At 36.0% G+C, this 72,089-nt stretch overlaps 2 protein-coding genes, 1 long non-coding RNA gene and 1 pseudogene across 9 annotated transcripts; 1 reads left to right on the top strand and 3 right to left on the bottom strand.

Moving 5' to 3' along the window:
- The first annotated feature begins 2,455 nt into the window (after positions 1-2,455).
- On the top strand, positions 2,456-5,918 carry LOC113306741. 7 transcript variants are annotated; one of them, XR_003338810.1, is made up of 11 exons: positions 2,456-2,706; positions 2,803-2,848; positions 3,210-3,347; positions 3,431-3,566; positions 3,990-4,061; positions 4,343-4,394; positions 4,492-4,548; positions 4,724-4,870; positions 5,092-5,218; positions 5,305-5,366; positions 5,513-5,918. It is a non-coding gene; the product is annotated as an uncharacterized LOC113306741 (long non-coding RNA). The 7 variants fall into 7 exon arrangements; XR_003338809.1 differs by having other exon boundaries at positions 3,431-3,570; XR_003338808.1 differs by having other exon boundaries at positions 3,431-3,898.
- A 13,550-nt stretch (positions 5,919-19,468) lies between these two features.
- LOC113303040 lies at positions 19,469-22,107 on the bottom strand. Its single transcript, XM_026552028.1, has 2 exons — positions 21,914-22,107; positions 19,469-21,541 (listed from the first exon to the last, which is right to left on the bottom strand). Exons 1-2 carry the CDS (start codon positions 22,074-22,076, stop codon positions 21,033-21,035), a joined length of 672 nt encoding a protein of 223 aa, XP_026407813.1. The 5' UTR covers positions 22,077-22,107; the 3' UTR covers positions 19,469-21,032.
- Positions 22,108-46,115: 24,008 nt separating this feature from the next.
- Positions 46,116-47,774, bottom strand: LOC113305741 (protein FAR1-RELATED SEQUENCE 5-like). The gene has a single exon (XM_026554746.1). The coding sequence runs from the start codon at positions 47,772-47,774 to the stop codon at positions 46,116-46,118; it is 1,659 nt and encodes a 552-aa protein (XP_026410531.1).
- Positions 47,775-58,802: 11,028 nt separating this feature from the next.
- On the bottom strand, positions 58,803-58,902 carry LOC113307189 (annotated as a pseudogene).
- Between the last annotated feature and the right edge of the window lie 13,187 nt (positions 58,903-72,089).

Below are 72,089 nucleotides of genomic sequence, written 5' to 3'. Positions count from 1 at the left end.
CAGCTGAACACTACTAATAACATCCAAATTAGGACGCCCTAACATAGTGTTGGACTTAATGTATCGAATGAGTTCTTTCGTATACTTTGATCTATCATCGAAGCAACATTCAAATTAGGACGCCCTAACTCTTAAGAATATTTTCGGTTATGGAAAGTCCTTGGTATCCATACTATCTTGGTTTATAAATAGTGAAGTTTGTTTTTCATACAAACTTATCCTTGGGAAGGAACTTCGTTTCATAGTCACTGTTGTAGTCGACTAATAGTATTCTCGTAATACTATCTTGGAGAGGAGAGTAACCCTAATTCGGCAAAATCTCTTACAACCTCTAGTTTAAAGAATTATTTGGGATCAAAAAGCATTTACTAGTCCCGTTAGTTGGAAACTAGAATTGCATTGTGATTTTAGTTTTCAATTATTGATTTGATTGACTAATGGTTTGTTAACTCTTGATTGCACCTAGTTTGATTATTCTTGATATCCTTCTCTTCAGATATAAGGTCACTCAAACTAGATCAAAAAATTAGTGGTAGTTCAGATCGGTCTTTAGATCTGACGCTGACTTGTGATCATCCATTGTTAACAGATTCCTTTATGTGCGTGACTGATCATAAGTTGGAATCAAGTTTTTTATGTGCAGGTACATAAGACCATTGAAGATTTGAAGACAATAATATTTTTCTTATTGGTTTCGTATCTTTGTGATTTGCTTCGTGCACAAACTTGATCGGCTGGGATCCAACTAGATCTAGTTTATTTTTTGATAGGCTTGTTATTGATAGTCGTATATAGATCGACAAACTATCAATTGGTGGTACTCTTTAGTATTCGAATCTGGTAATTCTGGTTAACTTGTTAATCCAGATCTTTGAAGATCTAAACCCAACAAATGATTTTAATTAATTTTAAACAGAAAATCCTTTGTCACACTCAACAATATATCTCTTATTAATTTCCTGAGGTAGGAGAGTGGTTACTAAACATATAAGTCCTTTACTATTTGGGAGACGATCGAAAGGGTTGAGTTGTTAAAGTCTTCAGAGAGGCTGAAGCAACTTAAGATAGTGCACTCTATCTTAGGATTCACGTGCATCAACCAGATTGGTTGTAGGCGCAGGGATACTGAGGAAACTAGGATACAAAGTTGGTAGTGTCTTTGTATAGCGGCTTAATTCTGAGAGTATTTAAAACCGGACTAGGAGGGTGTTTCTGCATTTGCGGTTTCCTCGTTAACAAAATATTGTTGTGTGCTTTTACTTCACTTTTTGCATTATAATTTTTTTAAGTTACAATTAAAGTAATTGCACTTGTACATTAATACCAAACACTTGGGTTGATCCCTATAGTTTAAGTTTCGGTTTCGAACTCGAAACTATATACCAAGTGTATACCTTGTGGTTGCTATCTTCTTGACAGTTTTTGTCTATATTAGATCACGCAAGGTATCAGACTTATGGGTTGATATCGAAAAGATTTTGGTGTACTTGGTACCCTCGTTGTTTCAGTAAGAAATATCAAACCCAACAACACGAAATCAGCGAAAGAAAAGCATAAAACGATCATGAAAAAAATAGCGAGAGGAAAGAGCTCAAAGGTTAGATTAGAAGAAAATGATTTTGGGTGGTGACCGGTTCAGAACCGATGGTAGGTTTAGATTTTCTGGGTTTCTCTTATCGCAAAAAGCGAAATATTTTCTCTTTATGTTAACAACAACATAATTTTTAATTTCAACTAATGATGATGTAACTCAGCATTAGAACGCTCCTGAACATCAGCTTGTGAAAACTGTTTGGTTTCGTCAACAAACCTTCCGCAATAGATTCACACTCCTTAAAATACTTGTTAAGACCCACAAAGGTAGTTTTATTCCAAGAGTTTAAGAAGAAATTCATATCTTGAACGTTCTCTGTGAACACGCAGCTAGAATTCCAATATATGACCCAACTAAAACTGAGGCAAAGGAAGTCATTCTTGCTCTGGATTTGGTCGAAGAATAAAAAATGGAAGGATTTCATTATTGAGAGTGATGCCCAAAAAGTCATCAAGATGATAAACAATGAGATTGCATCCCCTGGAGGCTCATATCTATTTTTCTTCGGATTAAAGCCTCAAAATAGAAGTTTAACTATGCGGTCTTTCACCACACCAAATTTAAGGATTAGTAACTAGAATTCGCAACAGCTTTTCCCCTGTTGCGAAATTTTTGTTGCGAATCTCAGTTGCAAAATATTTGCAACAGCTTTATCTTCGTTAAAAAACTCGCAACTATTGAATTCTGTTACAGTTCGCAACTAAATTGAGTTGTACGCGTGCGACTCGTGTGTGTGGCACCCCACACTTTTAAGCTGATTCGTTTTCAGCCCATTCAGATGTTTAGTCAGCTTCAAAACTGATTCGTCTTAGATAAACTAGCAAACCGACCGAGATATATCATTCTTCATTCCCTCGTCTCTCTCTCGTTCTCTTCTCTTATTAGGGTTCAACTTCTTCTTCTTGGTTTGAGGTCCAATAATCATCGATCTTTGTACACACAGGGTGATGATGATGATAACGATTATCAGAAATCCTTCTCTTCTTTTATCTTTCTTATCTGAATCTGATTCAACTTGTCTCTCGTTCTCTTCTCTATTACGAGAAACTTTATTGGCCAAATGATTGTATTCTTTAAAACTCGTACCAAAACTCCAGTAGCCAACAGTTGAGGTATGAAGATCCTTCATTTACTTTTTGATGATTTTATTTTTGTTTGATTTTGACCTAATTTTTTTTTAACTTTTTTTTATTTTACCCTTTCTCCAGATGAAGAACTAATGAACTAGAAGAAGACTTCCCGAACTTCTAAAAGGTATATTTTCTGGAACCCTAACTATGTTTCTCTTCTTTATTGGTGTAGATGTTCAATTTTTGTTCTTATTTGGTGTTTCTTTTACCCTATTTTAAACTAGGGTTTTTCAATTTAGGAATTTTTTACTCGATTTTGAATTTGGCTGATGAGAACCCTGATCTTTTCAAGACATGGTACTCATGAGATGGTTGAGGCTACATGGAATTGCATCTCTTTACATTTTGTCTTATCTGCTTAAGTGTTCAGTTCTGTTGCTAATGCTTTCCAAGATATCCTTGATAAACGTGTAGAAATTTATGTAGATTTGGTGTGTCGATCAGTTATCCAGTCTAAGCTTTGTATTTCACTAGTGATTGTACAGATTGTGGGATGTAAGGAGTGGGAAGATTATGCACACAATAGAAACTAGTTCACCTGTGAAAAGTACTGAAGTTAGTCAGGATGGTCGTTATATCACCACCTAAGACGGTTCCACTGTTAAATTTTGGGATGAAAATCAGTAAGTTAACTAGTATTGTCCCTTGCCTTTATAAACCTCATACACATACATGGATTTTGATTGTTCATATTGTTGCATTTTAGTTTTGGACTAGTGAAGACCTATGACATGTCATGCACTTTGGAATTGGCTTTAGTAGAACCGAAGCATGGAAATAAGTTTGTAGCTGCTGGAGAAGACATCTGGATACGATTGTTTGATTTCCATACAGGCGATGAGGTTGGTGAGTAGTAGAGTATTTAACAATTTATGCATCAAAAGTCTATTATACCTCCATATAACTGATCATGTGTCACATCCTACTATATTTAATGAGTAGTTCAATATGTGCTGAAGCATTTTTGGTTGTATCCTTTATACAAAGCACTGGCTTTTGCACGCTCTGCATTTCTTTAAGTGCTGGAAAATTGAGTGTTTCTGACAGGCTTAAAAATTGTGAAATGGATGCTAATGAAGGGGTACTTCTCTTAAGTGGAGGAAGGGCCAGTTGTTTTTAATCTGTGATTAATTCATTTATCATTGTTTGATAAACAGAAGTTGGTCTTTCACGGGTGTGCAACTGACTCATTTGTTTAACTTGTATTTATTGTTTTGGTCTAACCATTCACCGCACATCTTTTTTTTACTTGATATGTGGTGAAGATTTGGGAGGTTGGCACAGGGGAACTAGTCAAACAATACGTTGGAGCTACACACAAACAATTGTGTCACCAGGTACTTGATTTGCGGAACCATCTTTGTTTCACGAGTTTATGATTCATTGTGTTATGTTCATTCTTTCCTTGATCACCTTGTTAGAGGTGAGTTTAGGATATTATGTGTGTGAATTGTTTTCAATTAGGTTGTACAAATTCTTAGGATCTGATATTTATTTATGTTGCTTAAGCTTTTGGGGTTTTCAGTATCTATAGATTTAGTAGCTTGGGAGCTCAGAAATAACCCTTTCCTTCAGAAATTTCTTAGCTTATAATTTATTTCCATCGGCTTTATTTCAGGTTATTTGATTTCTCAAAAACAGTGGAGAAGAGAGCTTATCGAGTTATTCAGGTTCACACCTCAGTAATTATTCTTTATTTTAAGTACTCACCACTCCTTGTGGGGCTTATTACTGAGTTCTTATGTAGATATTTGGTTTTCGATGCAGGATACTCACAATGTGAGATCTTTATCTTTTCATCCATCAGGGGAATTATTTTAGAAGGTATTTGTTGTCTTTTCATCCATCGGGGGAATTTTTTTGATTGCCTACTTTTTTCTCCTGTCATTTTTTTTTTCTTCTTCTTTGTGTGACGGAGAGTATTGTATTTTTTAATATAAAGTACTCTTTTGGGTAATGAAAGGCTTAAACATAACTGAGTTTATCTACCCTTGTGCAGCTATTGTATTATGCAACTCATTGTGGTGCCTGAGAACCAGTTGCATCTGTACTTCAAGATGAGGGAAGTGGAAGATGATGACAAAGATGAAGAAAGGCCTTTCAACTTGACCCTGATGATTATGAAGCAAGATGCAAAAGATATGTGGTAAGTTCAGTTTATTTGCATATTGGATTTGGATGCATAAGTGTGTTTTCTTAGTTTGATTGCCACTTGCTTGTAATTTCTATTACACTTTGCAGGGAGTCTTGTTTGCTGGGTTGCTTGTCTGTTGAGATATATGGCTACTTGTCATTTTTGAACTACTTGTCCCTAACCTTAGTCATATCCTAACTTTATCCGTATCATCTTTGTTGGTGCATGTTCAGGTTGGAGGATCACCAATTTATAAAGTTGATAGGCTACTTGCTTGCTGGGTTGTTAATCAAATGTGGAATGCTTAACCTTGTTGATCTTGCTGGGTTTGAGAACATTCGACGTTCTGGTGCAGGAGAGGTATTTATTATTACTTATGCCTATGTATTTGATGTTACAATTTTTTTAGTATTTCTAGTACTTTAGAGAGTTAACCATTTTCACAGCTGTCCAGGCTATGACGGAGAAAATATAGTGTATGGAGCTTAATTCAGAATCCAAGGACAAGGTACTACTACAGTTGCCAGTAATTGAAACAAGATGTAATATGTGCTAACATGATGCAAGAACATATAACATCCTTAAGTAGAGTTTAACTACCAGTAATTGATGTAGATTTTTTCTCACCAATTATTGATATGTACTGAACAACAGTTGGAAGGGCTCCAGGAACTTCATAATGCTCAGTTATTGTTGACAGCAGAGTTGAGTGAAAACCTCGAAAAGACTCGGGTAATTTTTGAGTCGTTGCAAAAATTTGCAACATCGAGTTTCGTAGAAGAGCTAAACTGTTGCGACCCCACTTTGCAATTGCTAGTTACCGTTGCTAATCACTAAATTTGGTGTAGTGAATTTAGCTATATCAAGAGAGATGCTTATGAAGCTGCTCACTCTCTAAAATTCTCTTTTAAACACCGTTTAGTGAATGATGGTTATCCTAATCCTCCTTGTATTGTTGTTATCTGTAGCAAAGAGAGCAACACTTATGTAGGCTAGTTTTTTTGGGTTTGTTTTGCTTGTTTCTTGCTGGCAAGCTAAAACGATTAATAAAACTTCTATTTCGGACCTTGTGTCAAGGTTTACTTTTTCCTCCTCACTTCTTACTTCATTAAAGCCACAAGCCAAAAACGGCAAAGACCGACGCCTCCTAATACCATTCAATTTTCCCGAAATCTCCAAATATAGCATCATATGTATGGAGGAAAAATATTTGATAGGGTCCAAACAAAGCTATCTGACTTGTTTTCTTAACTGTATAAAAACAAAATGTATACCAAAAAAACTCACCAAGCTTCTCAAACACCAGTAAATTCCATATAAACAGTATTCTAACTGTAACCCCTTATGACGGGAGATAATTCTAATTAAAGTCATCAATAAACCAAATCTATTTCATTAACCAAAATTTTCATCTATTTTATCTTTACAATTAAACAAATAGAACCTGAAATAGTAGCCATCTTCTTCTGCATGATTGCAGTGTATCAATTACAGAGAAAGCTCTCAATGAGAGGTGAAATTCATTACAAACCACACAACAGTTTTGGACAGTATTAATACAGGAAGAGAAAGTCAAACAAGTGCTCGTGTGAGATGAGAGTGTGAGATACAGAACATACTGTTAAGGATCGAGCAAGAGAGAGGAGAGCATAAACGCGGAAGCATAAAAGACTACATTGATAATAATCTTGGTGTGTCAACTTTCATGGCTCAACAGCCTATTTATATTGTTCACAAACTTGACGACCACTCAAGGTACTTTCCTAACTAAGATCAAACTCTAAACATAGACACTTTCCTAATATAACTCTCACAACTTAATGTGCATATCTCCTAAATATAAACTCTCATATATTATTTCCTAATACCCTCCCTCAAGATGGAGCATGTAGATCACGAATGCCCATCTTGGACCAAAGAAATTTAACTTCGGTTTTCTTTTTTTTTTCTTTTTTTTTTCAACGCTTTTGCGAAAAAAATCTTCAGATCATAGTTTAAGGACGTTTCGGTCCTCTTCGTAGTTTAAGGACATTTCGGTCCCCTTCGTAGTTTAAGGACATTACGGTCCCATCTTCGTAGTTTAAGGACATTTCGGTCCTCTTCGTAGTTTAAGGACGTTTCGGTCCCCTTCGTAGTTTAAGGACATTACGGTCCCATCTTCGTAGTTTAAGGACATTTCGGTCCTCTTCGTAGTTTAAGGACATCTCGGTCCCAATGCAAGTTTAAGGACATTGCGGTCCCATCTTCGTAGAATACTTCTTGTACTCTTGGTTTCTTGGTTTCTTCGATAGAATACTTTTTGTACTCTCTCGACAACTCATAGGATTTGAACCTACTATTGTTGTTCTTTTTCTCATCACCTCTTGGTGATTGTTTTTTTTTTCTTCACAACATGAATGTTGTTTCTTCTTCTATCTTGTTCCAGTCACGCTTTTTTTTAGAGTCGAAACTTTCACACTTTATTTTTTTCTTCAAGATTCTCTCACAATCTTTCTCTTGTTATGCTTCTGTCACAAGCAATAACACAAAGTCTGCCACACTTTGTAAGACTTCCAAGTTTCTGCCACAAACTCTTTAATCACCATGTTTGAGCTTAATTTGATACCATCCTATCATTCCTTGTCATTCCAAACTTCTGAATTCGATCAACTTCATCAAACTGTATCAGTCCTTCATGACTGCAATACCAACTTTGATTTTCTTTTCCGTCTATTTCGAATCCATAACTTAACCCTTCGAATCAACCACTCACCCGAACTTCTTAACCTTTAAAGTTCAAATCTGCTTTCTGCAACGTCTATGACAGAAACTGTCACACTTATTCCCTGTTACAACTATTTTGTAACAATTCTTGTAACTGTTATGTAACAGCTCCTCTGTCACACTTTCTGTAACAATTCTTTAGTAACACTTCTGTTCATCTGTAACAGTTCTTCTCTAACTGTAACACTAGCCTTTGTAACACCCATACTGTTATAAACTTAATAACACTTTATCACATATTTTTTTTTCCTTTCGAGTTACATAATCTCATGGACCCAGCAGCAGCTACGGTCCATTAACCCAACCCGTCAAACTTCATCTATAGTGTTGCGGCATCATCTCCGTGTCCTGTAATTGTTTATCGTCCATGAAAAACTTAAAACCAACACAATCTAGATCGAGCCGATCCTTGGTAAACTGTTTCACCAACCATGGCAGCTTCTAAATCAAGCTCCTGACCAACTTCTGAAACTGCCGTGAACCTGAACTTCAGGACAATTATTGTTGACTCCGAACACAAGTCATAACTCTAGGCAGCAAACGACTTGTTTATCTCAAGCTTTCGAGAACACCAGCTAAACCCGTGTATTTTTCTTAGCTTCTTCACAGACATGGAATAACTCCTCCGTCCATCTATCAATTGAATGTGCAACTACACAAGTTCTTGCTAATCAATACAATTCCATCACTCTGAAATTCTTGGTGTAACGGCATATTCATGTCCTAATCAATCACAATCAGCAGCAGCACAGTCACCGATCTTCATCATCTATTGCCAATCTTCTTGTCACTTTTGTTGGCAGTAACCAACTCTTCTCATCCTCCATCTCGATCACCAATAACTACCTCTTACTGTTTTTTTCGGCTAAGAGACAACACAACCTATTACAGGTGTTTCTCAATAAACGAAACAGTTGCTAACCCATCTTCCTGGAATCCACAGACTTCAAACTAATTTGAATATGTATTCTCCGTTCATATCTGGTTCTCTTGTCCGCAGCCACTAAGTTGAATATGTATTATGCCTGCCTTTCGTTTTCACGGTTTACAGGATTCTCCTTGTTTCACAACTCCACCAAGTTTCCTTGTTTTTGCTCTCGATTCCATCTTCTTCTATCCGACGGTATCACAAATCCATTGACGCGATTCCACTTTCTCAAATCCTTACCAAACTGTATGAGACACTTGTACCGATCACATTTTTTTTTTACATAAACCCTAAACCAAAAACTCTCTAACTTTCTCTCGCTTTCCTCTCTCCCTCTCACCTCGCTCTGATACCATGTTAAGGATCGAGCAAGAGAGAGGAGAGCATAAACGCGGAAGCATAAAAGACTACATTGATAATAATCTTGGTGTGTCAACTTTCATGGCTCAACAGCCTATTTATATTGTTCACAAACTTGACGACCACTCAAGGTACTTTCCTAACTAAGATCAAACTCTAAACATAGACACTTTCCTAATATAACTCTCACAACTTAATGTGCATATCTCCTAAATATAGACTCTCATATATTATTTCCTAATACATACACAGTTGTCTTGCACTTGTGACATAGAGAGGGAATGAGTAATTCAAAACCTTAACCTACACCGCTGACTTCAGTTATCCTTCACCACCACAAGATATGTTATTACTGCGAAGCTAAGATTTTATCAAAAGAACTCGTACCTTTGATATTTCATATGACAAAAGTTTAAAGCTATCAATATTAGAATTAAAATCATCTTCATCCTTTGTTATACTCTGTTTGCATCAGTAGCTAACGTGTTTATTTATTGTTTCCCCGTCAAAACTAAAAATTCATTACCATATTTTGATGCTCTTGTAGTGGAGTTGATCGTTAACAGATGGAATTTGTAAGAAGATACTAAACTAGAAATTTACATTTGACTGCTGAGAAGATGAAACTCACAAAGGAAAGAGCTCTAAGAGCTAATAGTTAAGGTATAGTAGGATTCAATGATCCAATTAGAGTTTATTCCCAAATAATACAAGAAGAGACATTTTTTTCCCGGGCTCCTATGTTACATTTTTAGGAATTAAATTACAGTTTTTCATTAAAAAACAAAAATAAATTAATTAAATTACAGTTAAAGTTAAGGTTCTTGTTGCAAGAAATATAAAACATGTATGCCTATGCCATGCTTTAAGAAAAAAACTAATCCCTCCGTTCTTTTTTAATAGGCCAGTTTCTATAAATAAAAGTTTCAAAAAAATAGGCCAGTTTCCTAATTGGGAAAGTCAAATGTTATTTTAATTTTTTGGGACCACTTTTCTCTTAACTTCTTTTGATGACAAGTGTCATGTGGACCACTTCACTTTACTTCTTTTGCTAACAAGTGTCATGGGAACCATTTCACTTCACTTCTTTTATTGACAAGTGTCATGAGGACCACTTTCAATGATTAGTTCTCTTAATTTCCTTAAATTCGCTAAAAACAAAACTGACCTATTAAAAAAGAACGGATGGATTAATAAAATAAAATAAAATAATAATGCTTACACATTATACTAGTAGAGCCATAGGCCCCGGCTAAAGAAAACATAATGATCGAAAAAGCTGGAGGATCCATAACTAACAGCTAGCTTATTAGGGTCAAGCAAACAAGGATCCATAATCATCATAGTTTAATTCAAGATACAAGTGGATGAAGATATGAGAAAGAAGATGCTGACATTCGTTTCGAATATTCGATATCAGCTTGCAAATCGTATGTCTGAGTTCTGATCGGTAATCATCAGTCAACGTCTATAACACACGGATACGTAGGTAGGGCCAAACATACGTACGTGCACCGTGCCGTAGCTTGCTAGTTAGAGCGATCTTTCTGAGCTGTAAACAAATAGTACCGTATACTGGTATACTATGGTGGTCGAATAAAAGTGCGATATCTTGGCAAATCTGCCTTTAAAGTAGTTAGGTGCTCATCACTTCATCAAGGAAATTGAGAAGCAGAAACTAATTATGGCCCAATTTTTTGTTGTACGGTCAGCATTTCTTTTTAGGTAATTACTTAGTGTATTTATACTTTTCGATAAGAAAATATTTTGTTCTAACGTAGGTTATGATCGCCACGAATTGGAGATTTGGTGGGGGATGATGCGGCAGCTAGCCAATAGACACTCATTTAGAGTCCAAACTCATAAAGTCAACTCTATCGATCATTTGTGATGGCTCCAAATAAATAAGAACAAAGAAATGGTTTACAGATAAGGTCCTCGCCTCGGGACTCATCAAATTTCACATTTATGCAGGGACGGCCCGGGATTGCAAAAAAAAAAAAATTCACGTTCATGCTAGTGGGAATAGCTTTGCCAAGTCTGTTACAAAAAAATAAATTAATTTTAGGCTTGTGGGTCTTAAGGCTATCAGGGTTGAAGACCTGGTTAACCCTTTCATAGGCAACCTGTATTTATGGGTGCCTGTTTTCTTAAGGAAATTTTCATAATACAAATAAAGAAAAATTAATCCAAGAGGCCAGCTAGTTCAGCTGGTCATTCTCATTTCGAATGTTATATACATTCTAGGAGGTTTCACGTTTGAGATAGCACGACAACCTGTTCAAGTACGTTGCTAGAGCTTAGCTTGTTGTTAGACTTCCAACTAGTTTCTTATAAGTCAGTACTATTTATTCAATAATTAAAAAGAAAAGGAAATAGATAAGTTAATATTAAAGATTTATGTAAATTAACATTCAAATCAATGAAAAATGAAGAACTTTATTAGAATAGTATGAATTAACACCGAAATACTTTGTTAAAAATAGGGTTGTACGTGGTTCAGTTTGGATTAGTTTTGCACTAGACTCCAAAACCAAACCCAACCAGACCATGCTTGGTTTATGATATTGGAAATCAAAACCGTCCCGCGAGTTATTTGGTTTTTTCCGTTTTTTTCTGGTTTTTATTATATTTTTAACTGAAAATCACAAAATTTAATTATTAAGTTAAATTTATTAAAAAAAATACATTAAAAAAACTTAAACAAATCATATCCCAATGAAAAACATATTTTTGTAATTCAATATTAGCTTTGATTTTAATTAAACTTTCTTTGTTTATGGGTACACTCATTGAAGATTACATAAATTACATTGTGATGGAAAGTTAGCTACACGTTATTCTTGTTTTTATTGGTACTAACTTTTGGATTTTTTGAGGGTTGGGGGGTTTGGTTTTTCTGTAACGTCGATCCAAAACTAACCACCTTGAATCGTTTTGCGGTTTTTGGGGTTTCTGCATTTTTCGGTCTCTGGTTTCCTGATTTTTTTTTTGTCGGTTTGGAGCAGGTTCGGTCTGGGTTAAAAATCAAATCATATGCAACTATAGTTAAAAATATGTCCGCATACATGGATAAACATATATGAGTAGTGTTGTCGATGATCTAATAAGTTTTAGCCAAAATTCTGTAAGATATTTTGGGATGAGTGTATTTACCATGCACAACTTCAACAAAGTAACCGCTTTGTCAGGACTGAGGAGAATCTCCACCAATACTAGTGCAGCATCAGTTGTTTCCGTGTAAGATGGGACATCACAATATGACGCTAGATACCGAAAAGTCAAAGGAATGGTGAACTTCTTTTTCTCATGCATGATCTTACTTTTGGTATAACTACAACCCGATTTAGTTCTCCCATCGCAAGCCTTGTAAATACAAATACTAAGTTTTTAAAAGGTTCTAATAATCTAGAAATTGCATAAGAAAATGAAATCACGGTCTAAATCACTTTGTAGCTAAATGGAACCACAATGACGATTTTATACGTAGAAGAAAAACGGGTCAATATACAATTATGTGACCGGGATTAGATCATATGTTACCTACCAAGTAGATGCGCCGTATTATCTTTAAATTCCTGTAAATCTAGCCAAACTTTTTCATTAAAACCCCACTTTTTGGAAGTTAAAGCTTAAGGATTTAATTTAACTTCATCCGTGCTTACAATCTAAAGCAAAATTCTATAGAAAGTGTTATCCTACAAATTCAAAAATAACAAAATCAGAAAATAAAACCAATATTAGTGGCTCATATATCATAGATATCGGATTTGATGAGCATCAAATCCCACTTTGAAGTTGTTGCAATAAGTCGGTGCAAATATAAAGCAATATGCATGTATACTAAATAAACACTAATATAAAATCTTCAAAGCACTTACCTCTATATGAAGATCTCCATTGAGTTCCTTCATTCTTATCTTCCAGAATAATGTCTTTTACGTAATTATATATTGCAGTAATTATACCGACGAGTAAGTATAAGTGCATAGTAATTAAAAAGATAGTGATCTGGGATACAAATTTTTAAAGAACTTCGATGAACATATTCAACAAACTTACATTAAAAAATCATCTTTTTCATTATCATGATAAAATTCAATTTCACAGTAAAATCAAAAAAGAAAGCGAGGTGTTCAAAAAAGAAATCAAAGTAGAAAGTTATAAGATAATGTCAATACAAACAAAACCCTAATATAAAAAAAACAAAATTAGTTAGTATGTATACAATATAAACCCTCAACAAATTAATAAGAGAAATAAAACGAACCATGAAAGCCGCGTATTTCCAACACCATTATCAACATGACCTAAAGGACCCTCCCAAGTTATGTGAAGGCTAAGAACATAAACACTTAAAGTTATCACCCGTAAAAATCATAAAAATCCAGTTAAATAAATTTTAAAATTTATATAAAAATAATCTTAAACTTTCATTTTTTATTGAAAAAGAAAATCGAAGAAAGAATCTAAACTTAGTGGAAGTTCAAACTTATTAGAAAAGATTAAATTTAAACTTAGATTTCTCATATATTTGATCAGTTTAATGAGATAATCTGGAAGCGGTATATTATTCTAAGTTGATTAAATGTGGATTGTCAATATGAAGTATTATTCATCCACCATAGGTGATGCTTACTCGGTACACGATGTATCAGGTGAAAACAAAGTGTAATACCGTTCTAAACAAAATAGCCAATCGGAGAGTGAGTTTTCTTCACCTTAAAATAGTTTCACCAATAGAGCTCTGCCAAATTTCCTCCTCCCCCCTGATAGACAAATTTTTGTGACCGAATTGTCATCAATTTTCAGTATTGTTGGTACTCGATTTTCTACTTATTATGGTGTTTTATGTGTTTGTAGGTATTTTTGGAAAATTCGGCTAGAAAGTTGGTATAGGCACCCGGAGGACACATGTTATTCGGACTCTCAATTTTGGATAAGGGGCACCTAACTGATAAGGGGCGCCCCATGGAGCCAACTGCTAATCGCACCCCATTACTTGTTAAGGGGGCTCCATCTTCTTCTTTGATTTGAAAAGAAAAATTGGCGAGAAATTTGGTTTCAACGGTAAAGGATTTATTATCTTTAAGATAAAAATATCTTCTTGCCTTACAAACATGAAGTTTTGAAGAAAAAGAAAGTTATCTTGTATTAAACAAGAAAGAAATCCTTAGAAGATTTTATCTTGGATTTTATTCTGCGAATTAAAGAAGATATGGGTTTAGTAAAGACATATATAGAATAAAGAGAAGGAAAATTTCTTTTTAATTAAAAAGAAGAAGATTTTGGAGTTATGGAAGAATATATTTGAGTGATGTGTGTCTGTATGTATAAATAGAGAGCTAGAGAGCACATTTGGGGAGAGTTTTGGAGAGAAAAGAAAATCACTGCTTTAATAATTTTCTCACATTTTCATCATTTGTAAACCATTTTTTGAGCCATGAATAAATATTTGTGTTTTCGACGTGATGAGCTAATCCCCAACACTGGGACGACGGAGGAAGACGAATTTCATACATGGGTAAAATTATTTAATTTTTTAAGACTTTTGCATTAATTTTAATTGAAATATGATTTGAACTAATTGGTTGTCATTTAATTTGATGAGGTATGCTTAGCTTAAATGTTTTGATACATCATGCTTAGGATTTACAACTAATCTTTTGAGAATCTACCTTGGTAAAATCATAGTCCATGTTAAATTTATTTATTGAGCTTTAATTGTTGAGAATAAATAAATCGAACCCTATGTTATGAATTCGACGAAATTCTAGTCCCAGTCACTCTCTTCATCTTGTGACAATATTTTGTATATATTTTTCTTTTATTTTAGTTTATTAATTCTTAAAGTAAATCTCATCAAGTCCGAGTGAACGACATCTCTATTTTTGGAAAATTCGGCTAGAAAAGTTGGTATAGGCACCCGGAGGACACATGTTATTCGGACTCTAAGTTTTGGATAAGGGGCACCCCAGGGAACCAACTGCTAATCGCACCCCATTACTGGTTAAGGGGGCCCCATCTTCTTCCTTGATTTGAAAAGAAAAATTGGCGAGAAATTTGGTTTCAACGGTAAAGGATTTATTATCTTTAAGATAAGAATATCTTCTTGCCTTACAAACATGAAGTTTTGAAGAAAAAAGAAGTTATCTTGTATTAAACAAGAAAGATATCCTTAGAAGATTTTATCTTGGATTTTATTCTGCGAATTAAAGAAGATATGGGTTTAGTAAAGACATATATAGAATAAAGAGAAGGAAAAATTCTTGGAGATATTTTTAACTAAAAAGAAGAAGATTTTGGAGTTATGGAAGAATATATTTGAGTGATGTGTATTTGTATGTATAAATAGAGAGCTAGAGAGCACATTTGGGGAGAGTTTTGGAGAGAAAAGAAAATCACTGCTTTAATAATTTTCTCACATTTTCATCATTTGTAAACCACTTTTTGAGCCATGAATAAATATTTTAAGTGTGTTTTCGACGTGATGAGCTAATCTCCAATACTGGGACGATGGAGGAAGACGAATTTCATACATGAGTAAAATTATTTAATTCTTTTAAGACTTTTGCATTAATTTTAATTGAAATATGATTTGAATTATTTGGTTGTCATTTAATTTGATGAGGTATGCTTAGCTTAAATGTTTTGATACATCATGCTTAGGATTTACAACTAATCTTTGAGAATTTACCTTGGCAAAATCAGAGTCCATGTTAATTTTATTTATTGAGCTTTAATTGTTGAGAATAAATGAATCGAACCCTATGTAATGAATTCGACGAAATCCTAGTCCCAGTAACTCTCTTCATCTTGTGGAAATATTTTGTATATATTTTTATTTTATTTTAGTTTATTAATTCTTAAAATCAATCTCATCAAGTCCGAGTGAACGACATCTCTATTTACCACTATATACAATTCGATCACCCCCACCCCCCCCCCAGATATATTGCTTCCCAAAAGGCTTTTCGGCTAATAGGGAGCAAAGACTTTATCAACGTTCCACGCAGGAGTTATATAGTTTAGGGTTTTAAGAGAATAAATAAAGGAGCCCAATAGATATTTGTGGATTTCCGTAATGGACACGGGTATTTTGGTAATTCATATATGCATAATTAATCTTATATTGTGGATGTTTTAACATCCGTACATTAGGAGTTGCCTCATCGATATTCTCACATCTCTCAATTTTTTTCAAGGTATTTTATTGTTCCATTTGCTCTGTATTAAATCACACAAAAAAAGGAAGATATTAATCAAAAAATAACATCTCCTAGTACATGTTTACTCAACTCCCATAGCATTATATCTGAAGAATCACAATTTGAGAAGGCCATGAAAGCATTTCCAAAAAAAATATTTTTTTTAGTAACATATAAAATTGCGATCAATGTTTCATTACCCTTCATATCATATAAGGCTTCATTTGTAGGTAAAAAATAAAAACAAAAAATAAACCATCTTAAACCTAATGTATTAAAGAATGCTAATAAAATATGTTCAAAGTATATTGTTGTCATTATTCATGGTCTCAGTCCACGACTATGACGAATTTTCCAATCTCGACAAGATGAGATTTATATGAGATGGCCGAGAAACTTGCCAAAATGACTGGAATCTCGTTGAGACAATCAGGATCTCACTGAAATGAGTGAGGCGAGAAACATTATGGGAGTTTCAACATAAAAAATCAAAGTTAGTCCCAGACGACTCGATTTTCTTTCTGTTGTATGAAATTATAAATCATACTACAAGAGGCATGTTTAAATTAGTCTATAATTTCCAATGTCTTCACCAACTGCTTGATTATGCTGTCACGGTGTTCCGGTCCCGGAAAAAACTATAATGAGATATAAGATTCACTACATTGCTTAGACCCATAATTAGAAAGAAAATCCACATGAACATGACAATTCAAGTTCAAAACAAAATCACCCAATTGGCTGGTTTAAAACAAAAATTTATCTATTAACAGAAAGCGCAATTGGAGGATACTTTTTTTAATTGGGGGATATGAATTACTAACCCCATCCAATAGTGTCCTCTAAGGGGTGTTTTTGGGGGCGGAAATACTAAAATATCCTTCCATCTAAATTAAAATTTAAAACTAAAACTAAAAATCAAAATCAAAATCAAACCCTAACAAGTTCTTAAAGATAGGTTAAATTGAATTGTTGTTGAGCAATAAGAAGAAAAAGAAGAAATGGCTTCATTGAGAAGTTACATGATACCCAATCATATTTAAAGTGTTGTTGTTGTTTTAAAACTTCGTTTAGGTTAGAATCATAAACTGAAACTTACCATGCCGGTTTCAATCCACTCCCAGTTTGTGTTCATGATGAATACCCAACTGTTTTTTTGTGCCGGCATGGTTGTTAGGATAAATACCATGGTTTTTATGGATGAATATCATGCCGATACTAGTGTAGGTATGGTTTTTAGGGATGAATACCATGCCGATACTAGTGCCGGCATGGTTTTTAGGGATGAATACCATGCTGATGAATACCATGCCGATACTAGTGCCGGCATGGTTTTTAGGGATGAATACCATGCTGATACTTGCTATTTCAGACAAATTTTTTGTATGTTTTTGTCCTCAAACCGACACGATACACTTGGGAATCGACCATACCGGCACTACTACCGGCATGCTCGAGAATGAACTTTCCATGCCGGCAGTGTACTTATAATTTCAAAATTTGGGGATATTGTGTATCGGCATGGTGAAAGTATGAATACCATGCCGATTGGGTCACTACCGGCATTGTATTCATATTTTTACCATGCCGGCACTGAGTTTTTCAGGCGCAACAATGGCGAATTCAATGAAAAACAAATAAATTTCAATACATTAATACATATATATGAGTAATTGGAGCACTTATATGTCAGATTGTTTACTTTCCTGGGTTGGTTCTTCACTTAAACCTTCATGATCATAAATATCTTGATTTGATATTGTTGCATCAACAAATTCAATCATAATGATTTGTTCTAATGATTATCAAACTAATCTATTAACTTAACTAATTATATTTAACCAATAAACATGATTAGCAAGGGGTAGATTAGGAATTATATAAATTATCCGGATAAGAGGTGACCTTGATTTACTATTTAAATACCGTTTTTGTCTTTTTCTTATATCCCCAATGAATAAAAGTATCCCCCAATTGCGCGTTCCATTAAAATGGTAAGAGAAATATATCACATCTATTCATTGTCTGAAAAGTTGGATTCATTTGGATATACATTTAGGTTTAGCAAAATATTTTTACTGAACCAATGAACTGAGTGTCAGGTGATTTGTTCATCTGTTACAATAACATACACATTGCATTATTGGTAATTCTACTAGTGCACGCGATATTGTTTTCTTATCCAATAATAGTTCATCTGTTACCATAACATCTGATACTGTCTTGTAAAATCAGTAACATCGATGATAAAATTATTTTAAGGACAGAATATGCTTCTTGTAACGGATTAACCGGCCATAATATAGATGGATCATCAAAACTTGTTTTAAGGGAGTATGCTTTGATAAAGATAATATATATGTTATCGACATCGATCGAAAAAAGATGTGTTATTGACGACCAATTGTGGGTTTGTAGGAGTTTGAAAGAACCAGGTTAGTGCGACTAGTTCACAATAATAAACTCGTAAAACAACACAATTCCAACAAAGAATGATGGTCTGTGTATATGATGAGCTTGATATTTTTGGCATATCAAGTAATATTCTAGAACACAGGATCTAAACCAAATATCATGCTCAAAATTTTGATGCCATGAAAAATTCAGGAGTATATTAGTGCAAATTAATATCTACTTATACATATGATGTTTGGAATGATGGCATCGAATAACGGGAGAAATTTGTTGAAAATTGATGATGTTTGCTTAGAAATAAGATCTTAGTCACTAATGGCATAAGCTAATCATCAATATTTCCTATTTTAAAAATGTTACATGTTAGGTAATGAGTAAAATTGAGATATCCTCTTATTTTTTAAGAAAAAAATATTTTTTTTAATGTTTTGTTACGTGCATACTCTTCAAAGAAGTGTGCATAAAATTGGACTCTAACAAGTTTTCAAGATAATTGAACTTTTCCAGAAAAATTACCATATCAGAGGACCATCTCTGGACCGGTATATAAAAATAAGTTCCCAAAAAACGCAACAACTTATTGAAGGAGTTCTATGTCGTAGCTGGCATGGTTGTTTATTCATTGGCCATTTAGCATGTTTAAGAATTTCTCAATGAAACCTTAAAGGTATGCTTCAAGAACTTAAAAAAAAAGCTAAAAGGTAATATAAAAGAAGAAAAGAAAGTGATTGATGAAGACACGTATATGAGAGAATATTCAAAGTAACTATTGATATTCACGTAGGTTTTTGCATTCTAATTTGTTTTAGCAAGAAGAAAGGTGGATGTTTTCTCCTTGTTGTGAAACGGTGTCGCCCGACTCATTTACATTTCATATTAGCTCACAACAACTTAACTTAATTAATTACAAAACTAAATAGATAACATATAGACAAGTGAAATAAGTAAGGGAGAGTTCTCAGTTTTCATTTCTCAAGTCTCTATTTCTCGGTACCAAGAGGGTGCAGGGATACAAAGGGACTATATATAGCCTAAATAAGAATGTTACATAAAGACACGTCATAGGATACGTGTGTATCAATATTGATAATCCTTAAAGAGTAAGTAACTTAAACATGTTAATCCGTTGGACTTGTCAAATGAGGTGGGAAGGTGCTCGAATCTACTCGAGTAATCCTTAAAGATAAAATGGTGGGCCACCCTGTAACTCAAATTTACGTAACACTCCCACTTGGACCACCATTTAAAAAACACTGTCTTGTTAAAGCTTTGCCGGTAAAATCCGATGGGACAAAACCCGAGCAAATCCGTTTCCTCGTTAAAACCTTGTCAGAAAAATCCGACTAGGATAAAAACTGAAAAAGAATACAACTCTTGGAGTTTTAAAGTGATGATGGTTTTCGCGAATTTTCTCCCGTTGTTGAAACTGCATGAAATTGCCTCGATATCAGTCACAGGTCGCTTCAGGGACCGATGATAAAAACCGGCTAGAAATTTGTAACGGGTCACTTCTGGGACCAGCCAGCTAGCGGAACGCACTTTTGCATCCATATTATGCTGCACATATTCCAACTTCTGGTGGAATTATTTTAAAATTTCTAGAGATTATTAGAGCAAGAAAAATTAAATCTACACCGTTCTTCAGAGATGCAATAATTTTCCTTTCACCCGTATTAAACAATTAGTACCAAAATAAAATTGTAAAGAGTAAGAAATTAAAACGCAAAGTATGTGCGAGTTAATATTGAGATATTTATTCTCATTTATGTACTCACCTTGTTATACGTTTCCATACACTTGCCAAACATTACCTCCATTGGCCAACCTTGGATAAGCCAAGGCTGCCAAGCCTTTTATCGTAGTTTTAGAACTTATCAATTTGTGGAAAACTGACGTCTTGTTGTGATCAAAATCATATGTTGTCTGTTTGGCATAGTTATCCCTTCTCCTGTCTCCAACAGATAGCTTCTCTCCGATCGTAACGAATCGGCCGTCGGCACAGAGCATTTCGTGCTGATAACGTGTTTTGAAACGGTGTCGCCCGACTCATTTACATTTCATATTAGCTCACAACAACTTAACTTAATTAATTACAAAACTAAATAGATAACATATAGACAAGTGAAATAAGTAAGAGAGAGTTCTCAGTTTTCATTTCTCAATTCTTTATTTCTCGGTACCAAGAGGGTCCAGGGATACAAAGGGGCTATATATAGCCGAAATAAGAATGTTACATAAAGACACGTCATAGGATACGTGTGTATCAATAGTGATAATCCTTAAAGAGTAAGTAACTTAAACATGTTAATTTGTTGGACTTGTCAAATGAGGTGGGAAGGTGCTCGAATCTACTCGAATAATCCTTAAAGATAAAATGGTGGGCCACCCTCTAACTCAAATTTACGTAACGCTCCTTTTGTTTTAATACAATATAAGCTGGAATCATTATATACAACATTACTGATTAACTTTGCATAAAAAAAGATAGAAGTGTTAATAGTCAAAAAGAGAATGTAATGAAAGGTATTGAGGGACCGGGCAGACATGTGCAGCCGCTCAAGATTTTGACAGGGAGGACCAAACTAAGGGTGTACACGGTACGGTTCGGCTCGATTCCTGCCGAGGCCGAGTACCTGTACCTCCCTAACCTCAGTTCCCAAATTTTGGACCGGTACCTGTACCCTGCACCTCGGTTCCGATACCATTTGGTACACTGCAGTACCAGATACGATTCCGATACTAGTCTCGGTTCCAGACAAAAACATCCTGAGTTTGGTAGAAAGAAGTAGTCACTAGGATCAATAGCAACTCGTCGGAAACTTTCACATGAAGTTGTTGTGGCTTTCTGAAGATTATAGATTGATTCAGATACCCCCACATGGTTCCCTTCTATTCTCGTTTTGTCTCCTTCAAGTTTTCCAAGTCTTCTAGAATATATCAATACTGCCTTGCTGAGCAATTCGGTAACAGCGGCCTTATAATCAGCTGGGTATTGGCTGTAATGACCCGAGAGCATGGGGAATCATATTATTAATAAAAGTGGTCTGACAAACTATAGAAGAAACATCAGCTAACTGTGTAGACTACAATTTTACAATCACTCGAATGTTCTACTGGCAGATCATTCCTGTTTTTCGTATACATAAGTTGCATTTCATGATTTATCTCATATTTCCCATATACCAACCCCTTTCTCTTCAGATTACAATCACCCCCGTATATGTTCTACAAGCAGATAATTCCCCTGTTCTTCATATAAACAAGTACAAAATACTTTTTATCCCATGTATCAACTCCAAATAGGTACATCAATTATACCAATAGTGGTCCAATACTAGATACTAATAAACCAATAAGTTATTTTAGAACATGACATACTTACGTGGGGAGAACAATTCCATTTCACTAGTTTGACATCACCGCCAAGGTCTTGTAAACGTTGAGCAAAATTGTAAATTACTAGATATGGAGCAAGTTCATCGTCTTCTGAGCACAATATCAGAAATGGCGCTTCCGTGTTCTGAAACAAATTGAAGCTGCACATTAACGGGAGAAGAAGCAAATTGGAAACTTTGAAACTCAGAGCCAGATGTGGAAAATACTTACAACTGACGCATATATATACCTACCACCCCTAAATCTAATGGATATTATCAGTTTACTACTCCTAAATCTAATGGTTATAATTTTTCGGTGCATTCGGTCCGGGAAGGTACGGGACCTATATAAGACCGTGTACCTGTACCTCCTTAGTCCCGGTTCCTATTTTTTGGACCGGTACCTATACCCCCTTCCTCGGTTCGGTACAAAAATGGGTACGGTTCCACCGGTTCCGGGTCGGTCCTGATTTTCAGCTCGGTTTCTGTGCAGCCTTAGACCAAACCCCCTCATATCATCGTCCGTTCATCATTTCTGCTTATTCACGGATGTTCGGCACTCCCAAGACTTTTTCAATTCCAAAAGCAATGAAACGATGCTATAAATACAAGGGTGTAAGACGGTATTTGGATGCTCGATTACTCAGAACCGAACCAGAACGGATTGATTTTGTTTAAGTTTCGAGTCATAAAATTGAATCAGTAGGCAAATTTAAGGTGTAAACGACTGATAGGACCGATTATGACCGGTAAGCTAAACATTCTACTGGGTGGGTACCCAAATATGTTTATCTTCTGATATTTTCGGTCAAAATTTAAAGAGATTGCTTAACTTTGATTTGGTATTTTTGTCACTATTACTTTTCATGTGTCTTCAATTAAGGCACTAAAAGAAATAGCCATATATATATATAAATAACTTACATCTTAAATTAAAGTAAAAAATAAAAGAGTCCTAAGAGCAACTGCAGTGGACGACTAAACCCAAATTTGGTGTCGAGTGGACTGACGTAATGGGACGGACCATCGATCAAAATTTGATCAAAGAGTAAAACTCGGACCAAATTTGGTCGGCGATTAAGACCAAATCCAAATATAGTCGGGCGTTTATATAATGTCCGCCTACCCGACGGGCGTTGGTATAATGTCCGCCTGGATGGGGCGTTGGTATAATGTCCGCCTGAATGGGGCGTTGGTATAATCAACGCCTGGCATGGGGCGTTGGTATAATGTCCGCCTGGATGGGGCGTTGGTATAATCAACGCCGGACACCAAATACAAATGGGGCGTTGATAAAGTCTTGAACCCAAATTTGAAAAGTTTACAAAACTTTGGTTGGGGCGTTGTCTTTATCAACGCCCCATTTTTTTTTTTTTTTTTTTTTTGAACCCGGGCGAACGTATAATCTCCGTCCCACACACCAGGCGTTGCTATAGTTCACGCCCCATACAGGCGTTGTCTTTATCAACGCCCCATACCAGGCGTTATCTTTATCAACGCCCCATGCCAGGCGTAATCTTTATCTACGTTGGACGATGAAGCGGACTTTATATCAACGCGCGACCAAATTTACTCTTCACCCGCTACGTCACAGGACGGACTAAACCCAAATTTGATCTTTTTTTTTTAGTCTTTGGTCTTTAGTTATGCTCGCACCACTGTGGACGCTCTAATGTCCTATTTATTTTTAGGAGGAAAACAATAAATGTGAAGAGGGAAAGATTAAGAGGGAGGTAAAATTTCAGACTTATTAAAAATGTCCGTTATATCCTTGATATTAGCTATAATACTTAGAGCAATTCATATGGTAATGTTCAAACTCAAAATTTTGTTGAACCACGTGGATGGCCAAACGGGTTTCTCTACTATGGTAAAGCAGGAACAGATTTGGTTTTCTAAGACCCCACTAGTATTTCTTTTTAATATAAAATATTTTGTAAGATAAAGATGAAAAATAAAATATATATTTAGGTGAGATAAAATAGGATGAAGTGAGATAAAATAGGATAAAGTGAGATAAAATAAAATTAAAAAATAGTAAAATAATCAGGGACTGTAATTGGAGTTAATCCCAGAGTCCCGTACGTCAATGAGAAAGTCGCTGGCATTTTTGGCATGGACGCGCGTTGGTGCTTCCAACGCCAGCATTATCAGCTAGAACGCACGTCCTTCTCTTAAACGCGCACTGATTTATTCCGACTCGATGTTCAAACCAACAAATATGTTCATTTGAACATCCATTTTCCACGTTCGTTCATTTCCTAGTGGGAGTAAAATGAACAAACTCTGAGTTTGTTCATTCCATAGGAATTGCTCTTATGTTTACTAACAAAACAACGCTCTACGGATGAAAAGGTTAAAAATGCTTCTTAAAAATGCATCTTAAGAATTCCTGGAAAAACGGAAAAAAGAACAGGAACATGGCAGATATAGTACAGTGCAACAGAACAGAGGGATTTTTTTTATTATTAATCGTATGAAGCTTTGAATAGAAACTGATCAAGAACATAAGCGTACGAGTGATTGCTTGATTCCGTAGATTTGCTAATTCGGAAAGATTGCTGTAGGGATGCGAACAATGACAACCGCGAAATCAGATTGAATCATGATTAAATAATGGAGATACTATTTCCATGTCCATATCAATTTTTCAAAATTTGCAGGAGTTAATCAATATAAACAATTGGAATATCAGTGATGCGTGAACATAATTACATAATTACAATTGACTAAGAGAAGAAGATAGATTCGAAATTAGATTTACGGATGCTAGTAAACACCAATATTTTTTGTGTTCTATGTTTTGAGGGATTTCTGTTCCGGACAAAGAGATATACATTAAGATGATGGAGTTTTGGAAAGCAACATTAAGATTTGAGAACAGTTAAAAAAATATTAAAGTGGGGGTGTGTATTTTGAAAACTAGGTGTGATGCCCGTGTTTTGCACGGACCCAGTTATTTGCAGAACATATGTACTCCCTCCGTCCCACTACTAAGTGACCTAGTTTAAGTTTGCACAATTTTTAAGGCAAGCAAGGAAAAAGAGTATATTTAAGCATTTTTTTACAATTATACCCTTATAGATAATAATTAGTGAAATTTTGAAATGATTTATCTCTCAAATTACACCACGGATGTTCGCAAACTTCATACCATTGAAAAGCATTTTAAAACACCTATGTAACGAATATAAACATGCCTATCAAATTATGCATATTTCTTATATTTCTTATATTCAATTAAAAGGATAATTTTAGAAATATCTCTTGTTTAGTGATACAGGTCACTTAATGGTGGGACAAAATCTAAAAGTAAATAGGTCATTTAATGGTGGGACGGAGGGAGTATGTTTTATTATGGGTGTAATTTTTTGTACAAAAATAAAATTTGGGATATAGTTTTTGCGCCCGTGCGTTGCACGGTCCTAAATGTTTTGTAGAGAAAAGTACGTATTAGTGAATAAAAATAGGCTTATGGGTCATGGTTATATTTTTTAAAATATTTTTCTATCCGTAAAATAAAGATAGATTCTTTTTGAACGTGCGATCGGGGGATATAGGAAAATGACAAAAACGGGATCCAAATATCAAATCAGGGTCACCCTTTATCTAAGTATTTATGTAATTCCTAATCTACCCGATTAATAATAATTAGTAAAATCTTAAGATTTTTGATAAATGATTAGTGTGTTATTATTTGTGTTTGGGCGAGTGAGGTGAGAGTAGAAGGAGGGAAAGAAAATTTGAGAGGGAAATTATTTTGGTGAAAATGGAGGATGATTGTGAAGAGAGAATTGCTGCTGCTAAAAGGTTGAAAATTTGTTTTTTTTTTCTTTGACTCCACCATATTTGCAGCTGAAAAAACTTGGTGGTATTCATACCACATCCATGCCGGCACCGAGCTTATTCCCAATTTTGAAACTCAAGCCCGCTATCCAGGGGATCTGGGGGGGTTCGGGGGAGCGTAGCCCCTCCCGGCTGTGTTCGACCTAGTATTTTGTTTTTTTCTCTAATTCGTTTTGTTTTTTTTGTCTACTTCGTTTTTTTTTCTGGTTTTAATCAGTCTTCCAGCACAGTTAGTTAATTCTCGAGCATGCCGGTACAGATACCGACATAGTATTTTGCTTAAATTTCTCTGCCGACACATGATGTAAAGTATCCAGGAAACTTAAATTCTTTTTCACTTGACTACCGGCATTGATAGTTTTCTATCGAGCATGTCGACACTTAGTTACGGCATTGAATGTTAGTTACCAAGCATGCCAGCACCATTTTCCGGCATTGTCTTCACCAATTCCGGCATGGTCTTCATCACTTCCGGGGATGTAGAAAAATTTATTTCCGACATGGTCTTCATCACTACCGGCATGGTTTTCATCACTTTCGGCAAGGTCTCCATCACTTCCGGCATGGTCTTCATCTATACCAGCATGGTTTTCATCACTTCTGGCATGTCTTCATCACTTCCGGCATGGTCTTCATCACTTCCGGCATGGTCTTCATCACTACTGGTTGGGGGAAGTAATCTATATCCCCCAATTAATTTTTATATCCGCTAATCGCGCGTTCTTCTTTTTTACCCGTGAAGTATTTTCTTCAATTAAGATATTTTTTTTTACCCATGAAGTATTTTTCTTTTACTCAAGATATTTTTTTCTTTTATCCGTGAAGTATTTTTTTTGAACTCAAGATATATTTTATTTTTGCAAGGGAATAAATTAATAAACGGGTAGAAAGATTTTTTTAAAAAATTACGGTATTTTTTTAACTCAATTCTTTTTTCTTTCACCTGTGATTTTTATTTTATTTTATTCAAGATATATATACCCTAAGTTAAAATATATATTTTAACTTAGGGTAATATTTTTTTTATTTAGGGAATTATTTTCAGGTTGGGCCGGTCAGATTTTAAGGTATTATTCTTTTTAATTAACAAATCCATTTTATGGTGGGGCCAGAAGCTTTAAGAAGAGAGCTTTGTTCAGCTTTTAACCACAACAAAGGAAATTCACCTAAAATGATATTATTAATATTTAATTATTTTCATTGTATTTGACTTTGACCTCACATTGACTGAAATGTGGCCAAAAGTTTTCCCTCCTCATGTCTATTCTTTCCCTCCTAATAACATGACTCATAAGTTATCGAGGGAGATGTATGTATCTTTTTTCTAAGCACCCATATGGGTGTGTTGATGGTGGTTTTTAGTTCAGGGCTAAAATTGTAATACCCTGTATTTAATGCGTCGTCATTCTGCAACGAAGATTGAGCCATTTAAAAGTGATGAGTGCCCAAGTCTCTTTACTTACATATGTATTGAGCAATTCAGCATATTTATATGAAATTTATTCAGAATGCTGCGTGTAGTAACGACCCCAAATATTCTGTAAATTTCTGAGTATTTATTCTATGCCACGTTCCCCAGTTGAACTCTTAATACTGACATGACATGACGACTAATGCTCGCTCCCAGCCGAGTAGCATGAATCTCCCGAAGTGTCAGGATTAAAATGCGTGTGAAAGTACTCAATCAGAGGCACGCAAAGTTATACTGCCCTTTGATATTAAATTAGTGATTCTTTGTATCAGTATGCAAAATTCACCAAAAATTGATTGATTTTGGGGAAACCCGCAAAATTCAGTTCTTTAACCTAATTTATCAATTTGCAAAAAATTAGGTTTTTGCACCCTGCGCAATATCTCGAACCCTATTGGTCGAGACCAAACCTAGGTAAGCTAGGAAACTAATACGCCATGGATTAGTAGGAGCAAATTCCTACCAAAAATCAGAAAGCAAGAAATAAAAGAGGAGCTGCGTCAAATAGGAGCAGCAACAAGAGGAGGCGTGGCCGCGCCACATGGCTGGTCAGTTCGCCCTAGCAGGCACCACCTGCAGCCGGATGGACACGCTCCATGTTTCCGTTGCCGGCCCCCCTTTCCCGTCGACCAATCAGGTCGCTCTAAATGCACCACATGCATTTAGAATGAGGTCGCCCCCATGCTGCTTGCAGGTCCCCTTTCCATAGACCAATCAGGTCGTTCTAAATGCGCCACATGCATTTAGAATGAGGTCGTCCCCACGCTGCTTTCCGATCCCCTTTTCCATCGATCAATCAGGTCGCTCTAAATGCGCCACATGCATTTAGAATGAGGACGACCCCATGCTGCTTGTCGGCCCTCTTTCCATCGACCAATCAGGTCGCTTTAAATGCGCCACACGCGCTTAGAATGAGGCCAACCCAATTTTCTTGTCGCCCCCCTTTCCATCGACCAATCAAGTCGTTTTAAATGCGCCACGCGCACTTAGAATGAGGTCGGCCAATCAGGCCACTCTAAATGCGCCACATGCATTTAGAATGAGCCCGACCCATACTGCTTGTCGACCTCCTTTCCATCGACCAATCAGGTCGCTCCAAATGCGCCACATGCACTTAGAGTGAGGTCGTCCCCATGCTGCTTGCCACTCTAAATGCGCCACACCCACTTAGAATGAGGCCGGGCACATGTTGCTTGCCGATCTTATTTCCATCGACCAATCAGGTCGTTCTAAATGCGACACACACACCTAGAATGAGGCCCGCCCATGCCACTTGTCGACCCCCTTTCCATCGACCAATCAGGTCGCTCTAAACCCGCCACATGCATTAAATAAAACCAAACCGCGCCAACACCTAGTGGTCGTCGCGTCAACATAGCCGCACACACTAATTAGGGTTTTACATGCCAAACCCTAATTTGGTTAAGACCGTTATGCCGTCCCATGCCAATTAATGCCACCTAAGGCATTAAGTTTGATACGGAAACTAGAGCCAATATTGTTGGGTCATATTTGGATCTAACGCCAACATGCCAAGATATAGTGTCCGCGCCATTACGCCATTATGCCACTGGCAGGCGCTTACAATCTCGGCCGTACAACTTCGCCAGCCGAATTGACGGACCTAGATTAAATCTCAGGCGACCAACCAATACTAACTTAATAGCGTCACACGCTAATTCTTGTAGCAAGTCTCATGACTTAGCTCACAACACATGATCACCCACCGCCTAGTTTTCGTGCGATTGGTCAGAATAACTAGGTCTTGCACACAAGACCCACTCAGCAATCTGCTGCATATTTTTCACGAAAATACTCGAGACATCAAATATGTCACAAACTGGGGATGCTCGCCGAGGTATTGTTCTGGCGGTTTATAGCGTACGGCGTACAACGCTCCCATTACGAGAAAGTGTTAGGAAAAGGCGGACGGTTAATGAGCAGTAAGTGAGTAGTGGGTGTAAGGCTGACCAGTCTTCCCTCGTGATGAAAACATGATGGTAACCACTCTTTACACGACTCCAGTTCTCCACTACTTAACTGTCTCCACTTCTTACGAGATCAGGTGTGCTCAATCATGACTTTTATAAATAGGTTTTTGACTTATTTCGACAACGGGGACAGAAGTTATCAACACAAGTAGCCAAAAACCATATTCTGATACAAGTCATAAAACAACCACACCTTCGTAATCCAACATTCTGATCTCAAACATATTCTTCGCTTCCCTTCCTATGATCAACCCTTCTCCTTCACTTTGTGACCGAATTGAATCTGGAACGACCATTTCCTGGTTTAGGCCAGAGTCTTACAAATTGATACCTCGAATCTAAAAGTACTCATGTGAAGTACATTCGTTTAGGGTTTGAATTCGTTTCTCATCAACACACCCAAATTTATCAAAAACAGTAAAATCAGTTTTTACCCTCAAACAGGATGCCAAGATTTTTTTCTTTTTTCCGATGATCAAGACATGATCTAGTTCTGTTTCTATATTCCGAATCGAGTTTTGCTGATTCAAGAAGCAGACTTAATTCCGCGAAGAATCATAACTAGCTCTTCTCTTGTAATTAGTTCCAGTTTTACCCATAATTATAATTATTTTCTTTTTCTGTAAAGGTAAGTGCACAAATTTCAAACTTGAATTCGAGAATCATCTTCCTCAATAAACCAAACAATTCCCAATTGGTTAAGTACTCACTGGAACCGTTCGGATCATGACAACCTCCCTAGTTAGTTGGTTAACATTGAACGGTGCTTTGCTTCCAACATTATAAGGTTCAAAATTTGTAGCCATCTTTATAATTTTTCCAAGTTGGTTATGAAGTAATTTGTTCCCTAATAAAGTTAAGCAAAAACGAATTCTCGATAATTGACTTTTAAAACCACTATGTTAATTATTTTCTTCCATTTCCAATGCGAGTCCAAAAGTCAACTAGTGAAACGAGAAATGCTTATTGATAATTAAAAGAGTCGATTATTCAAAGTCTCCCCTAAAAAAATCATATATGTGGGGCATTTTTGGACCCCTCCATGTAAATAAGTGTGAGGGGACGGCTTTTGAATAGTTTTTGTGGCTGGTCTTGAAGAAATTTTGAAAGAAAAGAGAAATTCTTACCGGTACGCACCCTAGTTTAATCGGAATGCCCAAATTTACCAAGTTTATTTGGTCCCCTAAAAACCAATTAGGGGCCTCACCCATCTTATTTGCACCCCAAATTTTCCACGGGTGTATTAAAATTTTGTGAAAATACTAATTTACCATTCACTAAAAATAAATCTTAAAAAATCTATTAACTCTTAATCCTTAGCCCCAATTCATTTCTACTTCCAAACAAAAGAACCACTCCCTCCCCTCTCACCCTCTCGATTCTTATCTTCTCCTCCATTAACGACTCCAAGGAAAAAAAAATCTTGACCCGAAAAATTTCAGTTACAGTAAAAGGGTCGTCAATTCGACAAGCCTAAACCCTAAAGATTTTTCATATGCATGTAGAGACCATAAAAAATCGTTAAGGTATATGATGATCAAGATAAAGACCATATTTATGGTTTTCATATTTTCTACCCTAGATTAGAGTCGTTAACAGAATATAAAAACCTATGACGATCCTCTATGAACGACCCTTTTTTAAACGTCAACGACCCCAGGTGAAAAACAAACAGCCTCTCTGTCCCAAAAAATTTCAGAGTCGTCTTACTATAAACACACAAAATAACGACTCTTTCTGACCCAAGCTAAGAGTCGTCAGGGTATATCATATTACCCTGACGATTTTTCATAACCTGGAAAAGTTGCAGGTTTGAGTCGTCATTTTTGGTGTCAATTGACGACTTTATAGAGTCGTTGGGGTATACATCCCTCGACATTGACGACTCTTTCTCTGTGTTGTGACGTATATCCAATCCACAGAAGAATTTAAGATAATCTTACCATCAACACAATCATCTTTGTTGCTTGAACCTTCCCCTACTTGAATTACTCATTTCTAAAAACCCTAAGTTTTCCTCTAAAACCTCCTCCTCTCCTTCTCAACTCACAAAAACACACAAAAGAAAAAAAAAATCTAAAATATGATTTTAATCTAACATAATCTAACCACACTAATTAACTTAACTTAATTAAGTTTTAATACTAATTATTCAGGGGTAGTTTAGTCATTTAAAAATATTTTGGTTAAGGGGTGACTCAAATTTGATTTTAATGACTTTTTTTATCCTCTAGTGGGAGGCCCCTAATTGGTTTTTAGGGCCTCCGATTAAAATAGGCAAATTTAGGTTCAATAATTTTTTTGATGGCTAAACAGATATATTTTCTCGTTAAACGGATATCTTCCTCCTTAAACGCCTTACACAAATAAAGCTCTCACATTAAACGGTGATGAAACCCTCGTTTCCTATGGCCTAGAAAAGCCTTTTCTAATACAAGAGCTATGGTGAGGACACTTGGCATAACTCTATTGGTTGTAATAATTAAAATTTGGTTACAATTTGGATACATCAAATGTTTAACTGTCTGTTAGTAACGGTGTTGAAAAAAAAGTAGATGGACAATAGTTATTTTAGAATTTAAACTTGAATTATTTAGTTACACCGTGTTTACACCTATACTTTACTGTATTTTAATAAGGGTGGACAAAACTCACGTCCAAACCGTTAAATAGATAAATAAAAATGAGAAAAACTTAAAAGGTGAAACTCTTAAAAAGAAATTCCTGTAAGAAAAGGAAATCATGGACACACCAAAAAAAAAGGAAATCGGATGAAATGAGAAAAAAAAAACCAACATAAACAAGAGTGCATAGACTGTACACCAACCAACAGATCCGAGCCACAACAACTCATTGAATTACAATCAACCGATGGAATATTTAATTAGATTTGATGAATAAAAACTAAATCTCAGTCAAATGCTTTCAATTAGATTTGTCGAAAAAATTAAATAAGGAAAATCGGAAAAGGATAAACTAATCTGTATGTAAAAATATATTTCAAGAGAGCAAGGGAGAAACAACCCTTAGTTGTTCTTCTTTAACCTTAATAAACTACCTACAATCCTGAAAACATAAAAACGCCAAAACCAATTAAATAAAATGGAACTCATAATCATATTTCAAAATTGGAACTTGAAAACAATAGTTAAGAGCGATGTCCGAAATGGGGTAGCGGTGGAGTTGCTGCAGTTGCAGATGAAGAAGGAAAAGAGAGAAAATGGGGACTAGGAACTGGGAAAGGTTAACAAAGTGTTGTGGTGCTATATTTCTATGGGACAGTCCACGTAACATTAACATTTTTGCATCCTAAAGTTCGGTCATGACAAATGTCATCAAGCTTGCAGTCCACTTAAATCTATACTTCACGCCTAAATGTATTTTTAGAAATTGATCGGGTATGTATATATTTTTCGCTTTTGATTCACGTGGGAATCATTTTGCACATGTATTAGGAGATGCGTAGTGTTTGGGCCCAAGACTGTGTCTTGAGACCTACGTAATCGGTCTGGATTCTGAGACCAAAGTGGTCAGTTCATGTAGATGATCCGTCTAAGTGAGTAGCAAACTTGAGACTCATGTAATCGGTGTCTAGGGTTTGTGTCTTGTAAAACAAGTATGGTCTTATATAAGTTACGGCGTGATGAATGAAAAGAAGGGGAAGAGATTACCAAAAACTTGACACCGATTACGTGAGTCTCAAGTTTGCTACTCACTTAGACGGACCATCTACATGGACTGACCACTTTGGTCTCATTCCACACAATCATCATCCTCAGGTACGCCTTATCCTTTGACATATTATGTTAGTTGTGATAAATTTTCTGCTGTGCATAGGAAATATCTTGCAGCTATCACAGCTGGGTCTGAACCGTGCAACTTCAAAGAAGCTATGAAGCATCCAGGGTGGCGGAAAGCAATGGAAGCAGAAATCCGAGCATTGGAAGAACAAGGTAGATGGAAATTGCAAGAATTGCCGTCGGACAAGAAAGCCCTAGAGAGTAAATGGATCTACACAGAAAAGTATGATGAAAATGAGAAGTTGGTACGGCTAAAAGCAAGATTGGTTATCTTTGGAAATCATCAAGTTGAAGGATTGGATTACAAAGAGACATTTGCACCAGTAGCAAAAATGACATCGGTACGTACTTTTCTAGCCGTTGCAGTAGTTAAACATTGGGAAGTACATCAGATGGATGTGCATAATGCATTTCTTCATGGAGACTTGGAAGAAGAGGTGTATATGAAGATACCACCTGGATTTTCCAAAGGTAATCCTAATATGGTGTGTAAAATGAAGAAATCATTATATGGTTTAAAGCAGGCTCCTCGTTGTTGGTTTGCCAAACTATCAACAGCCTTGAAGAAATACGGTTTTCGGCAGGCATACTCAGACTACTCTCTTTTTACCATGACCAAGGGAGAAATGCAGCTTAATGTTTTGATGTATGTAGATGATTTGATTGTTGCAGGGAATAATCTAGTGGAGATTAATAAATTTAAATCATATTGGGACAATGTTTCAAGATGAAAGATTTGGGAAAATTGAAATATTTTCTGGGCTTGGAGATAGCTCGCAGTAAACAAGGTTTTTATATATGCCAGCGGAAATATGCATTGGATATTATCATGGAAACAGGTTTATTGGGAGAAAAACCTGCAGAGTTTCCAATGGAAACTAATCATCTACTTGCTTTGGCGAAGGGAGATTTGTTCAATGATGTGGATAAGTATAGAAGACTGATTGGTAGACTGATTTATTTTTCAGTGACCAGACCCGATCTTACTTACTCAGTGCATACGCTGTCACAGTTTATGCAACAACCGAGAATAGAGCATTGGGACGCAGCACTTCGTGTGGTTAGATATTTGAAGAAGAATCCTGGGCAAGGTATTTTGTTACGTTCTGATAGTACTCTAAGTTTACATGGGTGGTGTGACTCAGATTAGGCAAGTTTCCCTTTGACTAGACGTTCATTGACAGGATGGTTTGTTCTCCTTGGGAATTCACCGGTGTCTTGGAAGACAAAGAAGCAACAAATTGTTTCTCGGAGTTCCGCTGAAGCAGAATACAGGTCCATGGCGGCAGCTACATGTGAGTTGAAGTGGTTGAAACAATTACTTGGTGATTTGGGGGTTCGTCATACGCATGGAATGAAGCACCTTTGTGATAGTCAGTCAGCATTATACATTGCTCAGAATCCAGTTTTTCACGAACGAACCAAACATATAGAGGTGGACTGTCATGTTGTCAGGGATGCTATAATAAAGAAGATTATATCACCTTCTTACACTCCTACGGCGGTGCAATTGGCAGATATCTTCACCAAATCCTTAGGGAAAGTACAATTTCAAGGTCTTTTGTCCAAGATGGGCATTTGTGACCTGCATGCTCCGTCTTGAGGGGGGTTTTAGGAGATACGTAGTGTTTTGGCTCAAGACTGTGTCTTGAGACCTACGTAATCGGTCTGGATTCTGAGACCAAAGTGGTCAGTCCATGTAGATGGTCCGTCTAAGTGAGTAGCAAACTTAAGACTCACGTAATCGGTGTCTAGGGTTTGTGTTTTGTAAAACAAGTCTGGTCTTATATAAGTTACGGCGTGATGAATGAAAAGAAGGGGAAGAGATTACCAAAAACTTGACAACATGTTTCATGCGAAAATAAATGGGAAAATTAAATATCTGTGAAAATAAAAGGAAAAATTTAATAAAATCCGCACATATTTCCTATTTTTTTCCCACCGATTCAATGTATCGCCACACCAATTCAAAAATACATCGCGGCAGGTGGGAAAAAATCTCGCGCATACCAAATCATCATCACAGGATGGGGCGAAGCCCGGCGCTCACCAAATCGAAAATGCATGCCATGGGATGGGGCGAAGTCCTGCCGACACCAAATCGAAAATGCATCGCCACGAGACGGGACGAAGCCCTGCGCACACTAAGTTACGCACCGGGCACTACCGTATTACCATGTACTTACTCTATCCGGCAGGGCTCATGCCTATACAAAAATTTACCTCCCGCTTCTTAGTCCTAGTACTACATATCCTACAGAGGAAGAATCAAATCAGGTGAAAGGACAACAGCAGGTTCTTATATTCTCACAAAAGTCGATAAAGTTGGAATGGAATGGTGGAGTCGAGATTAAGACAGAAAACAATTGGACATAACTAACTTGCCATTTCCATATTTGAGGTTTCCATTTTTGCGGTCAAAGCTACTTGTACTACGCATGAGTGACTGCTATCTCTCTCTCCGACTTATTATTGTTATCTGGTGACCTAGCTAGTTCACGGATGATTTTCACAGCCGTTGTCTTTTTGAGCGAAAAAATATTTGCTGGATTATGATTTCACAAACTTGGTTAAAAAGACCAAAATCAATAATTTTTGGGTGAAAAAAGATTTGTACATTTTGATATTGTTTAAATGGACAAAAATTAAAAAGATATTATTTAAATGGACAAAAATATAAAAATAGGCAGGATGTAACCAGTTTCATCCTACCCATTTTTCAAATATTTTTTCTTATTTTTAATTTATATCAGGATGCATCCGGTTTCATCCTTGCTATTTTTTAAGTTTAAGCCGCGATGAATCCAGTTTCATCCTTGCTATTTTTTTTGTCCATTTCACCCAAACTAATTTTTATTCGTCCATTTGAAACATGTTTTTAAATTTTTTGGCCAAATGACCCATTTTCCATTACGATTTACACAAACTTGATTAAAAAGACCAAAATCAAGAATTCCTGGATGAAATGGACAGTTAGATTTTGATACTGTTTAAATGGCCAAAAATGTAAAAATAGTCAGGATGTAACCAGTTTCATCGTGCCCATTTTTAAATATTTTTTCTTATTTTTAATTTACACAGGATGTATCCATTTTCATCCTTGCTATTTTTTAAATTTAAATGAATCCAGTTCATCCTTACTATTTTCTTTTTTTTGGCCATTTCACCCAAACTATTTTTAATCGTCCATCTGAACCGTGATTTAAAAATATTGGACAAATGACCCATTTTCCGTACGATTTAAGAGTTTTAACCACTTTGTTAACTATGTAGCACTGGACTATTAGGATCCGTGTTTGTGCATGAAGTTAGCTTAGCAGCTCTCAACCACCCAGCCAAAAGAACTGATGGATCTCTCCGACCACTCTTTTTCTTTTTCAATTAAATTCTTTATTTTTTGTTATAATTATCAGGAGAAGTGAGTAAAGATTTCATGATCTTTTTTTTTCTTCCATCGAATACTCTTGATCTCTCTCTCACACACATGATTAGATAGGGTCCTACCCATGATGCCCTGCTTAATAAAGAACCTAAGTAAGAGTCTGTTTTAAGCCATAATTGACCGGATATTTATGGCATGACATCTTTTGTATGTCTGTTCCTAAATTGGTAAGTGCGTTTTGGAACTTCCAAGTTGTAGTTGTTGCCCGCCCTTCTTCTTGTTCTTCTTCTTGAACTTTTTTCTTTTTGGTTCCTAATTTTTCTTTTTGGTTCTTAAACTAGAAAACTATTGGTAGAGGTCACTTACTTAATCGGCTGTTCGAACCAGAAAACATATTTATTATGCTAAAGGTGAACATGAGGTATAATGGCCAATCATCCACTAGCTAGTTTTGTTGGTGGGACCATACAGAGCATCTTACGAGTTGTTATGATCATCCCATAAACAACAAAAGTCTCCTAAATCACACCGGGGGCTATTTATACCCGCTTGCGCCAGCACTTTAACCAGTTGGACAAACAAATTAAGGAAGGATAACATAACAATATGTAGTGGTGAAGCCGCAAAAGAAAAGATGTGTACTCATGCCTATTAAAAGCTAACATTTACGATTCACTGCATTGACAAAAGGGAAAAAACGTCCAGGGATCAAGTACATGAAAGAGAAAAAAAATACCTTCTCTTTTCTCTCCTTTTCCCAGGATTTGGAGAGAAAACCTTTTTTTTTTTTTGGGCTCAGATTTAATCCATTAGGGGCTATATCTAAGCAAGATTTCTTGTTCCTATATAGTTGAATTTGATTTCGTAGCTATTTTCGCTGTTTTCAGTAATTTCTTTCCTATTGGAGTGATTTTTATCTTTATTGTTATAGCGATTTTATCTGTACTTTTATAGTCTTTCTTTTTATCGATTTGTTTGTGTTAGGTTGTTTTAATACAAGTATCTCGGCAATTCGGCACAGACAAGATTAAGTTCTTCTTCACAAAAAAAAATAGATCATGGGTTTCAGGTTATTTGCCGCACATGAAGTATTTTTAGGCATATCACTCCTCTGATGTAGGAACATCTCTTTTACAAGAAAAAATTTATCAAAATGGTTGAATTGTAATTTCGAGTACTATTTCTTCTCCAATCTTAAAATACAAGATTAGGATGCTATTGTTGTAGACCTCTCTTTCTCTTCGCGGTTTATTCGTGTTTTGCACGTTTCTTTGTATTTGTTTTGTGTTATGGTGTACTTGATTTTCTTGAAAACTATCATGCAAATGTTTCTTATGGAATGAAATATTTATGGTTTGATGAACAGAAAAAACACCTTAAACTCTCAAGTACCTACCGTTTGGCCTAAGAAACATACTCCTCTCCACCTAATTAGCAAATCACCATATGATTCGTGAATATAACGATATACTCCCTCCGTTCCTTTTTAATAGGCTGGTTTTGTTTTTAGAGAAATTTAAGGAAATTAAGAGAACTAATCATCGAAAGTGGTCCTCATGACACTTGTCAATAAAAGAAGTGAAGTGAAATGGTCCCCATGACACTTGTCAGTAAAAGAAGTAAAGTGAAATGGTCCACATGACACTTGTCATCGAAAGAAGTTAAAAGAAAAGTGGTCCCAGAAAATTAAAGTAACATTTGACTTTCCCAATTAGAAAACCGACCTATTTTTTTGAAACATTTATTTATAGAAACTAGCCTATTAAAAAGGAACAGAGGGAGTACAAGTTATTCGTGTACTTTACAAATTAACCCTGATCAATAATACGCGACCTATATGAGTTTTCCGAATTATTTGTTCAATAAGTCAGTTATTTGACTTTAAATTTATTTTATTCTTCTTTGATAAAAGTGGATTAAAACTTTATGAATATGAAAAAAGAAGAAGTTACTGCCTGAAACAAAATCTGAGGCCCACAATCACAACCATGCATCAAATAGTTACAGTCCACTACAGAATTCCAGTGCAAAACTAAATCCCTAAAAGACTGGTACCTAAACCAATTTGGTATGGAGCCCTATTGAAATAGAAATCCTTTAGTCTCTATAATAACTTCATTTCGGTCTCTTCCTGTCTATTTCCCATTACCCTCTTGTTTCTCTCAGTCCACAAAGCCAAACATAAGGGACTATACTTTCGAAATCAAAATTTTGTCATTTCTACATTGTTAATATAAAATTGTTCTTTGATTGTCAGTTTATGCATCCAATCCGAGCTCATCCCTATAGTGAAATTATCTTATATGTCCATTGAATGCTAACAGGTAAGTGGTAAGTAATCTGTGACGGACCGAAAAATTACTCTTGCGGCCTCTAGTCACACATGAAAAAATTCTCCAGTGTGTCAATTGTAAACGCAGTAGAAGGGCCTTAAAACTTCTCTTCTCACCAGGAAAATACATGTTCTCCTTTACAAGCATGCTTCGCAAGCATGATGCATGATGCCTTAAACACAGCTTCCACCATAATTCCAACTCACCCTTGTTCTGCGAAGGGTGCAAGATATAAAGGCTAAAGATGATGCATATTGCATGCATCGATGAATTTCAAGGGTTGTCCAGGCATAAGGAATGCCTTGGACTTGCACATAGGCCATTGTAATCCTTTTCTTAGATTCCTCACTTTTCTTCGGCATTGAGCTGAAAGCGTGCACTGATCTTACTCGTCCTAAGGGTGCATTAGTCAGGCTCACATCGTAATTTTATTGCATCATTCATGTGATGCAGGTGGATTATGCAAACTCCCCTAACCTGCATACCGATTTATCTTATTTCTTAGGTAGTGCCCAATTCACAATTGTTGCATGTATACGTCGAATAACTTGATATGAAGTATGATCATCTAAGGAAATGAACTACAACTTACCTCGTCAAGTATGATAACAATCATCCCTTGCATCACATTACCGAGCTACATGATATGAGTTACCATAATGTTGCAATTACCTCGCAATTAAATGATATGAACGACAAGGTGCTAGACCACCAATAGTGCAACTCATTGTGGCTTCATACGTACCCTTCTTCGTAGCTTGAAGGGATCAGTCACGAACTGTAGTTCATCAACATAGGGACAAGCAACTAAATCCAGCTCGTGTTGCAAGGCCAAAACCTATACGGACTAGAGACTTTTACAAATTAACCTTTCTTTTGTTTCGCACCACGGTGGTGCATTACTAGTTTCACAATGCTACAACGATGATGACTAACCATCATGAACCTCTCTTGAGTAAGCAACACGCTGCCATCATATATGCTTTACCGGCTATGCTTTGAATCTTATTGGCGCATCCTCCTTAATGCACCTTCAACCAACTACCCCTCCCTATATATGTCTATTGAAATTTCTACAAATTAAAGTTGAGGTGCACTATGACATGCTAGCTTCAATATTCATGGTCGTTGTGCAGTGCACCCTTGGGTAATGCACCATTATGGTGGTATTTCCAGTTCTGTCCTGATGACCAGCTTGAACATTGCACCATGGTGATACAATATCTCTCTCGTCTAGCCTCGCACTGTCATGATGCACCATGGTGGCCGCAATATCGTACTTAGCCAGCCTCCACTGGCATGATGCACCATGGTAGTGCAACTTCTGTTCTGGGCCAACATGCCCTTAACGCGCAACAAAATCTTTGAGATGAAACTTCATCTCATGTAAATGACGCATGTTTGAGCATACGCCATGCGTAAAATATGGGTGTTACGTAATCTACATCGTCTTCACTGACATTGCAAAATTAGCAGTTGGATTCTTCAATATCATAACCCCTTTTATTTAGATGGTCTACATAAGGGATAATATTCTAAACTGCAAGCCAAACAAACACTTGTGCTTTATGAGGAACATGTTTTCACCATGTTTGACTTTAAACTTGATAAGACTCCCAAAATTTTTCCATTCATCTAATTTCCCTAACTATTTTAAGAAAAAAATCCTGACTAAAGGATTCAAGCCAAATCATTGCGACGTTTCACTGTTTATTATATTTTTATATATTTTTTATTTATATCAATATACAATAGTTTCATACAAGATGATGCTAAAGCATATTTTCTTATAATTTAATGTATACATAATTATTTACGTCAAATTCATAATACTCTAAAATAAATTATACAAGTATATTTGTTGTTCTGAATTATCTCTGAATCATCAATTGTTGACCGAATAATGGCCTAGGCCGATTAGCTAGTGATTATCTATGAATAATCACTATACACAGTAATATGGAATAATACCTGATTCTCCCGAACTTTCCTTGTAACCGAATGGTAATTAACTAGGCTCTCAACTTGTGAAAATGCAATATTAAGGTAATCCTCGGCATCAACTATTGTCCGACTTTATCTTGCATCTTCACATAGTTTCATGACATTCCCCGTTACATTCACATCTGTAATTTGGTATTTTTATCTTAGATTTGATCGAACTTATAACTAATTTTGACTTTGAAAATGACTGAATATTGATGCAACATCATAGGAAGAAAACAGAAAAAGATAGAGTTTTATGCATAAATATACATACATAACATATGTTCTTTATATTCATTAAAGTGAGTTTATATGATAAAATGTCCATATATCATGTGGTTTAAAGACATTAATTAAACATCATGTAGGGTATTTTGACAAATAGACACATAATATTTGTGGAGACAAACTTATGATGATGAATCAATTAACTCTTCTAAATAGATCGAGAAATCTGGACTCCACCAGATCCGATTCTTACCGATTTGGTTGACGGGTCGTGCCCCATCCCGAAGGCTAGCATGATGCCGATTTATTATTATCGGTTTTGGGAGAGTTCATTTTTATCGTTCCATAAAGCATTCTTCGTATTTAGCTCGAATCCCAACTCTCTCGGCATAATAACAATGCAATACATAATAATTTACGTACACTATAGGCAAACTGGATGGAGGTATTGTCATTAGGACACGAGTTAACCAAATCATTCTTGGTATACACTTCTGAACTGCATTAACCATACACCATGAATGGGACACCTCAGAAACGGACTCATAATTCCTTACAGGATAGGGCTGGCTAAAATTGCCAGCTTTGCGGCCGAAGGCCGCGCTAAATTATATTTGGTTTGAATCTATTATTAAGTAAGCAAGCTTGATTTGCTTATGTATTATACAATAGAAGAATAAAACTTAAAGTAAACAACAGATATAGTAAGAGATATTGATTGGCGAGAGCAAATTTCTCGAAAACTATAAACGTTTGCAATAAGAATGTTGTAGAAATTGATAAATTTATTAAGATGTCACGTGTTTTTGCCTAAAAGTTTATCACTTTCATTCCATGGACTAGAAAATAAATGGGCTTGTCATGATATCAGTGGGCTAACATAAATTTACATGAATTATATATGGCTAATTCTTTTTGGAGCAAATTTAGGGACGGGCTAGAGCACCACTTAGCCCTCTCATAGGCCCGTCCCTGGGGCACCTTGGCCGAATCGAATCCATAGTGGTGTTGAATTTTAATTTGACAGAAAACTAACGTAATATATTAATTAATAATTAGTCATCACAAGCATAAGTCCAGGAATTAGATTAACTATACATGTGCTATCGAATAAATTGCAAAGAGGCATTACGGAACAAATACATAAAATTATAAAATTAATGGAAGAATTAGTAGTTTATTGATGTTGATGGTGTCTATTTTGGTCACTCCAGTCTGCACATTTATTTTCTTGAAAATAAATGCATGAAATTTTGCCAACTCCAAACTGAAATGCAAAAGGTTTTGAATCGATACCCTATATACTCTTCAATTCTGCTTTGAACCAAAAGAAGACCTCCCTATACTAGATATAGAAAATATTCCCAAGTGTTCTCATTCTCTCACTTTTTAGTATATTATTAGTCATTAGTTACCATGTGTGAACGAAAAGATTGATCTTCATAATTTTACTTTGTTTATGAGGTTAATCAATATTTCAATTAGAATTATCCTTTGAACACGTGGGACCTAATTAACACTTTGCCCGGGCTCAAAACCATCTTAAATACCTCCATCATCCAAGAGTAATGACTCACAAAACTCTCCCTCTTTTAGACAAGCTTTAAGAGATTTTGAGTTGATCATTAGGATCTGCTCAGCAACAAGCAAGTGTTTTAGCTCTATTAACAGAAATCCTATATTGATGATCATGGCATCATCGCACCAAACCCTAATGATAGGTATGTTCATTTTTTTGTTTCTAGTATTGCAGCAACACTGTTACTCAGCATCCGCTCGCAAACTAGAATTGCATACCTCCTCCGTAGTTGGAATACCGAAAATCATAAAATCACCTCCAGTTCCTACTATAGATGTTAAACAAACTTTTCCGATCATCCACCGTTCCAAGAAAATTGAGGATGCTTTTCGACCCACATCCCCTGGTCACAGCCCCGGAGTTGGTCATGGAGAACCTCCTGGTCATAAGGTATCACCATAGTGGATAATAAATACCACACTCTCTTTATATATATGTATGTTACCAATACATTAATTAGGTATAGTTAAGGTTATCGAGTTTTGGGAAAGTGAAGATGTGCTTGGTTAATCAGTGAAGGGACTGATATACGATGATACACATGAAATAATTAAGATATAATATATACAGGCTGTCAAGTCTTGAAGTTATTTGTTTACAAGAACAAGACAGGATGATATGCGTATATCTTTTATAAGAGCCGAAGCTCTGCAACATGAATAAGGTAATATAGGTATATTACCACTGGCATGATGAGCTTTAGGCATGCATGGAATATATATGGATCATCATCATATATATAGTAGCTAGCTATTGTGTTTGCAGTAATTTTTAGTGTTTTTTTTTTCTGGCAATATTATTTGAATAATGTTGCTATTGTTGTAACAATTTAAATATGAATATCATGTTTTCTTGTGTTTGAACTATCTCCACTAGATTTGCCACTAGCATTTGATTTTGACAGTTGATATAATTTTTTTTATTATGCATGATTGTGCATACATGTGTGTAGTTGCATACTTATGGTTACTTCTTTTTTTTGCCAACGACCACAAAAGATCGCTAGAATAAGCAGTTACTAATTCCTTCATCCCCATTTGTTCTTAGTTCTCTTCCATCATCAGCATGATTCATGGACACGATTATCTTTGTCTTCGTCTTTCACTCCATTTGTTTTTTTTTCCTCTTTCACTCAGTATGTTTCCCACTATATTCTCTTTCTAATTTGTCTCCTTCTGGTGATTGCTTGTACCCCTCTAAAACCCTTATAGGAATGTCTTCTAACTGTGGACCTGCTGAACATATAGCAACTAGTATCGGTCAAAAAAATAATCTTCGAAACTATATTTGGGCATCTTGCAAAGCTAGTTAATTATGTCAGTTCACGCACCCATGAATCAATCTTTTCACAGTTAAAAATCCATTCTTTAATTTCTCAAGCATGTAATTCGATGTTAGAGTCCCTCTCAACCACAGAGATATTTGCTGATTCTGCTTTGGATGATTAGTCAAAGAGATTATCTTAATTAATGCTAATAATATTCATCGTCATCAACAACTAATATTGTCTCATCTTTTTTTTAATGATCCAACTGAACTTAATCTATTGTTAAAATATAGTTTAAAACCTCGACCAATTAAATTTGAGATCTCTATGTACTTTTTCCTACCAAGTACCAACCCTCTATCAATTCGACACATCGTTCTTGTTAACTGCTTCATGTGATACTTAAACACTCCAGTACACTTAGGGAAAAAATTTTGCTCTAGCATTGCTATAGCAACTTTGATCTAGCAGCTTGTTGTCCACTTATTTAGGGTGTTTGTGACGTCACCTAACTAAGAGAAAAACCCACGATTAATTAGCTAGTCTTTGGTAAAGCTTTTTCACTGCTGTTTTTTTAGCTTTCGTATTGTCGGGTGTTAATAAATCTGACGGAATCAAACTGTATAAGTAAAAATCTTGGAAAGTTTGAATGCGTTTTCTACTCAAACTGTATAAGTAAAACTTACTAACCCAAAAGACAGAAAACTCTTGCATCGGATCCAAATCAAGTCCACAAAAAAAAGTCACATTTATAAAAGAAGTCTAGAATTCCTAATCCAAATCAAGTCTACAAAATCATCCATAAAGTATTAGATCATCGTGTGCGAAAACATCTCCCACGCAATACAGCTCCAACTTTACATCATGTCTCATGTACTGTAAAACAAAGCAACAATTATCAACAACTTAATTGATGAATCTTAATAAAACTTTGTTTGCAAAAATAATGTTTACAGCAAAATGAATTTGGTGTTTATAAAAAGTAAAACTACTTTGATATGTACTGTATACTGAAAACTGGGCAGAAACTGAGGACATCAATAATTAAAAAGAGCAAACATAGAGTTTTGATGTGTACTGGAAACTGGACAAATTCAACGAGTAAAGGAAACTATACAAATCCATCCAAACATATTAAAATATCTGCATGGCATTATGTTGAAGAAGTGATTGCAACTGAAGTTAAGTTCACATTTTGTTTTCAAGGAAACATTAATAAGACATAGTAAAATGACCATTGTCGCACATATCGATAGTTACCTTGATGAAATTAATATCTTTGGCATTACTACATTACTCCAACATAAGTGCTAAAAAGCTCTGGTTAGATTGGACATTTTCGACAACATTATGGGTTCCTTCACCTCCCAGTATTATTGGTTCCTAAAAATAGAACAAGTTGATAATTATGTTATATATGTATGTCATGACCAGTAACAACTTTAATTCACATAACAGGGTTTAGCTCTATACCTCTACTTGAAGTTGTGGACAGTAGTAAGGGACAACGGCGTAGAATGTTGCTGCAGATTTGAACTGCCCAGTAATGAAGCACTAACACCATTTTTATCAACCTCCAAAGCACTCGATGGCATGGAACCGGAAAGTGGGACTTCTTGTACATCTGAATCACTATATATTATTTCTTCTGTATATGAATATATTCGACCATGGATGTCATCTATAAGAACCTAACTAAACATACAAAAACAGAAAACAAAGCAATGATAACAAAAATAGAAAACGAGATGAATATAATGACCACACCTGCATTTTGGGTCTTTTTTGTTTTTCCATCATTTGTTACCATTTTGATTTGAGTATTTTTTTTCTTTGTTATTTATTTCTCCATTGCCGGCTCGTGCTGACCATTTCTTTTTCTTTTCCCTGTCACTCTTTTAGTCTTGATGGATTTCTTTCCTACCGATTGGGTTTCTTTGAGTTTCTTTGCTGGCTTTTCCTTCCTCATTACTAATTTTCGCCTACGTTTCACTTTACCTTTCTCCACTGGTGACTTGATTCTTCCACTCTTCTTTTTTGATTTTTTTACTCGTGGAGGGACTCGCAGTGTTATGTTAGCACCCATCGGAAGCTGGATACTTGTTTGACCCAAGTTTTCATTGTTCTCATTTGCAATACTGACAATCTTTTCTGTTTGATCATCTGGAGTTGATTTCAGAAAATTATCTAACTCCCCTAGTACTCCAGTCAACAACTTCTTAGTAAAAGCACTAGATGTTTCGGTGCTTGTACCTTTCATGGATAAAGACAAAACCATACGTGCCAAGTCAGTATACATGAGAGTAGATGATCCATTGTTGTCTTAAATTGGCTTCTTAGGCTCTTCAATACCAACACCATTTTTTGCATATGTTGTCCAGCGACTTAGAAAATATTGCGATGGGAGATCATAGACTTGGTGGGTATGCAATATATTCATAGAGTGGGCACATATCATTCCCATAAACTGAAAATGCTTACAGCTACATTGAACGGAATTGTCCGAGGAGTTAAATGTAACAGTACGGGCAGATGAAAATTTAAACGATGTTACCTTGTAGGTGTATATTGATCCATCCTGATCAATAATTTCTAGAATCAAATCTAGAGTTTCCTTGTATTCTTTTTGGAAGTAAGCAAACATTTTTGTTGGATAACGTTCTGCAGCTCGAACTTCAAGTGCCCAGTGACTATGCAAAGTTGGTTTTCTTTGCATGCTTTTGAAATCTTCGGTTTTTTCTTTAGCACGACGACTGTCAAGAACCTTGTCATATTCAACTACGAAACTCTTTAGCGATAAAGTTCGTTTAAAATACTTCTTCAAAAAATTGTTCATACCTTCACTGCGCTGTGTAGTTGTCATGCCAGCGCAAAAATGTACTTGACCATATACCTGAGCCCACTTCTCTTTTTTCTTATATAAAGTTTGCAACCATTTATTCTCTGTCAGCTTGTATTTTTCAAGGAAGGATTTACACATTGATTCGAATTCTTCCTCGGTTTTATTTTTATATATACACCTCTTGAAATATTTGGTAAAAAATTCAGAACTTACAAATATATGGGATAGATGTTTCGCAGCCAGTTGGAAAATATGCCAAAAACAAAGCCGATGATGAGTACCTGGGAACACTTGTTTAATTGCATTCATGATAGGCTCTGCTTGGTCGGTGAAAATTTTCTGCGGATGTTTCCCGTTCATTGCACTCAGAAATGTCTTGAACAACCAAACAAATGAGTCCGTGCTCTCGTCTAATAATAAAGCACATCCAAAAAGAGTTGTTTGGCCATGATTATTGACCCCAACAAAAGGTGAAAACGGTTTATCATATTCATTTGTTCCAAATGTTGTGTCAAACACCAACACATCACCAAAGAAACTGTAGTCCATCCTACATTTATCATCGCTCCAGAAACAACTGCACAACTGACCAGTCGCATCCATTTCAATTGCATAAAAGAAATATGGATTATCTTTTTGCATTTCTTGAAAGTACTCTAGCAAATGTTCAGCATCACCTTTCTTTAAGATATCTTGTCGCCTTCTTCTTTGTATATGATTATAACAATCCATTTGAGTGAAGTTCAGATTTTCATACCCTCCCGATTCAACACTTAAGTATGCAAAGATATTTTTTTGACTTATACCCGCATAGTGCATATTTTCAATTAATCTTGCTTGAGAACTCTCTATTTTCCGTTGTGATCTCAGCATATGCACTTGATCTGAACGTGTAAGCACATGATTGTGTTTTTCCACAAATTCTACTATTGAGTATTTTGAATCATCATTCTGAAGTTTAATAACCAACTTTGCCTCGCAACCTGTTCGTGCGTGCAAGCGCCGTTTCAGAGGAGATCCCCTTGGATGCTGTCGAGACTTTCCTTCATTTGAACAGACCAGAACTCTTCTAGAAATAGTTTTTATCTTTGCGGTGAGTAGTTGAATCTTTTCGTATACTAAACCTGATGTTTCTAGCATAACGATTATAATAATCATACGCCAATTCTTCTGAATCAAATTTCATACCAATTTCTGGCACTTCTTTGTTACTACCATGTATCGAGCCTTAATCTATAGAAAAATTATTTTCCATAGACATGTTATCATGTTTCTGTAGGAAGAGAGTTTCAAGAACCACCATCACCTGATTCATAAAGAGAATAGTTGATTCAAGTATGCTAGGTAATTAACATATTCACACGGATATATTCACTGTAATTAACATGTTCACTACGAAACATGATAAATTTCCATAAACAAGTTATCATCTTTCACTATAACATATTCACACGAAACATTCACCAAACAGTTAACAGTATGCTAAGTAATTAGTAATTAACAAGACTGGATGTAAAGAGTCCTAATATAACACATTTTCATCCAATCAAACGGTGTAGATGAGAAAAATTACCTGTTAAGGTTCTGAGATGTCTTGAAGATTTATAGTTTCTACAATTCAAATGGATTAATCTAGCACCTTCAATAATTCACTAGCAAAAGAAGAATTTTCAGATCAAATTTTTTTCCAAACGTGATGCCGTTCAAAAACCTAATAATTTGATAGATTTCAGGATTCCACGAATTTAGAGAGATATAATTTTTCTGGCGGCAAAAACAATATACTCGCGCCAAAATATAATATTAATCCAAAACCAAGGTGAACATCAGAAGTATCGGGTTTTCTTAGAGGCTAAAACACGGCAGTAAAAGTCTCACTCACAAACAAAAAAGAAAAGTTAACCATGGTTATCCTTTAGTTTGGTGACGTCACAAACACCCTAAATAAGTGGACAACAAGCTGCTAGATCAAAGTTGCTCTAGCAATGCTAGAGCAAAAAAATTTCCTACACTTAGAGCATCTTCGATAGAGGGTGAAAATTTTATTTTCTTATGACACGTAGGATTTTAGACCCTCATTTACATAAAATTCATCTCCAACAGTAGGTCCTATTAATTAGGAAGAGTGTTAAAATAAATACGAAGGTCTTAGAAAAAGTCTTATCTAGACTTTGGGAATGACTTGCATGTCATCTTTTTAATTATGTTTTAAATTTTTATCTTTAAATAAAATTTTCTAAACCAACAGGAAAAAGAGAATCAATTTTATAATTATCCAAAATAACAAATCTTAGAAATATGACCCCCACCATTGGAGATAGTTTATAAGCAAAGCATCACAATTTTTGCCACATACATATAACCCCATAAATAAGGATTTAAATAAAAATTCCATGTAGAATTTTTAGCATTGTTGGAGATGCTCTTAAATCTGGTCCAAATTGTCCCTAATTAATAGCAACAGTTGGCCAAATGCCCGGAAAACAATAAAACATGGTTACAGTGGACGGCTAAACTCTTAGGTTGGGTCAAATGGACTGTGTCCATGTAATTGTAAAACAGACACTTATACCCCCGACCTATATTTGAAACTAATAATTTTAGAAACCATCGACCTACAGCGTATCTGTTTTCGACATCATCTTCATTTACTAGCAGAGAGCATCAACCATCTCCATAGTTAATCTTTTTCACCGATTGCAAATCGCCATCAAAACCACAAAGCACAAAACCAACTTGATTAATATCAATCGGCACCACTCCACGGAATTTACCATTATTGGTGATAAAAAATCTTTCTAAACACCCTAATTTCATTAAGGCTTCTCAGTGACATAAAAACTAGGGTTTTATCTTCCATCAATTTTTCAAAATGAGTACAGAAGAAGTTGAATTGAATTTCGATAATCTTAAAATGCGTAAGTTTCCTAAACCAGAGGGTAACTAGTACACCACCAATTTTTTTATTTAGGAACCTATGTAAATAATTCTTGTATAATCTATACGTTCTGTTACGAAATTGTATTTAAGATTGTTTTAACAAGATAAACCTAATATTTATCGAAACTGCTCACAAACCTAAAAATTCAACAAGAACGAGTATTGTAAGTTCTTTACGGTTGAGATAATATTATCTAGATTTAAATACGTACAACTTGTTATATTTTAATTATAAAGATAAAACAATATAATACGGGAAAAAAAATAACACATGCACTAAAATTTTTTGTTAACTTGGAAAACTACACGCGTATTAGGTGTACGAACTAATCGCGAAGAATTCGGATACGCGAGTTATTCGCCTAATTAATACGTCCAGCTGGCTAAATTTTTTTTTCTTTTTCAAAAATAGGGACTTGATGTGGAGAGAATGGATCCCACGTCCTATAACTTCTTAACTAAATCCTGAACCACTAGACCAACCATATGTTGGTGTTATCATGACAAGGTTTTTAATATATATCGTAGAGTAAAACTACAAATCATGATGCTCCCACTTGAAACTCTACATTTTTATTACTAAATGCATGCATGCCAAATTTCTCCAGCAACATTCATATCTCAAAAACGAATTATACACGTACGTATGCCGTTCCGAACTACTGCCGAACAAACCGTTGACTGGATTTTTGACCCGTACTCAATCTACCCGAATCCGTATAATTCCGTACGTATGTCGTCCCGAACTTCTCTTCGTACCCCGAATTGCTAACTAGGGTTCAGATTGAACACTCACTGATTTAAGCTGTTACGCCAATTACCTCCTACCAGATTTAGGATTAGATGTGATACCTTCTTCAGTTGTATTTGTACACCCTTAGAATTCCTAGAAGAACACCATTTCTCTTTAGGAATTATTCTCTTAAATATTTTGGTAGAATACCAATTCTCTTTAGAAGATATTCTTGAAATCTTCCGGCAGATCACCAATTCTCTTCAGAAGATACTCTTCACAATCAGAGTTTACGGTTCCGTAACCTAATTGATTCTTCTCACAAGATCACCTAGGAAAATCTAGAGATATCTTGATCTATCAAAACTAGGATTTGTGAAAAACACTTAGGAATACGTTCTGTAACTATCAAAGAAGATAACTTCGTGTGCTTTACGATCCCCAAGTAAAGTCTTTTGAAATCTCACTCTTGTTCGCGAAGAACAAAGATATGGAAAACAACCTTATGCAACAGACACACAATTGTGTCAAGGGATAGCGAAAAAGTGGGAGTACCAAAATGTAGGATCAACTTTTTCTTATGCAACCTGTATGTACAAACTTAAATACAATTCCGAGAGTTGAACTTTATGAATCTCAATAAAGGGATAATATTTAGATTTATATCTCTTTATCCCACAAATCTTTTATGGTTTGCATACTGGGTATGCGTACCTTTTCGGTTTAAAAACCAACAGATCTTTTCCGGTTTGCATACTAGGTATGCGTACCTTCCCGGTTCATGAGTCAACACACTTTTTATGGTATAAATACCGGGTATGCGTACCAAAAAGTCGTTGCCAAACTATACCTACGCCGGTATGTGTACTGGGTACATGTACTACGACTCTGGACTTATAACAATTTCCCAGTATGCGAACTGTTATGCATAATGTCCTGTATCAGGATTTACAGTAGTTCTATATCTTTCTATTAATCGATTTGAAACATTTCCGAATAACATCAATGACACATATCAATGCTCCAGGTTATTTTCAAATAATTAAATCTTGAATCATATTTAGGTCATAAACAATAAAATGTTCTTTAACTAGATTTATCAAGTATGAACAAATGTTCTTAAGCTTAGCATATTACGAGAACGATTATCAAGATAAACTTGACTTGAAATTTCTCTTATGCATGTACTGTCTAATTTAGTCATGCTACAATGTATCATAGATAGAAAGGTGAAAACCTGAGAAATAGGTGGTTCATTCTTCACTTACCTTTTATTGATGAAGTTCTCCAAAAGCTTCGGTTGATATTCGCCTTCAAATGGTAGAACGCAGTGATGTCTGGAAATCAACTACACATTTCTATCCTAATCCGAGACTTGACTAAATGTAGATTAAAATTCAAGTTATAGTTTTGATCAACTAAATTGGACAACAAGCTTGAGATAACAACACTTGTGAGTTCGACCAAGCAATGCTCTAATATAGTACGTTAATCAAAACACTTGGGTTTGATCCCTATAGTTAGGTTCGGTTTCGGAGTTATACTATATATCAAGTGTATCCCTTATGGTTGCCATTTTCTTGACATTCTCTGTCTATGTTTGTTAGAGCATTGCTCGGTCGAACTCGCATGCGTTGCTATCTCAAGCATGTTTGTCAATGTTAGTGATCAAAACTATAAGTCTTGATTTCTAGTCTATTATAGCCAAGTCTCGGACTAGGATAGAAAGTGTAGTTGACCTCAAGGACTTCATGGCGATTCATCATACAAGTAGAAGAACTACTCAAGGAAACGGTGGAACTTCTCGACAAAAAGGTATGTGAAGACTTGAACTTATCTGTCACTCAAAAGTCTATCTACTCTATCTCATACTCTTTGAGACAAGAAGTAGTATGCTATATATATAGACTTGGATTATACATATTTGGTACTCCGAGCCGAGTATACCTCGCCTATCTATATCTCGAAATATGTATTGGTAAGCTTTTCGCTTCGATCAAGTTTATCTTTACCATGTGACGAAAGTCATGATATGTTTCAATCATCTTGAAAATTGCTTTGACGAGAAATGGTGTAACAACTATATAACGTCCTCTAAGAATGTTTGAATGATTGAAATGAGAGTTTAGATTACATAATTAATGGTGGACATAAGCATTGTTCTGGAAACACATATATGTATAAGTCCTATTGCTTGAAACAAAGTTTGCAAACTTTGTTGATCAAGAGAACCGGAAGAATGGCGTGAGCCAAGTCCGCGAACTGAACTCAGTCCGCGAACTGCCGAAGTTCTCAAACCCGAGAATTTCTGCTGGAGTTGACAAACTACTTGCGTGAAACTAAGTCCGCGAACTCAGTCCGCAAACCCAGTCTGCGAACCGGCGAAGTTCTCATACCCGAGAATTTCTGCTGGAGTTTGTAAACTCTGCCCGGTAACTTAAGTCCGCGAACCTAGTCTGCGAACTTGAGAAGGTTATATATCTGAAGATGATTTCTGAACCTAAACTTAAAAAGACTAAGGAATGCAGTTTGCAAACCGTGGCTATAAAATTTCATGAACCGATTCAAGTGAATCAAATCATCTTTGCTTCAATTGTGTCTTGTGTAGTACATGAGATTTCCTTGCAATTGAACAACTCTCTAACAAGTTCATTTGAAATCATTTGAACTAGTTACGGTGAAGAAGAACGTGGTTGATATGGAATGCTCATATGGCTAACCTTTTGGTTAACTATTGTTGAACCAACAAGTGCATACATTTGGGTACGGTTAACAAACCTAGAAGCGTGCATTATCAAGTGTGTGTAACAAGCTAAGTTTTCGATCTAACGGTTGAGAAATATTAGCTTGAATCTAAATCAAGTTTTCATCTAACGGTGGATATTGATTTCTTTGTTACCAAGGTAACTTAATTGCAAACCCTGATTTGAAAGACTATATAAGGGGAATCCTAGTATCTATACAAAATTAATCCCCACACCTCACGTGTGATAGTAGTTTGCATACTAGAACCTTTGGTTTTCTTCTTCTTCTAAAACCAGGTTAACGACTTAAAGACTGCATTGGGATTGTGAAGCCAGACCGATACTACTTTTATCGTAGTTGTGTGATTTGATCTTGCATCTTCTATCGGATTATGAGTTGGTTCATGTTCACCTTGATTATTATCAAAAGACGGAACAAAACCTTTTAGGGTTTATCTTTGGGAGACATATTAATCATTTGAAAGACTTGTCCTGGTGAGACAGATTTGTTTATTGTCAAGTCTTCAACTTTGGGTCGTAGCAACTCTTAGTTGTGTGTGAGATCGGCTAAGGGAATCAAGTGCGCAGTATCCTGCTGGGATCAGAGGCGTAGGGAGTGAAAAGGAGAGGGTACCCAAATATACCTCAAGCTAAAATTTTTCCTACTTATAAGTCCTTTCTCCGAAAGTGATTGTCTATGGACTGAGTCGAGACAATACAACTAATCGATTCACACTTCGTGTGATCGTCTATGGAAATAAGATCGAGACAATACAACAACGAAGTATGTTTAATTGATACAAAGGTTCGTAATTAACCAAACACAATAGGATTTCTTATCAAGTAAATAAGAATTAACGTTTGTGTAATTTACTTTAATTATAATAAAACAATTATAATGCGGAAAATAAAAGTAAATGACACAACAAGATTTTGTTGACGAGGAAAACTGCAAATGCAGAAAAACCCCGGGACCTAGTCCAGAATTGAATGCTCTCAGTATTAAGCAGCTACACAAAATTACACTAACTTCTTATAGTTGAGACCAAGTAACTAACCCTATAGTTCACCTAGTTCCGTCTGTATTCCCACGCCTCCAACTTATAAATAAGTCACGTACTTGGATCAATCCCTTTGGTTCGTATTCCAAACATTAAAGGAACAAGAAATCTGTTTGGTATCAACTCTATTCAACCAAGTGATATGAGTCGGACAAAGGCTCTTCCGTTTATCTCAACATAAACTCCTTCGTCAGGTCTATATCTATCTTATGTTCAATCACCCAAAAGTAATCGATTAAGATTAAGCCAACAACACCTTTAATCCGAAGAACCGTGTTGATGCCGATCTACTCAGTTAATCAATCCAATTTACCACAAGGATAAACCGATTATTAATTGGATCCTCTTTTATCGAAACAAGTATTGTGCACACCAAAGATTGTAAAACCCAAGTCAGATCTTCAATATCTTCTTTTTCTTCAAATCTTCTTAAATCTTTAATAAAAACGTGCACACAATCACTTGAATCTCTTGTGATCATTCAAGCACAGAACGGAGTCTGTTAACAATGGATTGTCACAAGATCGTCTTTAGAACTAACAACAGTCTAAAGATCCATGCCGAAACTCTGAACTAGTTTGAGTGAATCTTATATCAGAAGAGAACATTCTCAAGAATAAACAAACTAGGTGCAATCATATTTCAACCACCGGTAATCAATCAAATCAAATGAAAACAAAGATAAACCGCAATTATCTAGTTTCCCACCAACAGGTCGCGCTAGAGCTTCTCAATCCCAAAGAATACTTTAAACTGAGCGGCCGTAAGAGATTTCACCTAATTAGATTACTCTCCTCTCTGATAGGCGGCTACACCAGTAACAACAACAAAAGAGTAAATCTGTTTTTACGAAGGATTAGTTTGCTAGAAAGGCAAACTTCGTGTATTTATAGACAAGGAAGTTTGGACACCTAGGAATTTCCAAAACCGAAAATATTCTCAAGATATTCATTAAATCACAAATTCAGTTTCCATAATTCCTGGAAATGCTCTGTCCAAAAATAACGATCGAAATCTCTTGGAAAATCTAATTAGTAAATGCACATTATTAATTCTGTAATTTTCCTAAAAAATGAAATTAACAACCTTAATTAAAAGATTCTTAACTTACTTATGTTTCGATCCTGGGATTCTCTTCCCTTAGCCGTTAAGGAATATCTTTGAACAATTATAGAAATAAAAATTCACGGCACGTGTTCAAAGTTTGTCGACATCTTTACTTTGTAAGTTCTCTTTCACACTCAAAACCTTGAAACCGATTTTCCACACTTCCAAACAAGTTTAGAATTGGTTCATCTAACATTCAAGAACTATGTGATTGATCAAACCAACATTCAATCACAATCATGGGTTTAACGGTTCTACCAAAATAAGTTTCGGTTCTACCTCCATGTGAGTACTACGCATAGTCACACTAGCTTCCCAAAGATTCGGTTGACTAGGTATTAGGATCGGTTCCCCACATATATATGGTATCTAACTTATATGTGTTGCACAAGTGATAGACACATTTTTGTGTCTGATATAATCTCAATTGTTTATATTGTTAGTGCTCGATTTTGTATTTATTTTGGCTTTTTATGTCTTTGTCGGTGTTTTTGGAAAAATAAGATTTTGCGGCGAAATTGGCTCGAAAAGTGTTTCTTGCGTTCATGGGAGGACATTTGCTATTTGTACCCTCACTTTGGATAAGGAGTAACCTAATTACTAAGGGGCATCCCATTTCCAGGCAGCTGCTAATCGCACCCCTACTCTGGATAGGGGTCTACCATCTTCTACATTTGAAATTCAAAATGGCGGGAAATATCTTGATAGTTTCTGGCAGATTTAGGGTTCTTGATTTGAAGGAGTTTGAGGTCGATTAAACCTCTGATTTTCATATGATAGACTCCTTATGGGTCTAGGAATCTGATATTGGTGTTGAAATCGATTAGACTGGGCTCAATCGACGGATTTTTATCACAACAGAAAATATGGAAAGTCACGTGTGTGACCTGTTTTAGGGAATTTTAGAGAGATTAAAGTGTTGTAAACCTTCCCAAAGATTTGTATCTATCTAAGGAACAGTTTAGAATAAAAAGGAAAGCTCAGAAACGCGTAGAAATTCTAAAACAAGAAATTGCCGCAACTTTGCCGTGAAGAGAAAGAAAGATATTTTGGAAGATTTGAGAGAGATTTAATCGGTATTTTTAATATAAATAGATTGTTTGGGTCATATAGAAGGGGTGTCGAGAGCTTGGGGACCTGAGGAGAGCCAGAGAAGAAGAAATCAGAGTTTTATCAAACTCTGTTTCTGGTGCTGCTGCTGCTGAAGAGGAAGAATGCGAAGAACATTGACGCACGAGAAACAGTCGCAGAACAGTGTCGTTGTTTAACAGCTGAAGAACATTAAGCTGTGTAGGACAGTCGTATTCTAGGGTCTTAAATTTCTGATCCTGTAACAGTTGATTAGTAACGTATATCTTCAGTATTGCAACACCAACTGTAACGGTGACTTCTGTAATATCTATACACCGTTGCAGATCTGTTATTTTATATATTCTCTTCAATAAAACCACCTTTTGAGCCATGATTTATTATTTTGAACCTGTTTTTGATATGAGGAGCTAAACCCCATTGCTGGGGCGATAGAGGAAGCTATTTTTCCAACAAAAAGCGGTACAATCTATTTAATTTAATTTATTGCAATTATTATTATGATTATTTGCCTTGGACTATTACTGAGTATGATTTTTATTTGAGTGATTGTGATCTATTTTGATGGAGTATGCTTAGTTTATAGACTCTTGATGCTTCATGCTTGGTATTTACAATTATTGATTTTGAGAATCTACTTGTTGCAATAGTAAGAATCAAATTGAATAAGAAAATTGCATGAATACAAAGATTGGATTAAATCACCTTAAACTTGGAAAATAGTGGAATCTTAGCCTCGGTGTTATTTTAATATTGATACCAACTTTGCTAGTGTTTGTTATAATTATTAGTGAGTTTTTTATTTAATTTTGAATTTAAGTCTAAAGTTATCCTTCACAAGTTCGAGAATCGAATCACTTTTTACCACTATCTACAAATCACATCAATTTTTGGCGCCGCCGACGCGGACTTGTTTTTAGGGTTTTAGATTTATTTTATTTTATTTTTATTTTTTGTCCTTTTTTTATGTTTTTGGGTATTTATCTCGTGTCTAGAGGTTCTGGATCATAAAGAAAATTGAGCCAAAGAGTTTGGTGATTTCATAAAGACTTAAAGCTAAAGATTAAAGCAAAAAGAACAGAAAAGAAGACAATTTTATTTTAGACAATTTTAGTTTAGGGTTTCTTATTTTTGTAATTTTTCTTTATTTTATTTTTTTTATTTTTTTTGGACTTTTGGACTTTTGGACTTTTGGACTTTGGGACATTATTTTTTTTTATTACCATACGGAAGGGTACTTTAAATATAAACTGTTTGCAAAGAAGGGGGATAATTACGATATTGTCTTTGCACCCTGGGTTCGTACACTAGACATCGGAGTCAGTGGCCCGAGTCGACTACAACCGATTCATCCCCCGTCTGGAACGGGAGGTAAGATTTTAAACACTCGCGAATCCCCTGTCAGCGTGTTACTGGACTCCTTCGTATCCATATATGTTGAGGACTGAATACAGACATTTATTTTTCTAGTAAAGGGCAAAGGCCTGGCATACAAGATAAGGGTTCGAATTTCATCACCGTTCTCTTCTTGCCCGCTTTAGGAACACGTAACCTACGCGAACCTAAGCCTAAAATTTTGATAGAACGAGACCGATAGGGTAACGAGCTTAACAGGAAAGTCATTCGAAAAATATTGGTTACTCTTTTAAGCATACTTCGAAGTTCTTGACGGTTTCTGTAAGTTGAATGCGTGACTGCGCCGCCTTGTAATACCGGTGAGGCCTTGGGTATCAAACCTCCACCGAGCTTTCCTCGCCTCTATTCAACTTACGTTAACTAGGATTGATTCCAGAGGGGTTTGCTTAAATTGTAACGAATTCCCGTTCGAAGGATTAGAAGATGGTCTAGAAACAATTTAAGTGGAGCTATCATGCTTTTTGTTTGCTAGAAATCAATAGGTTTGATTTGGTTGAGTCGGACTTGATCTGTGTTTGCTTATCCTTCCAATTTAGAAAATTCTATTGTATGCCTGAACGTAAAAGAGACGCACTAGGTAGATTTGTTAAAGAGAAACCTAGTAGTTCGAAGCGTCTCGATTACCTTAATCTAGAAAGTCCGACTTTTGAAGAGTCTGTTTTTGAACGTACTTTGACTGAGGAGAGAATCCATGTTGCTCCAATAGCGCCAGAAATGGCAACTTTGAAAGCTTTGTTGAATCCAACTAGGACCACTCGTCCTTCGTGTATTAAGTTAGCTGAAACGGAGGCACCCTATGAACTGAAACCTGGGACCTTATAGATGCCCCCAGTCTTTTTAGGGAAAGAAAATGAAAACCCTTATTACCATGTTAGGGATTTTGAGGAAATTTGTAGTACACTAAGAATTAGAGGCTTAGATGATGATGCTTTGAAACTTAGGTTATTCCCATTTTCCCTGAAAGATAAGGACAAGTCGTGGCTGTATAGTTTGGACTCCGAGTCAATTGAGACATATGAACAACTTACATCTGCCTTTTTCAATAATTTTTTCCCTAGGCACAAAACATCGTCTATTAGGACGCAAATATGCACATTTTCACAACAAGAGGGAGAATCTTTATATAGGTATTTGGAAAGGTTCAATGATTTATTATCCCAGTGTCCTCATCATGGTTTAGAAAAGGTTAGACTAGTTCAGATCCTTTATGAGGGTTTAGATTATTCCACAACGACCATGGTTGAGTCTCTATGCACTGGTGATTTGAAAACCAAACTGTTGATGCGGCGATGGAATTTTTTAATGAAATCGCCGAAAAAACCCAGCAATGGGAAAATAGTAGGGCACCCCAGAAAACAATTATTTTAAGTAGAGGAAACGTTAATAGGGTAGAAGGAGGCTATGAATCAGATGCCAAAATTGCTGCTATAGCAAAAAGGTTAGAAGCCTTAGAAGTGGGCCAGACTAGTGGTAGAGTGGAGCCTTTTTGGGAAGGCCGGAATATTGAAGAGCAGGCCAATGCTCTTTATAATAACACTAGATTTGATAATCGTCAAAAGATTGACCCATATTCAGAAACCTATAATCCTGGTTAGAGAAACCATCCGAACCTTTCGTGGTCTAAGGGCCAAAGTCAAGGTCAGTTTAGTAATTCTAATGCTCCCCCAGGTTTTGGCTATACTAAGAATCCTTCAGGACTAGCTCAGTTTCAGAATCAGTCAGATAAGAAAATCCTAAGTTTAGAGGAATCTCTCACCTTGTTAACTCATCAAACTACAAAATTTCAGTTATCCGTAGAACAGAGTCTACAAGCTAGTAACAGGATAGGACAAGAAAATAATCAGGCTATTTCCGAGTTAAAAACCCAGGTTGGTCTGATAAGTAATTCTTTGAGAGAAAAAGGTAAGTTTCCTAGTCAAACACAACCCAAACCTAGAGGAGTTCATGAATTAGGTGCAAAACCATCGAGTCAATTGAATGCTGTTAGAACCCTTAGAAGTGGTAGAGTTGTAGACAATAAGGTAACCATGCCCGATAGTGAACATACTGTAGTTCACCCCTCAGGATCTCACCTCTCAGGACCAGTAGCTGAAGAGACTGATAAAGTTTCTGATGATGTGAATTCGGTTCCTGAAAGGTCTGATTTTATGTCTAGAGCCCCATTTCCTCAGCTATTAGTACCAACAAAGAAGGAATCGAACTTTAATGACATAGTGGAGGTTTTTAAGCAAGTTACCATAAACCTTCCCTTATTAGATGCAATTATAAAAATTCCTGCTTATGCCAAGTTCCTTAAGGATATGTGTACGCGAAAGCGAAAACTTAGCGTCCATAAGAAAGCCTTTTTAGCTAGTCACGTAAGTTCAATCATTCAGAACACCACAACTCCAAAGTACAAAGACCCAGGTTCTCCTACCATTGCTTGCACAATAGGTAACTTCCGGGTAGAAAAAGCTTTACTTGACTTAGGAGCCAGTGTGAACTTACTGCCATTCCATGTATACTTACAGCTAGGACTTGGTGAAATGAAACCTACTCAGATGACACTGCAGTTAGCTGATAGGTCTGTTAAAATCCCTCGAGGTGTTATCGAGGATGTTCTTATTGAGGTCGACAAGTTTATTTATCCAGTGGATTTCGTGGTCCTAGATACCCAACCTGTCCCTGACCCAGAGAACCAGATACCTGTGATTTTAGGTCGCCCATTTTTAGCTACGTCTAATGCGATCATTAACTGTCGAAATGGTGTGATGAGTTTATCTTTTGGTAATATGACTATGGAGATGAACATTTTTAATGTCAGTAAGCAACCTCATGAGCTAGATGACACATGTGTTGAGGAGGTGAACATGATAGAAGCCTTAGTTCAGGAGTCATTACCAAACATCTTGTCTGAAGACCCATTAGAAAGTTGTCTATCCCATTTTGGTTTAGATTTTGACGACGATAGCACTATTGAACAGGTGAATGCTCTATTAGATTCTACCCCTTGTTAGACACTGATAGATGGAAAGCTAGGTTCGAACCGTTACCAGTTTCTGAGACTACCCTAATTCCTTCTTTAGAAGAGCCCCCAAAGTTGGACCTTAAACCACTACCCGATACTCTAAAGTATGTGTTTTTAGGCCCATCTGAGACTTACTACCTGTGATTGTAGCTTCCGATTTGGATAGTGATCAGGAAAGTAGGCTAGTAAATGTACTTCAAGACAATAAGGAAGCTTTAGGGTGGACTATAGCAGACATTAAGGGTATAAGTCCTACTGTGTGTATGCATCAGATTCATTTAGAGGAAGACTCCAAACCTTCTAGGGAGATGCAACGTCGACTGAACCCTAACATGAAAGAGGTAGTTCGAAAAGAGGTGCTTAAGTTGTTAGATGCGGGTATTATTTACCCAATTTCAGACAGTAAGTGGGTCAGCCCTGTTCAGGTTGTCCCCAAGAAATCAGGTATCACTGTAGTCCAGAATGATAATAATGAATTAATCCCAACCCGAGTGACCACGGGATGGCGTGTGTGTATTGACTATAGGAAATTGAACAAGGTCACAAGGAAGGATCACTTTCCCCTTCCTTTTATCGACCAAATGCTAGAGCGATTAGCTGGACATAGTCACTATTGCTTCTTAGATGGCTACTCCGGTTATAATCAGATCGTTATTGCCCCAGAAGACCAAGAGAAAACCACTTTTACCTGTCCCTTTGGTACCTTTGCGTATAGACGCATGCCTTTCGGGCTATGTAATGCCCCTGCAACTTTTCAGCGTTTGATGAGCATATTTTCTGATATGGTAGAACGGTTTTAGAGGTCTTTATGGATGATTTTTCAGTGTTTGGTTCATCTTTCGATGAGTGCTTGCATCATTTGACATTAGTGTTGACTAGGTGTAAGGAAAAAATTTAGTGCTTAATTGGGAAAAATGCCATTTCATGGTTAAATCAGGAATTGTGTTAGGGCACATCGTCTCTTCAAAGGGTATAGAGGTAGACAAAGCCAAAGTTGACCTTATTAAGACTTTACAGGTCCCAAAAACCGTAAAAGATATTAGGTCATTCCTAGGGCATGTTTTTCAGTTTGTCGATTCATTAAGGATTTTAGCTTGATTTCTAGACCTCTTTGCAATTTGCTTGCAAAGATGTTAAGTTTTCTTTGATGATGCTTGTTTAGAGGCTTTTGAGAAGCTTAAACTTTACTCACTACTGCCCCGATAGTCCAGGCACCTAACTGGAACCTACCCTTTGAGATTATGTGTGATTCTTCAGATTATGCTATAGGCGTCGTTTTAGGACAACGAGAAAACAAATTACTTCATGTGATTTATTATGCTAGCAAAACTCTGAATGATGCCCAAATGAACTACACAACTACCGAGAAGGAACTTTTAGCCATCGTGTTTGCCTTGGATAAGTTTAGGTCCTACCTATTAGGTTCTAAGATCATAATCTATACAGATCATGCTGCTTTGAAATACCTTTTATCTAAGAAGGATACCAAACCTAGATTGATTAGATGGATCCTATTGTTACAGGAATTTTCCCCAGACATTAGAGACAAAAAGGGTGCAGAAAATGTAGTAGCAGACCACTTGTCTAGGCTAGTTGTTAGTTCCCCTAGTGATTCCCTTCCTATAAGGGATAGCTTTCCTGATGAACAATTGTTCTCTGTTTCCCAATCACCTTGGTATGCAAATATAGTGAATTATCTTGTTACTGGTCGAACCCCTCAACATTGGGGTAAACAAGATCGTTCTAGGTTTTTAGCCGAGGTTAAGCATTTCTTTTGGGATGATCCTTATCTGTTTAAGTATTGTCCGGACCAGATTATTAGGAGATGTGTATCTGAGAGTGACCAGTCTAGTATTATCTCCTTTTGTCATGAACATGCATGTGGGGGTCATTTTAGTGCTAAGAAGACTGCTAAGATTTTGCAGTGTGGATTTTACTGGCCTTCGTTGTTTAAAGATTCCCATAGTCATTGTGTTTCTTGTGAGCGTTGCCAGAAGTTAGGAACCATTTCCCGTAGAAATATGATGCCTTTGAACCCTATTTTAGTGATTGAGGTCTTTGATGTGTGGGGCATTGATTTTATGGGTCCATTTCCTATTTCGTTTGGTTATCTTTACATACTTGTCGTGTAGACTATGTGTCTAAGTGGGTTGAGGCGGTTCCGTGTAAAACGAATGACCACAGGGTCGTAGTCCAGTTTTTGAAAGAGAATATACTTACACGTTTTGGTACGCCGCGAGCTATAATTAGTGATGGAGGTTCACACTTTTGTAATAGACCGTTTGCTCTTTTAATGAAACAATACGGTATTACCCATAAAGTAGCAACCCCATATCACCCTCAGACTAGTGGTCAGGTAGAGGTTTCCAATAGGGAAATTAAACGTATTCTAGAGAAAACAGTTAATCCAAATAGGAAAGACTGGTCGTCGAGGCTTACTGATGCCTTATGGGCTTACCGTACTGCGTTTAAGACACCCATTGGAATGTCACCTTATCGTTTAGTGTTTCAAGGCATGTCACCTGCCTGTTGAGTTAGAGCATCGAGCCTATTGGGCTATTAAGAACTTAAACTTTTCACTTGACAAGGCAGGAGCTCAAAGAAAGCTCCAGCTCAATGAGTTGGACGAGATTCGTAGAGATGCATACGATAGTGCTAAGGAGTATAAGAACAAAATGAAACTTGTGCATGATAGGAATATTTTACGAAAGTCATTTTCTCCAGGTCAAAAAGTTCTTCTGTATGACACTCGTTTGCATCTATTCCCCGGGAAGTTGCGCTCTCGGTGGACCGGTCCTTTTGTGGTCCGTACTGTTTTTCCTCATGGCGCTGTTGAGATTGAGACACCAGATGGTAGTAGTTCTTCGAAGGTTAACGGTCAGCGATTGAAGCCCTTTTTAGAGCCTTTTCCTACAGGATGTTGAGGAGGTCCCTCTGGAGGACCCTGTTTACCTTGATTGACCATCGAGGCGATTTTGTATGTTGTATTATTTTTGTAGGTTTTTGGTTACACTTCACCCAGGTACTATCTTTCCGACTTCTCTTTACTATTTCCTCATGTTACTTATATTTTTGGTACTGTTCTTTATTAGAAACATTGAGGACAATGTTAGATTTAAGTTTGGGGGTGGGGTAGAACTTTTTGTTACCTTTTCGTTGCAATAAATAAACTCCAGAGCCTAGAAATTTATCCCTATTAAGGATGGCACTAACCAATCTAAGTGGATGGAAGCATTTTGGTTGTAGGAGTTGAGGAACCAATCTGACTAGATGGCAACATCTAAAGAGTCTATTCATAAAAGCACAGAGCTCAGGTGTTAGAAATAACATGATAGTTTCACCATATCTCGTTGAGTCCTTTTCACTTCTGTTTTTATTTTGTTTTGTTTTAAACTATGTTTCTCTAAGTGATTAGGTGGGGCTCACGATTCAAGTTGTTACCAATGCTAGGGTGAATTAGAGTGATTGAGATAAAAAAAAAAAAAAAAGAGACCAGACCATCAGACCAACTGGAATAAATTCAATAAAGTCGACCACTGGAACCCTTGTATATGCCAGTTGTGTTGACCTAGAGTTAGGATTATCAATCACTGGTTCCCTTGTATATGCCAGTGTGTTGATATTAGTCAGACTAGTATCTCAGTCCATTAGGATAGGTTCATTTTGGCGGAGGCCTTCAGACAGATATGAGAAACACCGTTCACCTAGTAAACATCAAAACCATCTATGTTTTTCTATATCCATCTTCTTGATCTATCCATGTGATTAGTTTTGACTCCGGATATTGATGTCCATAGTGCGACTATCTGAGTAGAGCTCTGTCACTTCATATGAATTTTAGTATGCTTGAGTGCAACTCGTGTACAACAATTGGAATTTCGCATCAGGGTACTTCCTCCTGTAGTCAATAAGTATGCCAACCAAGGAGATTCTTTAGTGCCTTCCAAGGTTCTGTAGATAGCTAGGGTCTGGAGTATAAAGGTTTTGGGTATACCTCTGGTAAGCCCTCCGGAGACAACACTCCGCCACTAGGGACACCTAGGGGTTTAAAGGCTTATTGCATACGCTAAATGCAATCGACGATGCCTGCGACAGTGAGTTAGGATTTTATTTCTATTTTATTTTTGCTCGAGGACTAGCAAATAATAGGTTTGGGGGTATTTGATAGACACATTTTTGTGTCTGATATAATCTCAACTGTTTATATTGTTAGTGCTCGATTTTGTATTTATTTTGGCTTTTTATGTCTTTGTAGGTGTTTTTTGAAATATAAGATTTTGCCGCGAAATTGGCTCGAAAAGAGTTTTTTGCGTTCATGGGAGGACATTTGCTATTCGGACCCTCACTTTGGATAAGGGGTAACCTAATTACTAAGGGGCATCCCATTTCCAGGCAGCTGCTAATCGCACCCCTACTCTGGATAGGGGGCACCATCTTCTACATTTGAAATTCAAAATGGCGGGAAATATCTTGACAGTTCTGGCAGATTTAGGGTTCTTGATTTGAAGGAGTTTGAGGTCGATTAAACCTCTGATTTTCATAGGATAGACTCCTTATGGGTCTAGGAATCTGATATGGGTGTTGAAATCGATTAGACTGGGCTCAATCGACGGATTTTTATCACAACAGAAAATATGGAAAGTCACGTGTGTGACCTGTTTTAGGGAATTTTAGAGAGATTAAAGTGTTGTAAACCTTCCCAAAGATTTGTATCTATCTAAGGAACAGTTTAGAATAAAAAGGAAAGCTCAGAAACGCGTAAAAATTTTAAAACAAGAAATTGCCGCAACTTTTCCGTGAAGAGAAGGAAAGAGATTTTGGAAGATTTGGGAGAGATTTAATCGGTATTTTTAATATAAATAGATTGTTTGGGTCATATCGAAGGGGTTTCGAGAGCTTGGGGACCTGAGGAGAGCCAGAGAAGAAGAAACCCCATTGCTGAAGCGATAGAGGAAGCTATTTTTCCAACAAAAAGCGGTACAATCTATTTAATTTAATTTATTGCAATTATTATTATGATTATTTGACTTGGACTATTATTGAATATGATTTTTATTTGAGTGATTGTGATCTATTTTGATGGAGTATGCTTAGTTTATAGACTCTTGATGCTTCATGCTTGGTATTTACAATTATTGATTTTGAGAATCTACTTGTTGCAATAGTAAGAATCAAATTGAATAAGAAAATTGCATGAATACAAAGATTGGATTAAATCACCTTAAACTTGGAAAATAGTGGAATCTTAGCCTCGGTGTTATTTTAATATTGATACCAACTTTGCTAGTGTTTGTTATAATTATTAGTGAGTTTTTTATTTAGTTTTTAATTTAAGTCTAAAGTTATCCTTCACAAGTTCGAGAATCGAATCACTTTTTACCACTATCTACAAATCACATCAACATGTCCATAGGATCAATTCCCCTTTCTGCTATAAACCTTGTTGCACCCCATACAAGGATCGGTTCTCCTTGATGTACTGCACCCCTTACAAGGATCGGTTCCCTTTCCCTTGCTAGGATCGGTTCCCTTTCCCCACGGTCAGACATAATCCAATCATACCATAGGTGGTTACTTAAGATTGGTTTTACTAATAAAAGTTATACCAATACATAAGTCAGGACTTTGTGAAGAGTTCTACCAAGAATACAACAAGTTGTGAGCGGTTATACTCTATCACACATATTGGTTGTTCATAAGATATGCAATGAATAAAAAAACCAATAACTCCTAGTAATTTCCTTTTCGGTTAACAAACAAGTTTATGAACTTACTTCCTTAGAACACATGTAAACATTGTTCCCTATGATGAAATCCTCACCTCATACCCATACATAATCACAATAGCATTCAAATGATTATGGCGATGTCTTATCCACAAATTTTAATGGTTAAGCAATAAACCTCGTATTGTATTCCTTAATACTATGTCTATCTAGAGTTCATATATGCTTCGCAGTTATGTTTTCAATATGAATGACTTGAAAGATACGTTAGGGAATGAAACAGTTCAAGTCAAATATCACTAACCTCAAGTGGAAGGATGATTGTTGTCGTTGTAGCTCCTTGCTTCTTCACATCTTCAAGACTTCACAATACTTGTAATGTCTCATATCCTAATACTTTCAATCTAACCTATACGAAGTTTAACTCTGGTACATAATCAAACGACTCTTAACATGAGTTTTGATTCACTAAAATATGACAACCAAACTTGACATACCAACGCTTGGTGGGTTCAACCGAGCAATGCTCTAACAATCTCCCCCTTTGTCAATTTTAGTGACAAAACTCTTACATCATATGGATAAACAAATTACAAGAATTCATTACACTCCGCTTGATTCCCGATTCAACAGCACAGTAAAACTGCTTACATTGAGTCTTTGAAAATTCCGTTGTTGACATTATAATAACAAAGCAAATACTCCCCCTAAGGAAGGCAGGTATATATTCAATCCGCACGTCTTTGTTATACCAATCAATATGACATGTTACTCCCCCTTAGTCTGTGCTTTCACTCTTTCGTTAGATAAAACATTCAAGTACCAATGTTCTTTTCCTAGTGATGCCAATCAATATAAATATAAATACCAGCACCACCTATTTACTCCATATATTTATCCCCTTTTTGTCACAAAAATGACAAAGAAACGAAAAAATAAAGGACAATACGAAAAGAATCTTACAAATCTCAGAATAGACTTGCAAACCTGTAGAGTTAGGCACGAGGGTTCCACACATCATGTTATGATAACCACTATCAAAACTGAAACTACAAGTAGTCTTATTTTGATATGTTACCAAGGAAACAATTGTCCAAAACAATTTTTCCCATTTAGTTTAGCAAATGAAAAACAACTAATCACATTAGTCCCTTTGCTAAACCGATTGTTCAAAAACAACCGCTTCATTCGATAAGACCAAAATAAAGATAAACTCCATTTTTCTCATCAGGTTCTAATTATCCATAAACTTAGACCTTTCAATTTTAAACAAGCCAAATACTAGGTTAGTTAACTAGCATTTCCTTGTTTAGGCATTCGATTAGACTTGAATAACCGAAACCTCACTTTGATAAGACAAACTAAGAACTTAGTTCTTATCCGGAAACAAAAAATTGGCCTAAACAACTCATCCCGTACACAAATTATTTCGTTAAGCCATAAATAATTCATACAAACCAAAATAAATCAACTTGCATAATTATTCACCTCAACCGGAAGCAATTGAAACAACATAGACATTAAAAACACCGCAATTGCACCATAATTTGTAAGCCTAATCAATTGATACCATACAAAAGCAAGATAACAATAGTTTTTCTTAACCGGAACCAATTGAATCACACACACATCAATTGTATCGAAATTTTGTAAGCCTAAACGATTAATACCACACAATAAAGCAAGATAACAATAGTTTTTCTTAACAAGAACCAATTGAAACACACATCCACACACACATCATGGAATAAATATCAATTGAACCTAAATTTTGTTAAGCAAAAGCAACAAATATATATATAATATAAACTCAGGCTTTTCTTAAACAGGAAAACAATTAACTAACAAGATTGTTACCTCAAATTTCGCCTCCACTTCTCCAATATGATAGCATCTTCGTCCAGGGAGAATTGATATCGAAATATCACCACGTTGTCATCCTTATGCATAAACAAAAGAATAACAATTCAACTCAACCTTTACCAAAGAAAGGTTGAAAACCGGTTTTAACAATTGCAAGCAAGAGTTGAAAACCGTCGAAACACATATGCTTTTATGCTAAACCAAAATCGATTCAACATATTGTGACTTTTTCATATACTGTTTCTATTAGAACCCCTCATGATCCTTTGATAAAGCCTACCTACTAGGGATAGAACTTAATCCCGCTAAATCAAAAAGTCACCCAAACCATAAGGGTTCACAATATATGAGATCGAATATTAAGGTAGTAAAACCGAAAACATACATCTCATAAACATACATAGCAATAAGATAAAAGCAATTAAGCACAAGCTATGTAAACCGAAAACTATCACAAGAAAAATTACCAATCAAATAATTTTATTCATAATATTTTTATTCATAATAGACCAATACAATCAATGAAAGAAATCACAAATTGATGTCTATTTTACTCTCTCATTTCTTATGAAGGTTGCTTTGAAAAACTGGATTCAAATTCCTCTGAGTACTTCCTATTTCAGTAGATATGTTCATCTCCAGCAGTTGAGAATGAAGATTTGCTAGTACTTCTTTTGAATCCTTTATCATCAGTTCATGATATCTTATACAACCTTTAACAGATTGAATCTGTTTCCTTAGAGAGTCTTGAGAGTTATCATGAAGAGGAACATCATGAGTTTCGGTCGAAACTGACGCACAAAGTGCTAGTTCACCAAAAGATGATTTTTCTTTTTCCGATTTCTCCATTGAAATATGACAATCTTCTTTCGGAAAAGAAGAAGATTTATAAGATGGGAGAAAAACAAGGACTATATATAAAAAAAATTGGTTAAAGGAAACCGAAATTATTCTTTCCCAAAAATAAGGAATATTCAATATTTTTCACTAAAGAAACAAACATGAATAACTTGCCCAGATTTATGCTTCCTCACAATCAGAATTTTGGGCAACAAGTGAGGTCGCAAATCTCAACACCATCAGTGAGTGTCGAAGTGAGAATAATCCTCACCATTTTTAGCAGAATCATCCTTAGGATGATTTTTTAACACAGTGGACTGTGTTCCCTTCAGTTTTTCTTCTTTCTTGTAATTTCGAGAGTTTTCAATCAATTTTTGAAAGCCAAACAATTTACCAGTCTTATTTATCCCTTTTCGAAGGGCTTGGATAAGTTTGATTTCGCAAAGGATTGTAGTGAGATTGTTTTCTTCACATGAAGAACTTATTGTGTCATCAGAAAAACTGGTTTCCGAATCTCTTGGTATTTCACCCAATATTTTTGGTTCAGATTCTACCATACAGGGTTTATCTGAAATGGACTTCAAAAGGTTTTCAATATCTAGGCTTAACCTTTCATTTTCCTTGATTCCTAACTCAAGTTTCTCTAGGAGTTGATTGTACTCACGGGAATCATCACAATTAGAGTTGGCAAGAAGTGCATTGCAATTATATATTTATTCATTGGTTCTTCCTCTGGAATATCATCAAGGGTGGAGACATACGCTCTATTGTACTTTCTAGTTTTTCTGCTGGGACAGTGATCTGCCATATGTCCGAATTTACGGCACTTGAAGCATTGATATTCATCAGTAACCTTTTTATGGTGAACTGATAATGTATAAAGAATACTTTTATCGCTAGATAAAATATTCTTAATTCGTTGCGCAAGAAGCACAATAGTTGAGTCAAGCTCTTTTACAACAGGTGCCATAACCTTTTGGCAACGTTTCTCAGTTCCATTCTTCAGCAGAATTTCTCTATCAAATATTTTTTAACTTTCCTACAAGAGAGCTTCGAGAAAGTGTAGAAAAATTAATTCATTTTATTATGGCATGTTTCTTAGACTCGTATCTGGATGGTAATGATCTGATAATTTTGCAAACTATTTCCTTTTCAGCTATTGCCTTTCCAAGGAGAGAAGATGCATTAACAATCTCAAAAAGTTTAGAGTTAAACTCTTAGAAGGTTTCGTTATCATCCATATGGAGATGTTCCCATTCAAATGAAAGGGTGAGAAGTCTAGCTTCTTTTTCATATTCATCTCCTTCGAATACAGTCTCAAGAATATCCCATGCTTCTTTAGAAGTTCTGCAAGACAGCACATGATGAAGAAGATCATCACTAACTGCATGTATAATGGCGTTTAAGCCATCAAAATTCTGTTTTGCAAGAATCCTTTCTTCAAGAGTATACGATGCTAATCGTTTGAATTCTGACTCCGAATAATCTATTGGATGTTGGTATCCGTCTTCGATTAATAGCCATGTATTAAAACCTCGGGATTCAAGAAAAGCCTTCATAGACAATTTTCATAATCGATAATTAGTTAAATTAAATCTTGGTGGAACGTTAACTGAATCACTCATTAGATTCATTCTTAAAGGTTGGATCGCACCAAACACAGATTGTTAGATCTTCTCGTGTTTGCCTGCTCTGATACCAATTGAAAAGGCGAGGGTACCCAAATATACCTCAAGCTAAAACTTTTCCTACCTATAAGTCCTTTCTCCGAAAGTGATTATCTATGGACTGAGTCGAGACAATACAACTAATCGGTTCACACTTTGTGTGATCGTCTATGGATACGAGATCGAGACAATACAAAAACGAAGTATGTTTACTTTATACAAAGGTTTGGACTTAACCAAACACAATAGGATTGCTTATCAAGTAAATAAGAATTAACGTTTGTGTAATTTACTTTAATTATAATAAAACAATTATAATGCGGAAAATAAAAGTAAATGACACAACAAGATTTTGTTGACGAGGAAAACTGCAAATGCAGAAAAATCCCGGGACCTAGTCCAAAACTGAATATTCTCAGGATTAAGCCGCTACACAAAATTACACTAACTTCGTATAGTTGAGACCAAGTAACTAACCCTATAGTTCACCTAGTTCCGTCTGTATTCCGACGCCTCCAACTTATAAATAAGTCACGTACTTGGATCAATCTCTTTGGTTCGTATTCCAAACAGTAAAGGAACAAGAAATCTGTTTGGTATCAACTCTATTCAACCAAGTGATATGAGTCGGACAAAGGCTCTTCCGTTTATCTCAACATAAACTCCTTCGTTAGGTCTAGATCTATCTTATGTTCAATCACCCAAAGGTAATCGATTAATATTAATCCAACAACAACTTTAATCCGAAGAACCGTGTTGATGCCGATCTACTCAATTAGTCAATCCAATCTACCATAAGGATAAACCGATTATTAATTGGATCCTCTTTTACCGAAACAAGTATTGTGCACACCAAAGATTGTAAAACCCAAGTCAGATCTTCAATATCTTCTTTGTCTTAAATCTTCAATAAAAACCTGCACACAATCACTTGAATCTCTTGTGATCAATCACCCACAAAATGGAGTCTGTTAACAATGGATTATCACAAGATCGTCTTTAGAACTAACAACAGTCTAAAGATCCCTGTCGAAACTCTGAACTAGTTTGAGTGAATCTTATATCATAAGAGAAGATTCTCAAGAATAAACAAACTAGGTGCAATCAGATTTCAACCACCGTTAGTCAATCAAATCAACCGAAAACAAAGATAAACCGCAATTATCTAGTTTCCCACCAACGGGTCGCGCTAGAGCTTCTCAATCCCAAAGAAGACTTTAAACTGAGCGACCATAAGAGATTTCACCTAATTATATTACTCT

The sequence above is a fragment of the Papaver somniferum genome, chromosome 8, assembly GCF_003573695.1.
Source record: "Papaver somniferum cultivar HN1 chromosome 8, ASM357369v1, whole genome shotgun sequence".
NCBI classification, from domain to species: Eukaryota; Viridiplantae; Streptophyta; class Magnoliopsida; order Ranunculales; family Papaveraceae; genus Papaver; species Papaver somniferum.
The sequence above is the reverse complement of the archived record's forward strand: the minus strand, read 5'-3'. Positions and strand labels throughout refer to the sequence as shown.

What these genes read in the sequence shown, in the direction of transcription:
- LOC113305741 (XM_026554746.1), bottom strand. Translation starts at nt 47,774, where the DNA reads ATGCTAGAAACATCAGGTTTAGTATACGAAAAGATTCAACTACTCACC.
- LOC113303040 (XM_026552028.1), bottom strand. Translation starts at nt 22,076, where the DNA reads ATGTGCAGCTTCAATTTGTTTCAGAACACGGAAGCGCCATTTCTGATA. An exon ending in ATGGAATTGTTCTCCCCACG is followed by an intron (nt 21,542 to 21,913) that starts TAAGTATGTCAT and finishes TCCCCATGCTCT; the next exon opens with CGGGTCATTACAGCCAATAC.